Source organism: Pan paniscus, chromosome 2 (genome assembly GCF_029289425.2).
Source record: "Pan paniscus chromosome 2, NHGRI_mPanPan1-v2.0_pri, whole genome shotgun sequence".
In the NCBI taxonomy this organism is placed as follows: Eukaryota; Metazoa; Chordata; class Mammalia; order Primates; family Hominidae; genus Pan; species Pan paniscus.
In genome coordinates, this window is record NC_085926.1 from 44078760 (window position 1) to 44150848 (window position 72089).

Consider the following 72089-nt stretch of genomic DNA (forward strand, 5'->3'; position numbering starts at 1 on the left):
TTTTTTTTTCCAAGCTGGGATGCTGGTTATTGCAATGAAAGTTATCTCTGGATTTTCACTTTGTTCCTTTAAATCAGTATTTCTCACAAAGAGGTGTCCCTAGAACACTCCTATGCCCACCTCTGCTGTGGTTCCACTAAGCTCCCAGAGATATTCAAGCAGATCAGAGAGTGCTGCTTTTTGCCTGTCAAAAGCGAACAGCTTGAAAATCGAATGCTTCACAAAGAATCATGTACCTCAAGGATTACAAGCCTACAAATGAACCAGTTTGTTCATTTCTATTCTATTGCATGAATACAATCTTCTTTCTTATCCTCTCGATTCCTACAGACCATCGCCTGTTGCAGATGATGGTAACTCGCTTCTTCTCTTTCTTTTGTCTCCAAGAGTTGCGTGGATGATTTCATGAGTCAGTCCACATGATTACAGCATTTCCCATTGCTCATCTGTAAATGCTGATTGACCAGCCCATCTGAGCTTTCTGCATTATGCATCCTTGAGCTTAGTTTCAGGTATTCCTCCTGGAATGGCTTTCTCTTAGCAGTAGTTTCTCACAGTGGAGCTTGTTTCTGAGGCATGGTACAATGCTGTGCAGGCAAGGCAAGGAAAGGCTGTTGCAATGATTTTCACAGCATCCAGACGAGGAGTTGCCTTCACAAAGGGAAACCATTCAGGATCCATGGTTTCTCAAGGGATCTCCAAGCATCTCTGAATTTGGGGATTTCATCAGTTACCCACAGAATCAAAATGATTATAGAATCAATATATTTAAGAAAGTTATTTATTGCCACAATTGCTGTCATCTGTGACTCACAGGCTACGAAGTGAACTTCAACCATTAGTTGTTGTCCAGGTCCTCCAAATTTTTCACAGTATTCCTATCAAGGTTTTATGACACCAGCTGTATCCCGCCATTTTTGCAACATAGGCAGAAACGTCAAGCTGTGGGTAATTGACGTGCATGTCACTGATTCCCGCAGCAGCTTTGAATGCATTAAATCTATTTTCAGCAGCCCTTACATGGGAGTTGTTTTGTGAATCTCTGTAAAGGCCAATAAGAATATGTAGCATTGCACGATATAATCCAAGCCTGTGTGCTATATTATCTAGCACTGTTGGAATCTTGCATGTGTTCATTCCATATCCTGTTGGTAACCAAGTTAAAGGACTCTCATCAGTTTGGGTTAGATGGTCATCAACAGGAAAATGTTGCTGTAATGATGGTGTGATACTGCAAGTAACGGTTGTGCACATTGCTGTATTCACAGCAGCATGCACAACCATGTGTATTGATTCATTTGATATCAATGTAGTATGGACACACCACACCACACATTATCACTGTATAGTATTAACAAGGCCAGAATATGGCCCTCTGCTGTTGGGGGTGTGGTAAGTGCGACTTGCCCTGGGATGAGTGGGAGGTTTTCCCCAAGGGGTACAGAGACCGGCACATATTCCATGTCTTGAGGGAACCTGTCTTTGTTTCCTTTGGCAGGTTCCTGCATGAATATGATTTTAAAATCCATGATTATTTATAGACATTCCAGAACTATGAGCTAGCTATAATGTACACCCCCTAAAGAGAAACTTCATTATATAAAATAGTAACAGAAGAAACAGGCTGCCCCTGGAAGTATTTGGCATGGACATGGCAGGTATGCATTCTGCAGAAAGGAGCCCTTGGGGGTTTCCTGCCATCAGAAGAACATTTCCACCTCCATCCAATATTCTTGCTTAATTCTGCTCCAAAATCTTCCATCTCTACACTCCCCAGGCTTCTTCTTTGGCACACACTCATCTCCATTTGGATGAAGATTCAGAAAAATAAATATCGGCATCAAAATTGCTAATCAAATTTTTCAAAAACTGATCACCTTTCAGCATGATCCAGCCCAGCAGCACCACCTAGAGAAGCTGATTTGTCAGCTCCCAATGGGTACCAAGCGAAAGTTTTCTCCTTCACAATGAATCAAGGGAGTGATTTTAGGGGATAGGAGCCTCCTGGTCTGGACACATGTTTTAGGTTAGCATTACAGACTAAACTGATAGGAAGGGAAGGGCCTGGAGTCAAACAGCCCTGGGATCCCAGTTAAAGAGAAAGATCCAATATATTCCCATCCTCATCAACCAATGCTATCATACATACAGAGGGAGCCATAGCCCCAAACATAGACATGGAGGATAGCCCTCATTAAACCTGCCTCCTCCCAAAGAAGGATTAGGTTTACTCACTTCCAAGAAGCGATCATTCTTATAATTAGAAGATTTGAGCACATGGCGTGTTACATCACTTACTTTTCTATCATATCTCAATCAGTTCTCATCAGGTGGCATTCACAACTACCATATCAGTATATTTCCTATCAGCTTCCTTCCTCCATCTCTTGATTTCCCAAGCCCCACAGTTTTTTCTCTTCCTCCCTCCCCAAGGTCCTGGCTCTGTTTGAAGAGGCAGCATGATGTTGCTGGAGGAAGTTCTTGTTCTGTGTATTCCAAACACTTTCCCATGGGATTACTCAACTGTTCTCAGAGCAGAGCTCCAGCAGGTTATATCTTAATTTGAGTTCTCTCGGAAGCAGACCCCAAGACAAAGATTTGGGTGCAAAAAGTTTTCTGTGGGAAGTGGCCAGGAAACATGGTTAGAGGAGTGGGAAAGTGGGATGTGGAAGGGTTCAAGCTAGTTACCCATGGGGGCCGCTGGAACTTAATGCCCCCCATAGGGATACTCTGGGAGCTGGTGTAGAATAAACATCTCAAAGAACTGGGATATTCATTAGTTGAGGGCTACTCCTAGAGGCTGTTAATTCCCCAGAACTTCCTGCCATCAACAAAAATGTCTTCTGTTGCCAGAATAAACTTCAGGCAACAGAATGCATGTGCAGGTAGCTGGGAAGGTGTGAGCAGGGCACCAGCAGCAGGAGCTACAAATTCTGAGGCTAATAAAATTCTCTGGCTCTTTATTATCTCATCAAAGACCACTTCCTATCAGTAGTGAAACTAAGGGAAGATGGAAGGGAAGAAGGGGAGGAAATCCACTCTCTTACATTTCTCTAATGTAGCAATCATTAAGATAAAGCAAGAAGGTTCATTTCTAGAGGAAGACAACTTGTATGAAAGCATTGTAATATAATTTCACATGTGGTTATGATGTACAATAATTTTTATAATATAAATGTAGGAAGAAGTGTTCAAGGAAGTCTATTTGCCATACATAGAAGACAGAACAGTGATCCCCAAGCTGGTTAGCCTTAGGGAATAGACTCTTGGGACAGGTGCCAGATCTTGAGAAGTTTGATGATTATCCAGGAGTAGCATGGATTTTAAAAGGTTGGGATGTGCTGTCAGCAAAATGAGGCCAAGAGGCTGAATACCATGTGACCAGAGACCCTGTTGAGTAGATGAGAACCACCTTGTGATTCAAAAAGATGAGGCACTTTAAAATAGAGTGTGTTGGATAACCCAGCCTCCCTTAGGAAAACAAGCCTGGCACCATCCAAGTTTCACCTTGGTGGGGTACAGTTTCCCTGTACCGTGGAGTGTCATCCCCATCTTAGAGTTCTCTCACTCTGAGGACTGCCTGAGAACCCGAATGCTCAGTTTCTCAGTCATGTCATCCTGATCTGCCCACAAAATCCGATTCTGGGATGAAGGCTTGTGTGAGGGTAGGTAAAGTGATCCCCCCAAGCAGAAGTGAGGTAGTGGGAAATGGAGGAAATGACAATAAAGGATGCATTGATGAGAAGATCACTGCTATGGGCAACTGGGCTCTATCCCGCTGGGGACCTTCTGAGGCACCATATGGAATCTGTATCAGATGGAAAGCTGCACACTCATCCACAGGTCCATCCTCCAGAGGCATGAATGGCCTTGCACTTCTAGGCCGAGTGTGTATACAAGTCCACTGGGCCTCACCAGCTTTGGAAAAAGCTTCATAGCAGAAAAGCACAGGGAAGCTATGGACCCACTCATGGCAGTCATGATGGTGTTCCATCCAGAGCTCCTTCAACAGGATCTGCTGCAGGGAGTCTCCTCTTGCTGCACCCTCAGATATGCCTCAGCACTCACCCTAAGACCACTCTTTCCCTGGCTGCTCCCAGCCAACAACTGACTGCAATGGGGTTCTGGAACAAAACCATTCCTTCCCAGTGCAACACTCCCCTAAAGAGCAATCTTTACTCAGAGACTCAACCTTGGCTTGGCTAAGACTGTCTTAGAACTACTCAAGAGGTCTGAAGCTCTCCTCTTCTTTCACGACTATCAGACCTGCACCACAGTCTGAAGCCCTGCTGACTCCTGCTTCCTCCCCTTTACCCTTCACAGGTGTTCCCCCAATAAACTTCTTGCGCCTCTAATCCTGTTTTTAAATTTTTTGTATTATACTTTAAGTTCTAGGGTACATGTGCACAATGTGCAGGTTTGTTTCATATGTATACATGTGCCATGTTGGTGTGCTGCACCCATTAACTCATCACTTACATTAGGTATATCTCCTAATGCTATCCCTCCCCCTCCCCCCACCCCACAACAGGCCCTGGTGTGTGATGTTCCCCTTCTTGTGTCCAAGTGTTCTCATTGTTCAATTCCCACCTATGAGTGAGAACATGCGGTGCTTGGTTTTTTGTCCTTGCGATAGTTTGCTGAGAATGATGGTTTCCAGCTTCATCCATGTCCCTACGAAGGACATGAACTCATCCTTTTTAACTCTAATCCTGTTTTATCCTCTTCTTCTGGGAGGACCTCAATTGACACAAAGCTTGTGGGACACCATCACCTGGGTTGGAACTGTCCACTACTGCGGTGCTGACATGAGAAGTAGCAAAGAACACGTGATGTAGGGATAAAATATATCTGAGTTCTCCCTTTATGGTTGGGTAACCATTAGATGGTGCAGCATATTCCCTTGGTTCTCTTTAGCCTGGGAAAATAGCTGATATTTTCAAAGGATTTCTTCAAATGCCAAAGGGAAAATATGAGGAGGTTGCCACAAGACAACACAAAGAGTGGTTTCCATGGGTGCTGCTCCTGGAAACACAGATGCTGCTGAAATCTGCAGTCACCCTCAGTCATTCACAGCTCCAGAACAAGGAGCAGAGTGGCTTCCACTCCTCCTCCTTTCCAGCCTCCTGCAAGTTCCTTGTATTGGCAAAGCCTGATAGAAACCCAACTGGCAAGATTCACTAGAAGAGCAGTTCCACACTTTAGTGCACACTGCAAGGGAGAGCACTAGTCTTTAATGCACACTGCAAGGGAGAGCACTAGAGAATCGAAGAATGGAAATGAAGGTGAGGACCAACAGGCAATTCCCAGGATGGAGAACAACGTACCCTTTAGTGTCATCAGATGGCACTGTCTCATGTGGGGTCAGGTTCTTTGCCCCACAAAGGTAGTAGTATGGAGAGGGGACAGCACTGAGCTTGGGTCTTGCCAACCAGGCTTAAGTCCAACTTCTGCCAGGAAACAGCTCTATGGCCTTGGGCAAGTAATGTCACCTCTCTGAGCCTCAGCAGCCTCATTTGTAATGCATAGGTGAAACTAGACTACAGATTTTCAAACAGTGCTCCAAGGAACTCTCTAGGGTACCACAGCCCCTTCAGGGGTTACTCAGCAGGTTGGGGGAGTATGCCAAGTCCAGCTAACTTAGACTCACCTTTCTGATTCCCATTTTAGGGTTTTTCAGGGTTTTCTTTAAAGCTTAAAATAAAAGTTTCAAAACTTAGGCCCAGGTGATCTTTAAGGTCCTTTCTATCCTTATCTTTCAAAAGTCTATGAGACTAGAATAAAAATCTGGCTCCTGCCAATTATGTGTGACTGGAGAAAGCCACCTAACATCTCTCATTTTTATTATCTCTAAAATGATGAGCTTATTAAACACCTGTGATACATCAGGTGATTTGCACACATCCATATTCCACATCCATCCCCCATTCAAGGGATATACCATCAGTATCCTCATTTTACAGCGGAGGAAGCTGAGGCTCAGAGAGGCTAAGCAACACATCACATGACTCAGCCAGCAAATGGCTCAATATCTGTACCCTTCAGGCGTCAATATCTGTATTTTTTCAACTTTGCTGCCTTCCCAGTTTAGAGTGGTATGAGGAATAAATGAGACTATGAATGCAAAAATATTTTTAAAAAATACAAATTATTATGTAAGCATACAAATTGTTATTCTGTTTTAGAGTCAGAATTACTTTTACCCCAATGGACCTAACTTTCTACCAAGACCTCCATAGTTCAATATCATGATAAAATGTCTCTGGTTTAATAATCCACTTTCAACAGCATTTACAGTTCTTGCTCATCACTTGTTCTGGACCCAGTCCGTGCACCATTGCTAACCCAATAGGCTCTGCCTCCCACTTCCACCAAGGGCGTTGGCCACTTTCCTTGCTTCTTGGCCCGAGCAGCCCTAGCCATGGTTCACACTTTCTACACTTGTAAAGGATGGTTCCCTGCCTTTGCTGCCATCATGACAGACTGGGGAGAAGCCCCCATGCTGGGGCTGACTGACAAGGAGAGACTGACTGCTGTGCCTGTGCACTGGCTGCTCTGAGTGTGCAAAGCTCCAACTTCCCCATCAGCTTCCCTGGAGCGTGAGAGAGTGAATGTCCCATTGGGAAGTCTTTGGAAGGAGCCACCAGATCAATGAAAGCCACCCTTTCTCCCCCACAACAGGCTGTTCCAAGATGCAATAATTGCCGATGACCAATCTGATGCACTTAAAATTTAAATATTCTAGTATATTCACCAGCCTTGTCATAGAGCTACATTTGTATATCGTTTATATTAATTTGTTACTCTTTCAGGATCATTATGAACTCATAGCAAAACAGATTCAAGTTGTTATAGTTAACTTTTTACTATTATTCTCATTTTGATTCTCAAATTGTCACAACATGGCCAGTGGGAGGCCCTTTAAATTGACCTCTTTGTCCTTTCAGTGCTACCACAGACATTTTTTAAAGTATTCTTGCTTTAAAAAAAGATGTTTCAGGCTCATATGGACTTTTCCTTAAGAAAAAAACAAAAATGATATGAGCTGCTCTCCAAGGGGCCAGGTTCCTTTTAGTGGAGACTAGTGCTGGAAACCACACCAGAGGTACATATCAGATTATTCCACATAAATACTGGCAGAGGATGGAGTGACACTGCTGCTGGGTCACTTTAAGGTTGGAAACACATTTATATTCAGCATCATGAGTTTTGTGTTACTATTTCTAACTTAACTCTAACATGACTAAATTATTTTAGCCTTTACCATCTAACTTCATTTTCCTACAATATCCCTACCTACATTAATACCTCATCCACTCAACACTTTGTTTTGTCTTTTTTTTTTTAAGATGGAGTCTCACTCTGTTGCCCAGGCTGGAGTGCAATGGCATGATCTCAGCTCACTGCAACCTCTACCTCCCCAGTTCAAACGATTCTCCTGCCTCAGCCTCCCAAGTAGCTGGGATTACAGGTGTGTGCCACCATGTCCAGCTAATTTTTGTATTTTTTAGTAGAGACAGGATTTCTCTATGTTGGCCAGGTTGGTCTCAAACTCCTGGGCTCAAGTGATCCACCTGCCTCAGCCTCCCAAAGTGCTGGGATTACAGGTGTGAGCCACAGCACTGGCTGTTTTGTCCCATTTATAATTCTTCTATAGTCTTATAGTCATTTTGACTGAAAAAGATAAACTAACAGAAAACGGGCAGAAGACATAAACAGGCAGTTCAAAAAGAGGAAATAGAGAGGGTCAATAAAAATTTTAAAGTTCAGGCCGGGCGTAGTGTGTCACACCTGTAATCCCAGCACTTTTGGAGGCCGAGGTAGGTGGATCATGAGGTCAGGAGATCGAGACCATCTGGCTAACACAGTGAAACCCTGTCTCTACTAAAAATACAAAAAAATAGCTGGGCATGGTGGGAAGTGCCTGTAGTCCCAGCTACTCAGGAGGCTGAGGCAGGAGAATGGCGTGAACCCAGGAGGTGGAGCTTGCAGTGAGTTGAGATTGCGCTACTGCACTCTAGCCTGGGCAACAGAGGGAAACTCTGTCTCAAAAAAATTTAAAGTTCAAATTTATTATTAATGAAATATATATGAACTAAAACAATATTTTGAAGGGTAATAATGTTATCAGACATACAAAGAAAGAATAATATCCAAAGTAGGATATTATTTGGCACCTCTGATTTCTTCTGTGTTTCTGCTTCATTCTCTTCTATGGATTGATATCCTCTATTTTCTCATAGTTTCTGCTCCCATATATCTTAGGGTTTCAAACAGCCCATCCTGAACTATTTGGCCCATTTAGACATTTGTGCTTCAGTTTCCACTACCATCTGTCTCATTTTTATCTGATTTTCTTAATTCAGAGTTCCCAGGCAGATCTAATTAGTAACATTCATATGTACATGCCAGGATCAGGCTAGCTTATGGGTTGGCTGGATCTACCTACCTCAAATCCAATCAGGTTTAGCTGTGTTATCATGTGGCACAAAACATGGCTTCCTACAATCAGGCCTCATAATACCTGGCTTGTCCATATACTGTGAGAGATCAATTATGTTTTTGCTTATGTTGTTTCCCAGTTTTTTACTCTTACAATGACCATACTATGTGCATGATTCTAACAATAACATAAGGAGAAAAAGAAATTCAATCAAGAAATAGGATCATTGAGAGATGTCCCATTTACAGTTTAATATATATTCAGCAATAGAACAGTCACTTGTTTAGCTAAGCCACCTCAAAAGTATGCCCCCTCCTCCTCCTAAGTCTTAACAAGATAATTGTTACTGAGAGCCATTCACATTATACAAGTATCACACAGTGGCTAAGGACAAGTTTACTCTGCAGCTAGATGGCCTGGGTTTGAACTGGCTTCTCCATTTATAAGTCTTGTGGCCTGCAGTAAGTTATTTTATCTTCTTTGCATCTGTTTGTTCTTCTGGAAAATGTTGTTTCAGTGAGTTTAGGCAGCTATACAGTTTAAAGAACAGTCCTCTACACAAGACTACTTACTTAGAGATGGAGTCTCATTCTATCACCCAGGCTGGAGTGCAGTGGCATAATCATAGCTCACTGCAGCCTTGAACTCCTGTCTCAGCCTCCTCAGTGGATAGGACTACAGGTGTGTACCACCATGCCCTGCTAATTTTTTTTCCGAGAGACACAACCTTGCTATGTTGTCCAGTCTGGTCTCAAACTCCAGGGCTCAAGCGAGATTCCTGCTTCAGCCTCTTAAAGCACTGGGATTACCGGAATGGGCCACCTTGCCTGGCCTACTCTCACTTCTGACACCACTTGCAATTCAGGGAATTCCCAAAACCACTCTCAGTTTTGATAATTGGCTGGAAAGACTCAAGAACTTACTGAAAGCTATTATATTCATGGTTAATTACAGGAAAATGATACAAGTTAAAATTAGCCACAGGAAGAGATGCACAGGGCAGAGTCTGGGAGGGGTCCAAATGCGGAGCTTCAAGTTGTCCTCCGCCCCTGGAGTCGTGGATGGCATTACCACCTCTCAGCCATGATGTATGACTATATGCATAGAGTACTGTCAAGCAGAGATGGTCATGTGAGCCTTTGATGTCCAGTGTTGTTATTGGGGCTTGATCACATATTGCCCAGGTGGCTGACCTTTAGTCCCCATACCCATTCAGAGGTTGGGCTAAAACCTTTAGTCATCCGTTCCTCCAGAAATCAGAAGTATACTGCATGGCCCAAAGTCCCCATTATAAATCCCATTGTTAGACTGTCCAATAGTTAAACCCCCAGGCAAATAAGGACATTTCTATCCAGCAGGACACTCTAGGGCCCTCCTAGCAGCTTAGGGCAAAAGCCAGACCTCTCTTAGGGTAAGGTTAATTCTTCATTACACAGGGAATAATAGTTCCTATTTCATGGGTCATTGTAAGGATTAAATGAGAAAATACGTCTATCATCCCACATCTGCAATTCCAAAATCCCAAATGCTCTGAAAACCAGAAGTTTTCTCATAAATCATTTAGTGGAAAAAGCTTACATGAGATTGTTTATATCTTTTTATCTCAGTTATACATTTTCCAAAAGAAATTACTGTCTGTGATTTTGGGGATGGTACCACAAATCCCCCCCACTCCCCACAGGATCATAACTTGCAGTCACCATCTATCACATCTTGCCTACCTAAAACCTGAAAATTCATCTAGCCCTGAGGAATTTAGATAAGGGATCCTTGAGCCTGTAGATGTAGGTGTTAATAACAGTCCCTAGAAAAGTCACTGCTTCATAAATGCAAACTGGTATTATTTTCTACTAAGATAAACACAAATTTAGGGAAAGAAGAAAATGCCCCCCAAAGTGATCAAGGCCAATAATTTACTATCCCTTTGTCAAAATTTTACCTCAACTTAAATTTTGACAAGAAAATTTCAGGAGAATATATACTATAAATGGAAGCCAAAAAATCTTGTAGAAAATGTATTGTGTTAGATATCATAAATATTACGTATTATATATTTTGACAAAAGTAAAAATTAAATATCATCACAGGCTCAAGCCCAGTTCAGAGGCTCCTCAGAGATTGCTGAGGATGTGAGGAGCAGGGAGCATACCATGAGACTTTGGGGGTTTAGCCACAGGCTTCTAGCCTATTGTGTATAATGATAAACTCTTACTGTGTATTTAGTTCTGAACTTCTGAAACTTGTCACCTGAGGAATTTTTTCAAACTTCCTACTAATTTTTAGACAAATTGATTTATTGCTTAATGAACCCACCAATTGTTCACATATTACTTTTTTCCTCTCTAAAAAATTTTCAGTGTGTCCTTTTATTTATGTCAAAATAGTAGGGTTATACTTGAAATTAGACCCTCAGAGAAGTCAATCAGGTTTTAAAATGTCAAAGAAGAAAGGAAAATGCCCAAGAGCCCCCCCCACATCACAAGCAGGGAGGAAAACAGAACTATTCCAGGAGTGAACTTTTTCACACCCATCATTGCAACAACTTTAGTCTTTCCTAGAACCAGTTGGGACATGGATGGATATACACAGAAACCATCTCATCACAGGACCTCAGTCTCTGCTTCCCAATCCCCAAACCCAAAAAGCTCTGAAAATTGAAAAATTGAAAGATTTATTTGTAACTGAGTTACAAACCTTGCCCTCGACTGATGGGAGTCTATTTTTAGTCATTATGAGACTCAGCATGAATATTTATAAGTTTGACGGCAGAAATATTAATGTACTTGATGATAGGGTGCTCCCCCAGACTCCAGTGGGGGTGTTAATAATATATATATGTTGAATTCTGAATTCTGCAATACATCAAGGTTTTGGATGATAGATTACAGACTTACATGGTACAAGATCCCAAGGGTAGGTGTTGCCTTCATTTTAAAGACAATAAGATAGATTTAGAAATGTTAAGTAACTTGCTCGAAGCCATACAATAAGCAGCAAAATATTCTACACTTTGAAAGGACAAATACGTCAATTGCGACTTCCAACGGCCCAGCCTTCATGCGGCTTAGTCAGGGAGCTGATTTTACCTTAAGGTGGGGCTGGTACTTCTTAATAGACTGAAAATTACAAAAAGAGGTTTTGCCACTGGCAAAGTTATGCTGTTAAGATTTCAAACCAGCTCCCAGAGAGGCCTTCCCATCTCCACTTTTAAGGAAACTGTGCCCTCTGACTTTAAGGAGATACATTTCTTTTCATCCCTTAAAAGCAGAGGAATTTGATAAAGAAGTTGCCTGGCAAAGGAAAAAAAAAAAACTCACTAGACCGAAATCAAAACAAATCATTTTTTGCATATTAATCAGGTGCCTGATTGAAACTGTGCTAGCTGCTTCAAGAGAGGAATATTAAAAGTAAGGCGCTGCTAATTTAAGCACAACTAATTTTAAAAGACGTACCTAGAAACAGCCACATGGGAAAATCACTTAAGCTACATCAACCATCCGCTTCGCTTGATGGGATATGCCTTGGTTGGGAGCGCCAGTGTCATGATATTTACTTCGTCCCTGTAGGTAGACAGGGAAATCTGTCACTCCTGTAATCTGCAGGGCTCTGGTTTTAATGGATCCATCCCAATTTATTCCTGCCTCCCATGTGAGCAAGAGGAACCCAGAGGGAAGACCCTGACCTGCGGTCAAAATGACTGTCCAAGGAGCTGCCACAAAGCTTGAGCCCCACCATCCCCATGGAGCTGGCAGGCCACCCCTTCTTCCAAGAAGACAGTCCCATAGAAACTGCTGCTGGGCTCATTGGTAAACCTCACCTGTAGCAGACACTATTAAGACTGTTCCCAGATCTCCTCAGATCTCTTTTATGGGTACTGTGCACCCCTCCCGAAGTTTGTGCCCACAACTCTCTTGGGAGGATTGTGCAGGGGCTGCTGGCACAGGCTTGCCTGCAGGCATTGGGAGTGTGTCCCCGGAGGCTACCTTTAGCCAGTGCCCAATTGGTAAAAGAATATGGAAGCTCAGCTCCTTTCCTTCTAGTCTAAGTATCATTTGTGCTCCAGAGCTCCTCTGTAGAATGAGAGCAAGGCTGTGACTCTGCCTGAAATCACCCCTTTCTGAGCATCTTCCCCTTCTTTGAACTGCTTCTCCTACTCCTTTACTGATGTCTTATCCTTTAAATAAAATTACTGCTTCTGGTTACCCCACCTGAGAGCATTGTACCCAAGGCTCTGAGATCTCAGTATAGAAGGTAGGTGCTATACTTTGAGGTGAACAATAAATTTCAGTTAACTTCTCTACATTTCTGGAAGGGATCTATTTACTTAAAGATCAGCTATTCCACTGGCACATACATCATTTACCACCTGAGCCTGCAACGGGACAAGGCCAAAGAGAATAAGCTAGAACCAGAGTGGAGAACAGGACCCAGTCAGGTGCTCCTCTTTCCTCTCTCCAGAGCTGTGGATAACAGACAAGCATACCTGTGGCAGAAGCTATGGGCTACCCCAAAGTCTGTTCTCCCTTCCAGGAAGCCCCCAGTTATAAACTGGATACATGTCTACCCAGCCAGCCTCCATTCCAGCTAGATGTGGCCACACAGCTAAGTTCTCGCCACTGGGGTGTGAACGGAAGTGCTGTGCACAGCTTCCAAAGCATGCCTCCCTTTCTCCATTGCCCTGTGCAGATAGCTGGAAAGCCATCATTGCCCATGTGGATGAAGGTCACATCTGAAGAATGGAGGAAAAACAATAAAGAAGGATCTGGGTCCTCAACATCATGGAGTTGCCTAGACTGTTTTATAAAGAGAAAGAATTGTCTGTCAATGTCAGCCAAGTTAGTCTGAGTCCTTGTTAGGGCAGCCAAACCTATATTCTAATTAATACAATTATTTAGAGCAGGGGTCCCCAACTCCCAGGCCAAGGACCACCAGTCCGTGGCCTGTTGGGAACCAAGCTGCACAGCAGGAGGTGAAAGGCAGGCAAGTGACCAAAGCCTCATCTGTATTGAAAACCGCTCCCCATTGCTCCCATTACTGCCTGAGCTCCGCCCCTTGTCAGATCAGAGGCCGCATTAGATCCTCATAGAAGTGCAAAACCTATTATTAACTGCACATGCAAGGGATCTAGGTTGTATGCTCCTTATGATAATCTAATGCCTAATGATCTGTCATTGTCTCCCATCACCTGGTCTAGTTGGGACCATCTAGTTGCAGGAAAACAAGCTCAGGGCTCCCACTGATTCTACGTTATGGTGAGTTGTATAATTATTTATATATTACAATGTAATAATAATAGAAATAAAGCACACAATAAATGTAATGCACTTGAATCATCCTGAAACCAGCCCCCTCCGTGCTTCTGCCAGGTCTGTGAAAAAATTGTCTTCCACAAAAGGTTGGCGACCACTGCCTTAGAATGCAGTGGATTATGAATTTTCTTTTCTTTTTTCTTTTTTTTGAGATAGAGTCTCGCTCTGTTGCCCAGGATGGAGTGCAGTGGCGTGATCTCGGCTCACTGCAAGCTCCGCCTCCCGGGTTCATGCCATTCTCCTGCCTCAGCCTCCCGAGTAGCTGGGACTATAGGCGCCTGCCACCATGCCCAGCTAACTTATTTTTTTTTTGTATTTTTAGTAGAGATGGGGTTTCACCGTGTTAACCAGGATGGTCTCGATCTCCTGACCTCGTGATCCACCCGCCTCAGCCTCCCAAAGTGCTGGGATTATAGGCATGAGCCACCGCGCCGAGCTGGGATTATGAATATTCTAATTGAGTCATCGATAAAGAGAAAGGAGGCTGTCTTAGGTTGTATTTCCCATAAAAGCTCCTGAGGTGATCATCCATGTCAAAGTGATTTATGATTAGAAAATGTTCCCAGGAAAACCTAGGGATAGATAAGGGAAGTAAGAAGAGGAGGCAGCCAAGCAAGAATTCAGTACCAGAGAAGGTCCATGGAGGGTGACTGTGGTTCAGTCTCTCAGGGAGTTCTGGGGATGGCATCAGCAGGACCTAAGTGTGTTGCAATCACAGGCAAGGGAGCTGGAGCATTTATAGCCCTGACACCTGCCAGTCCTCAGTCAAGCAATACTCCTATAAAAACATAAATATCTGAGTACTTCTGCATATCCATGCATACAAGCAGAGCAGGGTCCAGCAGTCTGAGCAGCCCTCCAGCAAAGAGGCACAGGTGCTGGCTGTTGGGAGTGAAAGCCCACTGGGAACCTACATGTACAAAAATGGTAAATGGATGGAGTGCTGACAGTATCTGCTAACAGAGGCCGTTTAAATTTTTGCCTGGAGGTCTCAAGTGATTACTCGTGGCATGCATTCCTGCAGCCCTTTCCATAAGAAACAGCCTTGCCTGTCACCTTCACCTGGTCATTTCTATTGGCTATATCTAATGTTTTCAAATGTCTAAATGCATTCTTTGGGCAACCATCATAAAACACAAGGTTATGTTTCAGAGGTCTCTGCAAGTCCTGAAAGAAAGAAAAACAAGTCTTATAGGAGTTCATGATAAGGTCCTTTACTCCACACTCACGACTCAAAAATTCCAGCAGGAGAAATCATCTACCTTATTCCTGAATACGGAATGACACTGTTACCAAATTTATTCCATACCTACTTAGAAACAAGCACAGGCACTTTGTCATTCTTTCTAAGTAGAAAAAGGCTCTTGACAATATGACCTAAGGTGAACACATGCAATTCAAAACAAACTGGGCTGAAGATTGATTGCTACACACACATACTCTTCTTAAAAAGCGTACATAACATTTGCACATATAAAATTGGCAAGAAAAAAAAAGCAATCAACCACAAATCCCAGTGACAGTGAGTTAGGATATTGGAGCCTAGATACTCTTAGGTGCTGCTGATGGGAATGTAAATTACTACAATCCTTCTGAAAGTCAATATGGGAATATGTTTCAAAAGACTTAATATATGCATATACTTTGACCTCCCCCAACAAAGTCCATGCTCAGGAAATTTGGGGGATGTAAAGTTCAATTAATTTTAATACATATATTCCTGTAACCACAAACACAATAAGGATACACCAAAAAACTCTTATACTATTTTATACTCATCCTCTCCCCACCCCCATAATCCCTGGCAACCACTGATTTGTTCTTCAATCTCTATAGTTTTGTCTTCTTGAGAATATCATATCAGTGAAATCACGGAGTTTGCAAACTGCTTTCACGCAGCATAATGTGTATGAAGTTTATCTAAGTTATTGCATTTATCAATAATTTGTTTCTTTTTATTGCTGAATGGTATAATATAGACATACTACAGTTGGTTTATCCATTTACTAATTGAATGACCTTTGGGAGAATGACCTTTGGGAGTGTTTCCGATTTGGGGCAATTATGAACAGATCTACTATAAGCATTCACATACACGTTATGTGTGAACATAAGTATTCATTTCTCTGGGATAGACACCCAGAAGTGGGATTGCTGACTCATATAGTAAGTATATGTTCAACTTTATAAGAAACTATTATTTTTTTAATTTTTAAAAAAGTTTATTTCTAGTGAAACATACAATAATTTTTAAAGGTTCAAACAATACAGATAAGGCTAAAGACAAATTCCAGTCCCATAGATAACTATTATCAGTCTGGGATGCATATTTTCAAAAATATAGAAATATGGTTTGTGAACTTGTTTTTATGTTTTAAGTTGTTTTTAAGTATATGATATATACTTTTCCGCATCTTTTTTTATTCAACAATGTCTGGATTTTTTTTTTTATACTTTAAGTTCTGGGGTACATGTGCAGAACATGCAGGTTTGTTACATAGGTATACACGAGCCATGGTGGTTTGCTGCATCCATCAACCCGTAATCGACATTAGTTATTTCTCCTAATGCTATCCCTCCCCACCCCCCACCACCCCAACAGAACCCAGTGTGTGATGTTCCCCTCCCTGTGTCCATGTGTTCTCATTGATCCACTCCCACTTATGAGTGAGAACTTACAGTGTTTGGTTTTCTGTTCTTGTATTAGTTTGCTGAGAATGATGGTTTCTAGCATCATCCATGTCCCTGCAAAGGACATGAACTCATCCTTTTTTATGGCTGCATAGTATTCCATGGTGCATATGTGCCACATTTTCTTTATCCAGTCTATAGTTGATGGGCATTTTGGTTGGTTCCAAGTCTTTGCTGTTGTGAACAGTGCCACAATAAACATACATGTGCATGTGTCTTTATAGTAGATTTATAATCCTTTGGGTATAGACCCAGTAATGGGATTGCTGGGTCAAATGGTATTTCTAGTTCTAGTTCTGTTCCATTGGTCTATATATCTCTTTTGGTACCAGTACTATGCTGTTTTGGTTACTGTAGCCTTGTAGTATAGTTTGAAGTCAGGTAGCATGATACCTCCAGCTTTGTTCTTTTTGCTTAGGATTGTCTTGGCTATATAGGCTCTTTCTTGGTTCCATATGAAATTTATAGTTTTTTCTAATTCTGTGAAGAAAGTCAATGGTAGCTTGATGGGGATAGCATTGAATCTATAAATTACTTTGGGTAGTATGGCCATTTTCACAATATTGATTCTTCCTATTCATGAGCATGGAATGTTTTTCCATTTGTTTGTGTCCTCATTTCCTTGAGCAGTGGTTTGTAGTTCTCCTTGAAGAGGTCCTTCACATCCCTTGTAAGTTGGATTCCTAGGTATTTTATTCTCTTTGTAGCAATTGTGAATGAGAGTTCACTCATGATTTGGCTATTATTGGTGTATAGGAATGCTTGTGATTTTTGCACATTGATTTTGTATCCTGAGACTTTGCTGAAGTTGCTTATCAGCTTAAGGATATCTGGGGCTGAGAGGATGGGGTTTTCTAAATATACAATCATGTCATCTGCAAACAGGGACAACTTGACTTCCTCTTTTCCTAATTGAATACCCTTTCTTTCTTTCTCTTGCCTGATTGCCCTGGCCAGAACTTCCAATACTATGTTGAACAGGAGTGGTGAGAGAGGGCATCCTTGTCTTGTGCTGGTTTTCAAAGGGAATGCTTCCAGTTTTTGCCCATTCAGTATGATATTGGCTGTGGGTTTGTCATAAATAGCTCTTATTATTTTGAGATACATTCCATCAATGCCTAGTTTATTGAGAGCTTTTAGCATGAAGCGGTGTTGAATTTTGTCGAATGCCTTTTCTGCATCTATTGAGATAATCATGTGGTTTTTGTCACTGGTTCTGTTTATGTGATGGATTACGTTTATTGATTTGCATATGTTGAACCAGCCTTGCATCTCAAGGATGAAGCTGACTTGATCATGGTGGATAAGCTTTTTGATGTGCTGCTGGATTTGGTTTGCCAGTATTTTATTGAGGATTTTCACATCAATGTTCATCAGGAATATTGGCCTGAATTTTCTTTTGTTGTGTCTCTGCCAGGTTTTGGTATCAGGATGATTCTAGCCTCATAAAATGAGTTAGGGAGGTGTCTTCCTTTTTCTATTTTTGGAATAGTCTCAGAAGGATGGTACCAGCTCCACTTCGTACCTCTGGTAGAATTCAGCTGCAAATCCATCTGGTCCTGGACGTTTTTTGGTTGGTAGGCTATTAATTGCTGCCTCAATTTCAGAACTTGTTATTGGTCTCTTCAGGGATTCGACTTCTTGGTTTACTCTTGGGAGGGTGTATGTATCCAGGAATTTATCCGTATCTTCTAGATTTTCTAGTTTATTTGCGTAGAGGTGTTTATAGTATTCTCCGATGGTAGTTTGTATTTCTATGGGATCTGTGGTGATATCCCCTTTATCATTTTTTTTATTGCATCTGATTCTTCTCTCTTTTCTTTTTTATTAGTCTGGCTAGTGATCTATTTTATTGGTCTTTTCAAAAAACCATCTCCTGGATTGATTTTTTGAAGAGTTTTTCGTGTCTCTATCTCTTTCAGTTCTGCTCTTAGTTATTTCTTGTCTTCTACTAGCTTTTGAATTTGTTTGCTCTTGCTTCTCTAGTTCTTTTAATTGTGATGTTAGGCTGTCGATTTTAGATCTCTCCTGCTTTCTCTTGTGGGCATTTAGTGCTATAAATTTCCCTCTACACACGGCTTTAAGCTGTGTCCCAGAGATTCTGGTACGTTGTGTCTTTGTTCTCACTGGTTTCAAAGAACATCTTTATTTTTACCTTTATTTTGTTGTTTACCCAGTAGTCATTCAGGAGCAGGTTGTTTCGTTTCCATGTAGCTGTGTGGTTTTGAGTGAGTTTCTTAATCCTGAGTTCTAACTTGATTGCACTGTGGTCTGAGAGACTGTTATGATTTCCATTCTTTTGCATTTTGAGGAGTGTTTTACTTCCAACTATGTGGTCAATTTTAAAATAAGTGCAATGTGGTGCTGAGAACAATGTATATTCTGTTGATTTGGGGTGAAGGATTCTGTAGATGTCTATTAGGTCTGCTTGGTCCAGAGCTGAGTTCAAGTCCTGGATATCCTTGTTAATTTTCTATCTTGTTGATCTAACATTAACAGTGGGGTGTTGAAGTCTCCCATTATTATTGTGTGGAAGTCTAAGTCTCTTTGTAGGTCTCTAAGAACTTGCTTTGTGAATCTGGGTGCTCCTGTATTGGGTGCATATATATTTAGGATAGTTAGCTCTTCTTGTTGCATTGATCCCTTTACCATTATGTAATGCTCTTCTTTGTCTCTTTTGATCTTTATTGGTTGAAAGTCTGTTTTATCGAAGACTAGGATTGCAACCCCTGCTTTTTTTTTTTTTTTTTTTTTTGCTTTCCATTTGCTTGGTAAACAGCCAAACTATTTTTCAAGATTTACATTCCAAACAGCAATGTACAAAAGATTCAGTTGCTCCACATCCTCTCCAGCACTTGATATCATATTGTTCATTATTGCCATTCTAAAAGGTATGCAGTGATATCTCATCATGTTTTTAATTTGCATTTCTCTAATCGTTAATGATGTTGGACTTTTCTCATGTGCTTATTTGCCATATATATCGTCATTGATAAAATGTTCATGTATTTTGCCCACTTTTTTAACTAGGTTGTTTGTTTTCTTATTGTTAGAGCTTGAGAGTTCTTTATGTATTTTGGATACAAGTCCTTTGTCAGATAAGTGATTTGTAAATATTTTCTGCCAGTCTATAGCTTGTTTTTTTATTATCTTAACAGTGTTATTTGCAGGTCTTGAACTCCTGGGCTCAAGCAGTCCTCCTGCCTTGGCCTTCTCCAGTGATGGGAGATTATAGGCATGAGCCACCACACCACCCAGCCCTGGATCAAGAGTTTTAAATTTTAGTAAAGTCCAACTTATCAGTATTTTCTTTTGTGGATTGTGCTTCTGGTGTTAAGTCTAAGAACTCTTCACCTAACTTCAAGTCATGAAGCTTTTTCCTGTTTTCTCCTACACGTTTTATCGTTTAATGTTTTATATTTAGGTCTATAATTATTTTCATTAACTTTTGTATAACGTGAGGTTTAAGTGTAGATTTATTTTTTGGCCTATGGTTGTTCAATTGTGCCAACACCATTGGCTGAAAAGACCATTCTTTCTCATCGAATTGCTTTGAGACTTTATGAAAAATCGATTGAGCATATTTGTGTGGATTCATTTCTGTACTCCCTAAGCTATGTTCAATTGATGTGTCTATCTCTTTACCAATACCATACTCTCTTGGTTACTGTTGAGTCTTGAGATAAATTAGTATAATTCCTCCAACTAAATTCTTCTTTTACCAAATTGTTTTAGCTATTCCAGTTCATTTACTTTCCATAAAATCAGTTTTGTCTATATCTACCAAAAGCTCAGCTGAGATTGCAATTGGTATTGCATTAAACCTACAGATAAATTTGAGCAAAATCGACATCTTCACTATGTTGAGCCTTCCAATCCATGAACACAGTATATTTCTCCATTTATTAGGTCATCTTTGATTTCTTTCATCAATGTTTTATAGTTTTCAAAACACAGACCCTGTACATATTTTGTCAGATTTATGTGTATTTTGGGAGAAGCTATTGAAAATTATTTTTTAAAATGTTGCTTTCCAACTGTACCTTGCTAGTGTATAGAAATATGAAATTTTTTTTTGGCATGTTGCCCTTGTATCCTGCAAACTTGCCTAACTTATGTATTAGTTCTAGGAATTTTGGAGATTTCCTGGGACCTTACATACAGAAAATCATGTTGTCAATGAAAGGAAATTATTATTATTATTATTATTATTAACTGTGTAGTTTTTGTTTTGTTGGAGGGGGTGTTTATTTTTTTCCTGATTGTACTAAGACTTCCAATATAGTGCTGAACAGCAGTGGATAAATTGACATCTTGCTTTGTTTCCAATATTTGGGGGAAATCATTAAATCTTTTGCCAATATGATGTTAGCTGTATTTTTTTTGTAGGTGCTGTGTATCAGATTGAGGAGATTCCCTTCAATTTAATTTGTTGAGAGTGTTTATCAGTAATGGATGCTGGAATTTGACAAAAGCTTTTCCTACATCTATTGATATGATCATATGGGGTTTTTTTAGATTGTTAATATGGTGAGCTACATGGATCAATTTCCGAATATTAAATCAGCTTGCATTCCTAGGCTAAATACCATTTGGTCACAGGGTGCTAACCTTTACACATATTGCTTTTCTATCATTGCTAATATTTTATTGGGTATTTTTTCATCTATACTCATGAACAATGTTGGTATGTATGACTGACCGTTGACCAATGGCGGGGAGGGTGGTGGGGATTAGGTGCACTGACCCCTGTGCAGTCAAGATTCACATTTAACTTTTTACTCCCCACAACCTTAAATACTAACTACCAATAGCCTACAGTTGACTAGAAATCTTAACCACATAGTCAATTAACACATACTTTATATGTTATACATATTATATACTATATTATTAAAGATAGAGAAAATAAAATGTTATTAAGAAAATCATAAGAAAAGCATACTATTAAGTGGAAGTAGATAATAGTCTTCATCCTTATCATCTTCACATTGAGGAAGAAGAGGAGAGGTGGGTCCTACTGTCTCAGAGGTGTCAGAGGCAGAAGAAAATCTGTGTATAATGGACCTGCACAGTTCAGACCCATGTCAGGGTAATGCTGGACTCATAAAATGGGCTGGGAAATATTCCTTTCCTTATTTTCTGCAAGACAGTGTTCAGGACTGGCATTTGGTGGAATTTATCCATGAAACCATCTGAGCCTGGAGATTTCTTTTTTGGAAGGATTTTAACAACAAATTCAATTTATTTTAAAAATATAGGATTATTCAGCTTTCCCATTTTAACTAAGAGGTTTGATAATTTGTGGATTTTGAGAAATTAGTCCATTTCATCTGAATTCTCCAATTTATGTGTAGTTTGTAGTATCCCCTTATTTGCCTTTTAATGTTTGTGGAATCTGTAGTGATATCTCCTCTTTTGTTCATTTCTAATGCTGGTGATTTATGTCTTCTCTCTTTGCCTTGTCAGTCCTTATAGCATTTTATTAATTTTATTCATCTTTTCAAAATACAATCCATTGGTTTCATTGATTTGTTTTTGTGTTCAATTTTATTAATTTCTGATCTGCCAGCCCTTTTGTTATTATCTCACAGGTTCCCAAGGCTCTGATCACTTTTTTCTTTTTTAGCTTACATACATTCTGTTTATCTATCTTAAAGTTCACTGACTTTCCTTCATCTATCATTGAGTCCATCCACCGAGTTTATTTTGGTTGTGGTAATTTTTAGTTCTAAAATTTATATTAAGTCTTCTTTATGTTCTCTATTTCTTAACTGAGACTTTTAGTATTTGTTTCAAAAGTGTTCACAATTGCTTATTTGATCAATTATAGCTGCTTTGAAGTCTGACAGATAATTCTGTCATCTGTGTTCTTGCTGTGATTGTACTTTCCCATGCACATTAAAATATTTGCGATTCTTCATATCCTGAATAATTTTGGATTGTATCCTGGACATTTTAAGTATTATAAGACTTTGGGTCTTGTTTAAATACTACAGGTATGTTGATATTTTTTGTTTTCACAGGCAATGGGCCTGGTTGGGTTCAGGCTGAAACTTCCAATATGAGGACTATGTTTCCAATACCAGTTCAGTTGTCAAACTTTGGCAATGCTCTTCAGATCTGTCATATTTGTGTACCACTCAGTGTGGAACCCAGGGGATAAGCTATCCATACTTTAGTTCTTCAGATCTTGAGTATGCTAACTATGATCAGATGCACACATCGTGTCTCAGGAGTAAGACTTTAAGTTCATAAACAACTATTTATCACAGCCCTATTCATAAACAGAATCACTTTTTGAGCTTCTCCTTCTCTGCAGTTGATACTTTATTTTCTTGGGTCTCCCCCTTTTAGGTCAGAAACACGAGGCTATACTTATCCTACTCTGCCTCACACTTCCATAATTAGGTTTACAGTTGGGCTAAGTAGTGGGAAGACAGATTTTAAAAAGCAACAAAGGTTAGTTCTACCCTGTTGGTATAAAAGATCTACCACTGCCTCTATACTATAGGATTTCCTAGGAGTTGGGCTTGGAGAGAATACAGAGAAGAGAAGATTAAATTCAGGAGGATTTCTGCTCTGTGTGTGTTAGAAGTTCCCTTTCCAATTCTTCAAGCCAGAAGGATTCTCCTGGAGCCCTTCTGTGCCTTGGTGCTCACTTTTGAGTTTCTGGCTGAATTGCGTTTAACTGGGAGATACTGGAGGGGGAAAAATGGTAAATTCACTGGTAGTTTGATGGTACTTTGATTTCTGTTGTTTTTCCCCAATCTGCCTGCTGCTGTGTATCTTTCAAAGTCTTCAAATAGCTATGCCACATATTCTGCCCAGGTTTTAAAGTCATATTCAGTGGGATCAATGGAAAAAGTGCTTTCTTCATTTTACTCAGAAACTAAAAGCCAGATTTAAGAATTTATCCCAGGGCAATAATCAAAGATGTTGGCTGGGAATGCACATTCAAGGGTTTTTATCACAGCATTAAGGTAGCTATAGAACCTGTGTTACTGTTTGCAAGCAACAAAATCTGGTTGTTTTAACTTAAGTCTGGCTGATATAAGTTTTTAAAGGGATATTGAGTACCTTGAAGAATGCCAAGGAGAGTGAGAATCTAGCGTAAAAGATTATTTGGCCTGGAACAGTGCCCAAATTCATGCAACAGATACGACTTAGTGACTACCTTATAGCACCACTGTCCAGCTTTGGACATTATAAATTGTGCTCTGATCACAACTTATCATCCTCCAGAAAATTGGTCTTTCTGCCTGTGGCATTCAAGAATCACCACAAAGGACCAACTGTCTACCAAGGACAATTCTGTTCTATTTCCACTTGTTTGCATCTCTGACACATTTATAGTATCTCTTCTCTATAACACTTCCACAAGTCCACTGAAGACTTTGTGTTTTTGAATTTCTTCTTACTAACACAGATATTAACTCTAAGCACTAAATTATGTAGCAAAGGGTACAAAGGCAGTAGAATTTTAGAGGAGCAGAATACTATGGAGAACATGAGCTGTAGAAGAGAAGGCTTTTGAAGAGTCAGGGCAGAGCTGGTGCGTGAATTGTCATCTCAGGAGAAGGGTTGTATTACTCAGCTATTGCTGCACAACTGAGGTGTAACAAACCACCCCTGAACAATAGTTCTCATTCATGGATTTGGAGCCAACTGAGGCAGACTTGCTTCTGATTTTAATTTTGCCCTCTCCACAGCGTCTATGAGTTCCTGTGGCTTATATTCTCTTATCTCTCGCAGCTTTCAACTAGCAGCATTAAATTGTCCTAAATTTGCATTGCATCAACCTGGCTTTACCAATTCCCACAAGAATCTACTCATGTCAAGTATTCTGTGACTTAGCTACATCTCACCAAGGATTTGTGAGACCATGTCAAAGGGTCACATCTTGGAACAGGTGGCCTTTAGGCCATCTTGCTGGCTATTTTCTCATTCTCTCTCCCTCTTCCATTGACCTCTACTTTCCTCTTCTCCTAAACTCAAATCAACCTGAGATTCCTTCTCTTTTTTTCACAGACAGTCCTGTTCTCACCAAGGCCACTTGGGGTTTCATCTGCATCCTAATGGCTTAACAAAGTACTTCTTTCAAATACACCCAGTTCTCTCCCCAAGAGAATATTTGGTAAATAATATACTGTCTCAAAGAAAGTTATGTTTCTTTATTCTTATCCCTCCAGTCAGTTATCCATATCCAAGTCATTCAAGAATAACTAGACATGTGACAAGCAAATGGTCTGTGGAAGACTTAACCTACTTAAAAGGGGGAGAAATGAGATGTGGCTACCTGTGTATTATCCCTTGAAGAATCTTACAAAAGTACAGCCCCAGTAGCCAGGATGCTCTGAGGAGAACCCCATTGGGGAGAACAATGGCTAAAAATAGTACTTGACCTTGGGTATCTAAAGGAAAAATGATGAAAAATGTTGACCAAAGAGTTTAAAGTGTCTTTGAAGAAAAAAGAAAAATAAAAGCACACCCACTTTCTAAAACTGCACGGAAGTCACCTCCTGCACTTTCTGGAAGGGAAAAGGCATTCAGCCAAGGTGTGGGCTTTCAGGTATGACCTTCAAAACAGGCAAGGGGCAGACACTCTATATACCAAGCGCATGGTGGAGGCGAAAGGGTGGCAAAGGAGAATGTTAGATGCCCAAAAACATTGGAGAGATCACAAAAGTAAATGGCCAGATCAGGAAGCAGAGCTATCATCATGGGCTCAAAACCAGCCAGGGCTGCTTTCACTGTCAGCAAAAGGACAGGTGTCAGATAGGCTGTAGCTTCTGGGATGGCTGGCATTAATGAGAACTGAATGTTTCCAAGAAGGAATGTGGGGTGAAGAATTCAATTCTAACATCTTACTACAGACAGGTTCATAATGCCAGCAATCTAGCTACCTTACAATAGAGGTTCTCCTCCCGTGAGAAGAAATGGAAGGCCCTTAGGGGGGCTCCTTATTCTCATAGCCTCCACATGCTGGCTGGTTCTCATCTTTCCCTTGTGTTCCTCCCCTTTCTCTTAAATAGTTAAGGACTAACCACATACTGGGAACCATAAAGGCTCAGAAATGAATGAGACTGTTGCTATCCAGGCGGTTCATGACCCAGTAAAGGAAGCAGGCTAATAAAACATGTATCAATGGAAACCCATAATTGTCCCCTTAGAAATGAGGAGAATAACTGGTTCACACTTAGTGGAGGCTTCATGTAAGAAGGGGCTTTGAACAAATCCTTGAAGAATATGCTGCATTTATACAGTAGAGCCATCCTGGGAAGAAGGGCCTTCAGTGGGTAAAGGCAAGAGTATCTGTCCTGTGCTGGACATCAATGCTTTCCATGGGGTATCTAAGTTTGTTTCAACAATTTATTGAATGATACTAGATGCTAGACTCTAGGGACTCAACTCTGAACAGAAGGGTCACTTTCCTCCTGGAAGTTGGAGTCTAACGGTGTGGTAGAAAGAATGATGGCTTCTCAATATGTCCATGTCCTAATCCACAGAACCTATGACTGTGTTCTGTTACATGGCAAAGGGGAATTAGGCTTGTTTTTCAGCTAACCTTAAAATAGGGAGGTTATCCTAGACCAATATAATCACAAGAGCCCCTAAATGTGAAAAAGGGAGGTAGAGTCCTCTTGACACAATATGAGAAGACTTGATAGGCCATTGCTGACTTTGAAAATGGAAGGTGGCCATGAGCCAAGGATGGGTACAGCCTCTAGAAGATGGAAAAGGCAAAAAAAGATTTCTCCACTAGAATCTTGAGAAAGGAACACAACCGTGCTGACATCTTAATTTTAGCTTAGTGACACCCATTTCAGATTTCCGACCTCTACAACTATAAGATAATAAATCTATGTTGTTTTAAGCCACTAAGTTTGTGGGAACTGAATGTTGCTGCTAATGTTGTGACCTGTTGAGGAGAGGCAGAGGGAACTATAGAAGAGGTGTTGCAGTAGAAGATAGGAGACCAGAGTGCTCATCCACCTCTATGCATAATTCATGGATTTACTCATTCATTCAGCTGAAACCATGGGCTGGGAAGAATGTCAGATGCTGGAGTAAAATAGAAAAAGACATGGACATTTCTGGCTCTTGAGCCGCTTACCATCTAGTTGGAAAGCAGACAGGAAGTCAATAAAAAGAAATAACCCAAAAAGTTATAAGCACAACAAATAAAATTATTGTGGTTCCATGAGGAATAGAATGGTCAGGGAAGGGATCTCTGAGATGACATTTAAAGTGAAATCTTTAAAAAGGGGCTAGAGAAAGAAGGGCACTGGAAAGAGCTTATTGGCATGGTCCAGGATTTAACAAATGAATTGTGTCACAGGAGAATGTTAAGGGGAAGGCATAAGGGAAGGGAGAGATCACAAAGGTCTTGTAAGCCACAGTGAGAAATTACTTGAGAGCAATGTAAAAACAATGAAGCACTATAAATAGAAGAGTGACATGATCCTATCTATAGTTCATATTATTTTTTAACTTTTTATTTTGAAATACAGTCCCAGAAAGTTAAAAAATGGGAAGTCCTGTGTACCCTTTACCCAGTTCCCCCTAATGGAAACATCTGGCATATCTATAGTACAATATCACAACCAGGAAATTGACACTGGTACAGTCTGCAGGACTTATTCAGATTTCACTAGGTACAATTTCACTAGGTACAAATGTACTTATTTGCTTGTATGTATATGATGTGTATATACTTCTATTCAATTTTATCACATTAAATTCATGTAACCACTGCCACAATCAAGATACAGAACTGTTGCATCACCAAAGGGCTCTTCTGTACTACCCCTTTATAGCCACATGCATCCCTTTCCCACCTGACTCTTGGCAACCTATAACCTATTTTCCATTATTATGATGTTATTATTTTAAGACTGTTATATAAATGGAACCATTTAGAATACAACTTTTTGAGACTGGTTTCTTCCACTCAGCATAATGCCCCTGAGATCCATCCAAGTTGTTGAAGGCATCAAAAGTATATTTCTTTTTATTGCTGAATAGTATTCCATGATAAAAATGTACTTCAATTTTATTAATCATTCACCTGTTGGAGGACACTTGGGTCATTCCTAGTTTTTGGCTATCACAAATAAAGTTGCGATGAACACTCATGTACAAGTTTTTATGTGAACTTAAGTTTTCTTCTGGGATAAATGCCTAAGGGTGTAACTGCTGGGCCATAAGGTGATTGCAGTTTCTGAGTCCTCTATTCTTTCCATTGATCTGTGTGTCTATCCCTCTGCAATATAGACCACACTGTCTTGTTGACTGTAGCTATGAAAGAAGTCTTGAAGTCAGGTAGACTAATGCCTCCCACTTTATTCTTCTTTGTCATAATTGTTTTAGCTATTCTAGCTTTTGTTTTTCCTTATAAATTTTTAGAATAAACTTGCATATGACTACAAAAAAGAAAGAACATCTCTCCTGATTAAGGATACATCTATTGAGTACCTCTCTTGCCAAGCTCTTTGACCATTACAATAAATCCCCTCAAATCAATGCAATCTTCATCAGTCCTAAAGCAAGATACTTTGCTGATCAGAAAGAACCAGTCCAGTTCTCTCAGTACTCTGCAGATCCAGCTATGCCTGACTCCAAATCACTGCTCAGAGGCTGGCAGAAGATTTCCAACTCCAGAAGCCTGTGTAGTTCCCCATCAGCTGCTGCAGTCTGCCCTGGATCACCCCTTTAGAAGCAAGTGAGGCTCCTGGAAACTGCAGCATAATCCTTGTGAGCCAGAGAACTATAGTGCTGGGATTTGCAATGGTCCCCACTGGAAGGGACCCAAGTCCTCAGATGACTGGGACCTTGCTGTCAAACCCTACCTGGGGCTGTTAGGCCCACAACTCTGAGGATGGTCTTACCAAGTTGCCCTTGCCCCTCCCAATGTTTCACACACTTGTACCTCTGAGCACAACACCCATATTGAGTGTATCAGTCAAGATGGGCTAGGTTTTTCTGTGATATCAAACAGTCTTTTCAACATCTCAGTAGCTTAAAAATAAAAGCTTGTTTCTTGCTTATGCTGTATATACACTGTGGGTCAGCAGAGGGTTCTAACTTAGCATAGTCATTCAGGGGCCTGGGATGATTCAAGCTCCATCTCAAGAGAGATGTTTCCATATCAAAGCAGGAAAGAGAAATGGAGGCAAATCATACCCCAGCTCTAAGGCATCACCTAGAAGAAGTTCCTTCTGCCCACACTTTCTTGGTCAAATGGTTGTTATATCAGTATGAATTAACCATTAACCTTTTCTGAAAGTTGACCTTTCTGATTAAACATCTTACCCTGAGCTCTCCCAAAGCAGAGCTTGAGACAGTCTCACATTCAATGAGCCTGTGATCCTAGGAAGCAGGAGTGAGGGAGAGGGAAATGAAACTGGAAACAAGGAAAAGCCAATATTATCGAGTGGAACACTACTATTTGCAACTGAAGTTCAATTCCACAGCACCTCTGAGGAATTGTAAAGTGCATCTCAGTTCACCCCCAAGGAGACAAAATGGCAGGAATTCATCTATAACTCCCATCCCCATTGACTAACATGACCATGTGGGCATTAACGCTTTCACTTCCTGGTTGTGCATGCATGAATTCCAAGTATATTCCCACAGTTGCCCCACATCTCAGCATCAGAGAAGCCCTAAGCAAGGAAACAAGAGATACACTGCATGGGACCATGACAAGGCAGTGTTAGGTTGCCCTGGTGCAAAGCTATTGAAGCCTGCCCATGACTGGTTACTGCAACAGTGGTAAAATAAGAGGCGGGACCTAGTGGGCTTGAAGTGTTCACAAGAACAGCCCCTGCAGTCAGATCATGTCATTCTTCTGCTTAAAACCTTTCAATAGTTTCTCATTTACTCAGCACAAAGGATAATGGCTTTACAACGGCCCTTATAAGGCCTACATGATCTGACATCTTTACTGCTTTGGTCTCATATCTTACTACTCTCCTCATTTTCTTTGCTCTAGCCTCGCTGACATCCTCATAGTCACCAAGCACTCTCAGACCCCAGCTCCTTTGCACTGGCTGTTCCCTCTACCTAGAAGGCTTTCCCCCAGATAGCTACATGGCTCACTCCCTCTCCTTCTCACTCTAATTTAGATTAGATACAATCCGTCTCTCCTGGAACTCTCAATCTCCTCATCCTGCCCTAATTTTGTTTTCTTTTTTTCCATACTTCCTATCATCTTTTAATGTAAAAAAATGTGATGAATAGGTAAATCTATTAACATTTATTATCTCTAGATAGAATGGTCAACTCTTCCTTGGAGATTCCCAAAAGCTTAGACATGTGGCAGCACATGGTGCTCCCATGTTTCTTGAATAAATGAATTTATTTGAAATTTTAAAAATAATGCAAATCACCTCCAAATTTTAAGCATCTGGTAGGCTGTCAATGACATTTGTCATTAACACAGAAAAACTTCAGTATTGGTTTATGAAAAAGAAAATTGTCCTGAATTATGCAAAGCTTAAATTATGCAAGATTGTCACAAATTATATCCTTCATGTAAAATATAAAATTTTAGTCATGTAATAAACGTGCAATCATTAAGACAAAGTTTTAAAAACATATTTAATGGTATATGGAAAATGAACTTATGTTACAGTCTTGAGTTCAAATCATAGGATATAAAACTATATAGTATGATGAGTACATTTTTGAAAGGGGAAAAATTAATTAGAAACACACAAAGCTAACATATAACCAAAATAGTTTTTGTTTTGGTTTTGGTTTTTTGAGACAGAGTCTTGCTCTGTCTCCCAGGCTGGAATGTAGTGGCACGATCTTGGCTCACTGCAAGCTCCACCTCCCAGGTTCACGCCATTCTCCTGCCTCAGCCTGCTGAGTAGCTGGGACTACAGGCACCTGCCACCACACCCGGCTAATTTTTTGTATCTTTAGTAGAGACGGGGTTTCACCGTGTTAGCCAGGATGGTCTCGATCTCCTAACTTTGTGATCCGCCCACCATGGCCTCCCAAAGTGCTGGGACTACAGGCATGAGCCACCGCGCCCGGCCAATAGTTGTCTTAATGCTAGGGTTACAAGTAATTGTTTTTGCATCCTTTGCTTCTTTCCCATTAGTGTGTAAAGTTTGTGCAATCAGAAAACATGAGCCACCAATACATGGAGAGTAATTGGAACAGTGTTTTCTAACTGAAGGCACTTTTAGGAGTATCAGAGACAACACCACAAAACTACCTGAAAGGTTCCAAGGCCCTCCTGGCAATTAGCTGTGCAATAAGAGAGGAACAGGCTGCCATAGGAATGCACAGATTTGGTCTGGGAGAATTTCTCAGCTGAATTGAACCCTATGCATTTTAAAGTTTTAAGGTTGTCCCCAAAGCCCTTGTGAAATGCCAGGGATTCACCCTCATTCCCTTCCCCAGCTCCTGGGAAGAAAACCTAAAGAAAACTACGAGTAACATAAAACCAACCCAACTGGCCTCAACTACGAAAAATTTATCTCACATAAAAGAAATCCAAAACAATTAGGGCAGCTCCTGGATAGGCTCAGAGATGACAGGTCATGGTCTGCTTTTTCAATCACCTCCAACTCATTCAATCCAACTCTAATACTCTCACTGCAGTTGCTATGTTCATTCAGGCATCACATGCAAATGGCCAGAGGCAGAAGGGGATCTGCCTCTTTTTTGCAATTTAAAAAATGAAGATGCCTGTCAAGAAAGACCCCAGCTGCCTATTCCTCACACTCGCTATATTATATCATCTACCCTTGTCTAAGCCAATTACAGGACTACCAAGGGAATAGGAGTTTCCTCATTACAGCAATCAAACCCACCCCTTGGGACAAGGTGGGTCAGCCTCCACTGAAACTCAGGATGTACGAGCACTATAAGGTTTTGGGTACACAGGAAGAATGGGAGGTGACAGGAATGGATGTTAGTCTAGCTGCACCAGCATGTGGTATAGGTACTGGGTTTTCCCCACTGGCCAACATGCTTCCTGAATCCCAACTGAGGAAGCAACACGCAGATTCTTCTTGGATCAGCCTTGCCTCAAACACACGAGGCCTTCCCAGAAATCCATATCAATTCCTTCAAAACATACTTTGAAACAAGATTTACAATATGGAAGACTTGTATCTGTTTTCCATAATGTCTTATTAACCCTCCTTTCCTACTTTGGACAGTTCTTTTTAGTTAACTGAGCTAAGCTGTAGATTGTCAAGTTTGTTATTTGCTCAAAGTTAAACCACAGCAACATCTCCCAGGAAATCAAAACCTACATCTTCGCCTTAATGAGCGGAAGTGCTCATAGTCAGGAATCGACTATGGTGAGGCAGCACAGGTATGGAATGAAAAAAATCATGCGAGGGGTGTGTGTGTGTGTAAGACCTGGGTTCAAATCCTGTCTTCGTTAATTATTGAGTGATTTTAGGCAATATATTTAACTGCTCAGAAACTATTTTCTCATCATAAAATGGAAATAGTACCACTCACCCCAGGGGTTACTGTTCTGATTAAATGACGACCAGTCTTTTTTCTCTCTCCATTTCCTTAGAGAAGGCTCCACTGTGGATAATCAGACCATGTAAGTGTCAGCCAATACACGGACTGATCTTTTCCTTTGTAGTTTTCAATATTGGGCTTAAATTCTCTTTGGAATGAACCAGAATAACACAAATCAAGTTGATTGGCTTTCAGTAATTACACAGTAGAGTGTGTGGCTTCATTGTACATGTGGCTGGGGTCAGAAGACAATCTGTAATTCAGACAAGCAATGAAGTAGTTGCTTGGCATATTGGTTATCCTCTGTACAAGAAGTGATGACTTTCTTCAGTATATCTAGAAGCATTTATGAAATGCAAAATGGCATGAGCAGTGACACTGAAAACTGTCAAGACTGAACATTGTTGGCCAGGAGCGGTGGCTCACGCCTGTAATCCCAGCACTTTGGGAGGCCGAGGCCAGGAGATCGAGGTCAGGAGATTGAGACCATCCTGGCTAACACGGTGAAACCCCGTCTCTACTAAAAATACAAAAACAAAATTAGCCGGGCTTGGTGGCAGGCACCTGTAGTCCCAGCTACTCAGGAGGCTGAGGCGGAAGAACGGCGTGAACCCAGGAGGTGGAGCTTGCAGTGAGCCGAGATCGCACCACTGCACTCCAGCCTGGGCAACAGAATGAGACTCTGTCACAAAAAAAAAAAAAAAAAAAAAGACTGAACATTGTCAATATAGTAGATAATTTATGTTATTGTACTTAAATCACTGCCTACTAAAGTGTGCTGCAAACAAAATTATCTAAAATGTGTAGGAAGAGAATGTTTCCATCAACATTCCGAGGATATTAGTTTCCAGCCAACTTGTCTATCTATATTGAAGTCTCAAATAGGAGTTTCTGAAAGTCTGTATTTTAGAATCTTTCCTTCAACACCCCCTCCTCCAAAATAAAAAGCATTTTGTTTTCAGGAGCTTTTCAAATAGGTTTGTGTGCTTACTTTTTAATTTTTTTTTTTTTTTTTTTACAGTTCTCATTTGATATCAACTATCCCAGCCTGCCTGCGGGGGTCTAATGATTTCATCATGAGTAGTAGTGAGGGTTTCATCTGCTCTCCATCCACACAAACCTTGAGTTGTCTCACAGAAAGCAGGCAGAATTCCCTAAGTTCACCTCCTTTGCCTTACGTGGCAGCAGCTGTCTGAGAGCCAAGCATCCTGCTGCTCCATTGGCTTCACCACGTGGGCCTTGGTGCAGTTACAGCTGAAGACAAACCAGGTTGATTCCATAGGAAGGAACACATAGAACAGCTCTGAAATGACCCACGGCTGAGAATTTGAGGATGAATGAATGATGGCTCCCAACTTCTTAGAATAACAAACACTTTTCTTTTTTTCAAAAGGCAGTTTCAAGATACCCTTAAGCTCTACAATTCACCTATTGAAATGCTGGTGCCACACTCCAATCATTTAATACGTTATGACTGCAGAGAATTTTTACCCTCCCGACGGGTACATGTGAATATCCTTTCTCATGCTTGCAGAAGGGGACCAAATGCTCTCCTTCCTGGCAGGGCACACAGAGATGGGCATGAAAGCTTTTGGGCTTCTAGCTCATGAACCCTGAGGCACATGCTGCTCACATCACTCTCCCCAATTTATTTCCATTTCCTGCGTCGATTTCTTTTCACTCATCACATAGCTATCTATCTTTGACAATGAGTACATGATCTTTCATTATGTTTAACGGCCACTGAAATGGCAAAACTGAAGGCAGTCAGAAAGGATTAGAACTGATGAGAAACCCTTAAATGGCAGAAAAGCTGCCCAAATTCAAGGGCAGAGCCTCTCCATGGTCATGTTAGTCTTATGTCCAGTCTTGCCACATGTCTGTCTCTGTGTTCACAAGGAGGAATGGACAGCTGCGAGTACCCAGTGTTCCAACATCTGCTTTAGAGACCACAGTCTAAAAGAAGAGGTTGAAGCTCCAATAGCTAATAATAGTAGTTATCATTTATGGAGTGTGCTCTATATACTAAATACTGTGCATAAGTTTTGCATTTATTGTATCATTGCTTTCTCCAGCAGTCTTGTGAGATATTGTTCTATTTCAGAGGTGGGAAAGCAGTAGGGTAGAGAGTTTGGGCCAACATTCAAGAGTCAGGCCATGGGCTGGGCGCAGTGGCTCATGCCTGTAATCCCAGCACTTTGGGAGGCTGAGGTGGGTGGATCACGAGGTCAGGAGATCGAGACCATCCTGGCTAACACGGTGAAACCGCGTCTCTATTAAAAAATACAAAAAAATTAGCCAGGCGTGGTGGCGGGCGCCTGTAGTCCCAGCAACTTGGGAGGCTGAGGCAGGAGAATGGCATGAACCCGGGAGGTGGAGCTTGCAGTGTGCAGAGATGGCGCCACTGCACTCCAGCCTGGGTGACTGATCAAGACTCTGTCTCAAAAAAAAAAAAAAAGAAAAGAAAAGAAAAAAAAAGAAGAGTCGGGCCATGGACTTCTATCACAGTTTCATATAGGGCAGTGGAAGAATGCCTTGTTAGAAGCTCTCCACTCAATAAACAGGCTATGGCAGGTCTGTCAGGGCCCCACCCAGACTCCAGAGGCAGCTTTCCTAGCACATGGGCCAGACTTCTAATCACCAGCACCTGAAAATATTTGCCTGAGGGCTTTCTGTGACTGCCAGAGCCCCCTCTGTCCACATGTCCTGCAGGCTGGAAGTGCTAGGAAACCAATGCCCACCAGGAGCAGGTCTTCAAATAAGGCGGCCTGCTGGCACAATTCCCTCTTGCTTGGAAAGTCTTTTCTGTTAATGCTTTCAGTGGATCAGAGGAGGCCTACTCACATGTTGGAGGATAATCTGCTTTACTCAAAGTCCACCAATTTAAATGTTAATCTCATCCAAAAAAACACCTTCCCAGAAACATCTAGAATGTTTGACCAAACATCTGGGTACCATGACCCAGCTTAATGGACACAGCATTCTGCACTGTCCCCAGGCTCCCCAGCAGGAGATTAAGCTCTGGGTACCCACAGCTGTCACTGGCTTGATCACACCTCCTGCGCTGACTTTCTCCCCTCCTCTGTTTGGTTTTCCCAGCTCCCTGCCTGTTGCCTCCTGGGCTCACCTCCCAGATAAACTACTTGAACTTGAAGCCTTGTCTCGGAGTCTGATTTGGGGAGGAGCCTGAACTGAAACAGTACTCTTTATGTTTGACCCATGGGGTTGCCCGATGAGGATGAGGATGGGCCAGATGTGAATCCTGCCTCAAGGATATGACCAAACCATCACAACCTGGGTGGCAATGTGTTAGGGTTAAGAACCAGCCCTGATAAGTGTACAGCTTTGTCACAAGATCAGCAAAGGCTTCCCCAAGGAGGTGGGATGGAGGTGGATTTTGAAGGATAAAAGATGTTCCCTGATGTAGGGGGTAGAAGAGAGGCATGGAAAGTGAAGGAGAGCATTCAACCAAACAGTGCACACAGCAACCCAGAAACACAAAAGAACTTGGTGTGGAAACGCCTAAGGGTAAGAATTCTCCCAGCTCTGTGGAGGGGACCAGGTTAGATGTGAAGGCCAGCTAGGATGCTCTCATCTCACTCAGAGAGAAACAAGGGCCTGACCTAAAGAGGGAAAGGCAAGAGAGGAAAGCCACACAAGGTTGCAGTGAATAAATGCTTTTGGAAAAACCTATAGCTGCAGTAGAAATAAAACTGTGTAGTTTTTTCAATGCTTTAGACCCAGGCTGGGAAGCCTTGATGTGCACACTTCATGGGTACACCCATGACGAACTGTCATGTGTGAGAGAGAAGGGGCCTGACTTGGAGGGACCACACCCTTGGTATATCCCAGCTCCACCCTTGGGAAGGGCGGAGCTGGAGGTTTGCCTCCCTTGGTCCAGGTTAGGTGGGGAAATGTCTCCCCTGGGAAATAACCCAGATAGAGCCTGGATGATAGAGAAACCCAAATCCAAAGTTAGGGGCATCACCAGCCCTGTTCTCTCCAGAAGCCATCTCTAGCTGGAGACATGGCCTACTACTGGACTGACCCCTCATAGAAAGCATGCAGTGAGTGCTGGTCCCTCAGAGTGGAGAGCTGGAGATACTAACATGTTTTGTTCTCAGCAAGTGAGGCAAACTTCACCACACTCAGCATTTTGTTATGTTTGCCAGGTGCCCCCTAGGAAAGGTCCAAGACAGCAGGCACCTGTCCATCTCATTCACTGATGTACAGAGCCCTGCAATGATACCTGGCACCATGGAAGCACTTGCCTTTGATGAACAAATGAATCCCTAGAGCAGCAACCTTTAGCCCCGTGATGACAGTCCACACATCATGGAGGTACTTGTCTCCCACCCTTTACTTGAAGTTGTTTTCTAAACACTTTACTTCCTCTTCTGCAATGAGGTGGCCAGGGAGAGAGGACAGAGCAGTCCAATGCCCGCTCTAAAGTACTGTAGTTGGGTACCTGGTTTGTAATAGCCAGCTCCACTATGGAGACTTCCAGCCTAGCACAGGCAAAAGAAATATGTTGAGTGGATATTTTATCACTTTGGATACTGAGGAAACAACATTCATTACACAATAGAGGAAGAGTAGGCACTTCTGCACTCCTTGTTTTAGAGATGGGAAGACACACACCAGGAATAAACCAACTAATTGACTGCCTTCCCTCTAGCTGTGAATACTTTAAATAGACTTCTGTGGCACAGTGTCTGGTCTAGAATGCATTCTCAATGAGCCTGGGTTGAATGCAGCACAATAGATGGCCATTGAGCACAAAGGACTTATGTGCATGAAAGTGCATGATCTGAGATAACAGGTGGGCACAAGGTGAGCATGCTCACAAAAGAAAATGGAATCCCAAAGGGCCACGTGCCTGTACTACACAGCGCTGCTACACAGGCTGGGGTGATAGTGCTGTGAGGGACTGACTTGGCAATGTCTCAGCATTATGATTGGGATGTGTGTGGAACTAAGTGTATCTTATCTATATCAATATTTTAGGATGGGTTTATTAGCAACTGAAGTGGTTTTTGTTTGGGGGTATTAGTGCTTAAAATGGGATAGGTCAGGAGGACTCTAAGAGGACCTTCCACTCTTGCATGAAGATGGCATTAAAAATCAGAAAGCCAACAGTCCATGTCACCAGCACCGTGCTCAATAGATAGACATCTCTCCTCTGGGAGTTCCCTGTTTTAAAATGGATAGTGCCACCTCCCAACCTTAATATGTCCCATTTGCTTGGGAGGGTTCCTTTCATACAAGTACTGATAGACTTGTCAGGGGAAAGCAAGAAAGACTTCTTCCCACTCCAGACAGGCTGGGAGACATCTGTTAGCACAGTCAGGACACTTGGTCAAATTTGGTCTGAGACTTAGGAAGCAGTGAGGCTGCCAACAGTGACACTGTCATACACATACACCTAAGCATGACTGACACTTGGCTCACTGCCCTTAAACACCTCCTTTTCTCCCCCCTCATAACTGCATTGCTTTGCTAGTCATGGTGCCATTCAGTTTGCCAGCATGTTCTCTCCTCTTTCCTCCTCCTACTGTCTGCCTCCATCTCTATTAGCTAACACCACACCCTCCAAAAAGGAATCTGATTGGCTCTGCTGATCCTTTCAACCCAGGTCACTCAGGTCTTTGACTAGTATATAGTTGGATTACACTTGGGTCAGTTTACTCAAGGTCCAGACAGCTATGGCCAGAGAGGTAAGGTCAAATGGAACAGAACACGGCACATGCCCAACTGCCCCTCGGCACGTTACTGGCAAGAGCCTTCCCCTTAACAGGAAGGAGAGGCAAACAAACCCCAAAACCCAACAGGGATGCAAATCTCTATAAATAGCAGACTCCCTAGAGAAAGAATAGATTAGCCGGGGTTCATTTTCATGATCAGGTTATAAACTATGGGCTAGAAATAATGAAAATTAATCTATTAACTTGTTGCCATCAAAAAAAAGTGTTTTCATGTTTTCTATTTTTGAAGGGATGCCAACTTGATGTGAAAAATACTTGGAGCTGATACAGCCTTCAGCACTCAAGGGTGACTAAGTCACCTTTGCAAAAAATCACAGAAATTAAATCAGAGGTAGAGCCAGGACGGAGCCTTTGGACACCTGAATCTGCATTTTCAAGTATAAATCAAAATAGGCTAAATCTTGGTCGAGTAATCAAATCAGAGAAATCTTTGTCAGCTTTGTTTCTCCACCAAAGCCCTTGTTTTTAAACATTTTGCAAGTAACTGAGAATGCCTATGTCTCAAGGAATGTGAAACAAAAGAAGTATGCAGCAACATTTTGAAAGATAAACAGAATTCATGCCACATCACCAGCATTGAACGTATAATTAAAATGGTAGCCTGGCGTTCTCTCTGCTCAGGTCGTCCCCACACACCCTGTGCATTGGAGATCCATTCTAATTAAACACCTCCCTGGGTTTCTCAGTCAGTGAACACTTCAAGAGACTACAGCCATCTAGTGCTCTTGCGAGGTCAGAGATGGGTCCATCACACTCACTGTTGCATCATTAGTGCACAGCACTTCCTCGTGCCCCATCAATGTTTAATGAATGAATTAGCAAAATGCCCTATGTCAGGCTCTGTGAAAGATGCATGGGAATGAACCTCACCCAACAGTAAGAGCAACTCAGAGATACTAATCCTTCTGTCACTATTGTGGTCCTGTCCATTTCTGTCTGTAGTTCTACCATTTAACTATCACCTCCATGGCTCTCATCCTACCCTCCCCAAGCAACTACCAATCTACTTTTTGTCTCTATAGATTTACCTATTCTGAACATTTCGCGTAAGTGGAATCACAGAATATGTGGTCTTTTTGTGACTAGATACTTTCACTTGGCATAACGTTTAAGGTTCATCCATGCTGTAGCATGCAGCAGTACTTAATTTCTTTAAAGTACTTTATTATATGACTAAATATTCCAGTATATATATATTTTATCCACTCATCTATCAATGGACATTTCAATTGTTTCCATCTTTTGGCTATTATGAACAACGCTGCTATGAATGTCCGTGTACAACTTTTTGTGTGGGCATGTGTTTTCATTTCTCTTGGGTAGATACCTAGGAGTGGAATTGCTGGATCAAATGGTAACTATGTTTAACATTCTATTTTTGTTGTTTTTCTTTTCTAAGCTTTTTGTTTCTTATACTAGTTCTACCACCCACACACACCTCTTTCCTGCCTGTTGAATTAGGTCTTTCCTTTCCTGTTGAATTAGATCTCCTTAGTTCCAGTTTCTTCTACAAATTAGAAAGTTCTACGTTGATTCTTTCAGTGATTTACCCTTAAGCTTTTAACCTTTAAATATTTAACCCACATATACATTCCTAATGGGGAAGATAATACATATATCTTCCCCCCAAAACAAGAATCATACCTGCTTTTATACCTTGCTAGTCCTACCACCTGCTGCTCTACCTCCATATTGAAATCAGCTAGAATTCAAATTCCAGATCATTCTTTTAAAACATTTCTTCAATTAATACTTACCTAGTCTACTCTAGAGTTTACCCATCATTGCAGCTCTCCACTTCCTCCTGAATTGTTTCCTAAATTACAGTCTCTAGTAGTCTTTTTTTAGTTAAGAGTCTGTAGGCGGTATGCTTTCAATCCACCCATTTGGAAAAGGATCTGCATTTAAACCACTTATTTGAAAGTCCCTCCTTTGACTAAAATCATGCGATATCTCCTGATTTTACTCAGAAGAAAAGTCAAACTTCGATGATGCCCCCACTACCTCGCTGGCTCCCATTCTTCTCCAGCCACATCTGCTGCTGCTCACAACTCATTGGCTTTGCTCCACCCTCCCACCCACCCCACTCTTCCTCCAACATGGGTGGGTGGCACCTTTTCACCTCACCTTACACCTTTGTTCTACCTCTTCTCTCTCCAGGATACTGTGTTCTTCCCCTAGACAATCACTTGGCTACTTCCTCACCTAATTCTTTGTTCAATGTCACTTTGAGGTCTTCCCTGACCTCACTGCTCCCCTCCATTCTAACACTCCCAGCTCCCTTACATTACTCGTGTTCTTTTTTCCGTAGTACTTATCATTCTTCAGTGTACTATGTCGTTCAATGATGGTTTGTTCTCTGATGAGTTCCCATCCTTCCCCTGACCTGTGTCACAGGGAACATCTTTCAGTCTGCCTTGCCCTCTGGCTTCTGGGAGCTTCAGCAAATGGGAGACACTTGAAGATTGAAGGGCGGGAGACAGGGAAAGGCTGAAGGCTGGGGTGCTTGCTCTCCTCTACTTCTTGTGGCACTTCCAATAGCTTCTATGTCCCCTCCCTGGCTCCATCTCCCTTCACGTATCCCCTTCCTCTGTGGTCCAGTGCCTTCCAGACTGAGCCTCGCGCCCACTCCAATAGCCTTAACTTCTTGGCTCTGGTAAACCTTCCTCTTCCTTTTGTGCTTCTGGCCCCTAGAGATAGCAGCAGTTTCCAGTTGTTGCTCACTTGGCTCTCCAGCTCCTTCAACATTTGTATTAATCCCATGTTTATAACACCTTCTTTCTGAAGATTCCAGGATGGTTTTTATTTTCTTGGCCAGACCCTGATATGCAACTGCGTCTGGAACTGGTGGATTCTCGGTCTTGCTGACTTCAAGAATGAAGCCGCGTACCCTCGCGGTGAGTGTTACAGTTCTTAAAGATGGTGTGTCCAGAGTTTCTTCCTTCAGATGTTCAGATGCGTCCAGAGTTTCTTCCTTCTGGTGGGTTCGTGGGCTCCTTGGCCTCAGGAGTGAAGCTGCAGACCTTCGCGGTGAGTGTTACAATTCATAAAGGTGGCGCATCCAGAGATGCTCGTCCCTCCCAGTGGGTTCGTGGTCTCACTGACTTCAGTAGTGAAGCTGCAGACCTTCATGGTCAGTGTTACAATTCATAAAGGTGGCGCGTCCAGAGTTGTTCGTCCCTCCCAGTTGGTTAGTGGTCTCGCTGGCTTCAGGAGTGAAGCTGCAGACCTTCGCAGTAAGCGTTACAGCTCATAAGGGCGGGGTGGACCCAAACAGTGAGCAGCAGCAAGATTTATTGCAAAGAGCCAAAGAACAAAGCTTCCACAGCGTGGAAGGGGCACCCGAGCATATTGCCAATCCTGGCTTGGGTGGCCTGCTTTTCTTCCTTTACTTGGCCCCACCCACATCCAGCTGATTGGTCCATTTACAAACCTTTAGCTGGACACAGAGTGCTGATTAGTGTGTTTACAATCCTTTAGCTAGACAGAAAAGTTCTCCAAGTCCCTACCCCATTAGCTAGATACAAAGCACTGATTGGTGCATTTATAAACCTTTAGCTAGACACAGAGTGCTGATTGGTGCATTTACGATCCTTTAGCTAGACAGAAATGTTCTCCAAGTCCCCACACGTCCCAGAAGCCCATCCGGCTTCACCATTCACTGGCACTCGCCTCCAGACTTTGTGGCACCTAGCCTAGGCACTCCGGCAGCCCAGAGGGAGCTCGTCCCAGACAACCAAGAGGAAAAGAGGGGAAGCGAGAAAGAGATGGAGACCTGCCATCGTGGCCAATGACCCCGTGAAGAAGGAACGGCGGTCCACGCATGGGACCCAGCCTTCAATCAAGCCCAGCAGGCCTCGGCTCCCACCGGCGCCTCTGCCTCTACACCTTCCCACTAGCAGAGGGAGCAGAGGGAGCCAGCCCCAGAGAGGGGCCCCCACAGCGCAGCGGCAGGCTGAAGGGCTCCTCGAGCACGGCCACAGTGGACGCAGAGGCCGAGAAGGTGCCCAGAGCGAGCGAGGGCTGCTAGCACTCTGTCACCTCTCACAACTACATAATTTATTTATTACATTTATGATTTATCTGCCCAGGTAGAAAATAAGTGGATGAAGGCAGGAATATTTGTTTCTTTTGTTTACTGATACATGGCAAGTGCCTAGAATGGTTACACAGCACATAGTAGGTACTGAATAAATATTTGTTGGATAAATAAGTTTCTGTGCTAGATGCTGAGATGTGGCCCCCAGATTGCCCTCAAGACTGAAGAACTTATTCCCCTAGCATCTAGGAGTGCTGCTGGCAAATGTATCTTCCCCAGAAATTGCCCTCAGCTAGAAAATTGCCTGTAGCACCCAATGACTGGCCCATATGGGAGTATAAAGATCCAGTCCTTCACTGCAGTGTGGGACAACTCCAAAGCGCCATCCCACCTCAGAGTTCCCCTTGTGGTCCACTGAAGCCTTTTCTAGGGTTGCATTGCAGCCCAACTTGTATCTTTGCCTAATTCTGCTTCCTTCCCTTCCCCAACGTGTACTGATCCCTAATAAAACTATCATCTGCTAATCTTCATCTCAGTGTCTGCTTTCTAGTGACATCAACCTGCAACAGTTTTATTGGGGATAAGTTTCTGGGTCTTCACCACTTTGAAGCAATAGCTGTATTGTCTTGTTTCTAATGATACTCAACAGAATATTTAGATCTGATTCTAGCCCTTTTATAGGTATGGCGAACATTTGATTGCCTCCTCCTTTTCCTTGCTAATAAGACCAGAGTATTGTCCCAGCTCTGGTGGCCAGTGTTCCATAAATTTCTCTCACCCTGGGGTGAACTGTGGATACCTTTCAGCCATTGCTTCCCATCCTTTTACATAACAAGGCCCCACACATAATATACTTTCTATATGGCACCTTTTAAATGCTTCCATTATTCCATTCATGCTCCTATAGACTAGGAGGCTCCGTGCACCCCAAGTCCCACCCAGGCTAGGACCAAGAGGATCAAACTCTCAGAACTGCATACAATTTCAGCACTGGCCCACCCACTGAGACTCTCTGGTCTATGCAGTCACTCAGTCATGATAATTCCGTTACCCTTGTCGCAATTGCTTCCGGTGTGGAAGACAGAGTTGCCTTTTCTAGCCCTTGGTATTGCTGTTTAGATAAATGATGCTTGCAGCTATACCATCTTGTGTCCATGAGGGAATACCTAGGAACAAAAAGCAAGTACTCAATGGAAGGCAAAGCCAAAAATAGAAATAGTTGGGATAAATCTTGGCAGGGAGCCACTGAATTAACACTGGGACCTTTCTAACCTCAGGACTTTCGTGCAAAGAATTTTTCTCATTCTCTATCTTCTTTTAATTGGGTTTTCTATTGTTTGGATGAAAAGTATTCTCTGCTTAGTTCTAGATTTTTGGATAGGATGTAAACAGAAGTCACTGACTAGGGTTTCAGGCAATTCAATAATTTGACATGTGAGGTGTGTGTGTGTGTGTATGTATATGTATGTATGTATGTGTGTGTGTATATATATATTCTGTTTTATATATACTGTTTTATACATATATTCTGTTATATATATATATATTCTGTCGTATATATACATATATATATAACAGAAGAACTCAGAGAATCTCTGAGTTCTCTTTATTTGTCAATCCCTAAGCCAATAGAAATTATTTGGTTACCTGAACCAATGCCAGCAACCTCCACCCTCTGGACCTATTACAAAAGCAAACACACCCTCAAGTCTTTAAGCCACTACAGGCACGGCTCTGTCACCAGCAGTCAAGCACAATCTCTAACTGATTTGATATCCTTTGCATATTTGTCTAGCAGGTTGTCTATTTCTTGTCAAATTTTACGAGCTCTTTATATATTGTAGAGATTTACCCTTATCTGCACTGCAAATATTTTCTCAAGCTGTCTCTTGTCTATGAACTTTTATAGTATTTTGCCATGCAAATGTTTTATTTTTCATATAATCAGTTTTTTTCTTTTATTGCTTTCGAGATTCTCTTCTTAGTGGTGCTATTGAAGAGGTACCTATGAATTCTTTGATACTCCTTCCATCAGGTGGGGCTTAATTCCCCTCCCCTGGCATGTGGGCTGGACGTAGTGATTTGTTTCTAATGAATATAACATGGCAAAAGTGGCGAGATGTCACTTCTAAGGTTAGGTGACAAAAACACTAAAGCTTTCATCTTAGGTGCATGCTCGCTTGTGTTCTCTATCTCTCACTGTGGGGGAAGCAAGCTGCCATAATGGGAGCAGCCTTATGGAGAGGTCCACATGGTGAGAAGTTGAGGCCTCCTGCCAACAGCCAGCGAGGAACTGAAAGCTGCCAGGAACCCCAAGGGCGAGCTTGAAAGTGGATCCTCCAGCCCCAGTTGAGTGTTCTGATGACTACAGGCCTGACCCACAGCTTGGCTGCGACCTCATGAGAGACTCTGAACCAGAGCCCCCAAGCTAAGCCACTCCCAGATTTCTGATCCTTAAAAACTTTGAGATAATAAACACTTGGTGTTTTAAGCTGCTAAAATTCTGGACTAATTTGTTACGCAGCAATAGATAAGTAACAACACAGTTACAAACCATTCCAGCATCCCAGATTGCACCTGTACTCTCCTACATTTGCTTGTAAGATTTTTTACTTTAAAAAAACTACATTTTAAGACTTGAATCTATTTGATTTTTTATACAGAGTAAGATAAGTCTACATGCATTTTCCAGCGTAACATTTATTATATAATCTCTTACAAACCTATTAATTATTTTGACATATTAAATTTTTACATAAAGAAGGATTTCTTTCTGAATTCCCTTCTGTTCCACTGTATGTTTGTCAATCCCTAAGCCAATAAAAATTTGATTACAGTGACCATTGGATGGGGCTAAAGGCTCACTCAATGGGGAGAGCTTAGTTGCATGCAGGACCACAGAGGGAGATGGAGCCCTAGAGGAGATACAGATGTTGCTAGCGGTGCTACAGGAAACAGAGCACAGGAGGAACATTTGGCCTTCCTTTCCCTTCCTCTTATCCTCCAATTTTTGGCCAATGTCTCCCATTGCTGAATTTCTCAGAGAGAATAAAGAAAAGAATAGGAAGAGTAGAAGACTGCAGTGCTATTCCAAGAAACTTTCAACTCAGTCAATGGGGAGTCCTCAAGCAAAAGCTCCCAGTTAGAAAAGCCCACTAGGTTGGGAGGCCGAGGCAGGAGGATCCCGAGGTCAGGAGTTCAAGACTAGCCTGGTCAACATGGTGAAACTCCTTCTCTACTAAAAATACAAGAAATTAGCTGGACATGGTGGTGGGCGCTGGTAATCCCAGCTACTCAGGAGGCTGAGGCAGGAGAATCCCTTGAACCCGGGAGGTGGAGGTTGCAGTGAGCTGAGATTGCACCACTGCACTCCAGCCCGAGTGACAGTGCATCTAAAAAAAAAAAAGGAAAAAAGAAAAAAGAAAGAAAAAAAAAAGCCCACTAGGATCCTGTCATGTTTGGTCTTTGGCTGGGAGCATGCTTTCTTTCCAAATGCAGAGGCACGTCCAGAGAAGTAGTAGCTAGAGTTGTCAGTCAGCTACACTCCCCTCAGCAGGAGATCTGAGCAAAGTGTTTCCACAGTCTTTGGTTTTAAAGTCCAGTATATGTTTAAATCAATGAAATAGAACCATAAGTAGTCTAACTGCAAAGCATAGTATGTATGATCTGACTATATAAATACTTGGTGTCATGCCATCATTTTTTAAGATACCGTGTTACAGGAAAAATGCATATCATACTCCATTTTTGTTAATTGTTACAGAATAACTACCTTTATGGGGGGATTAAGATATATTTGATATGTTCAAATTGTCATTGAATGGCTATCATGTTCCAGACAATATTCTTAGGCACTATGGGGACACAGTAGTGAAACAAGAGAGATTGCCATTGCCCACATGAAGCTCACATTATAGGGGGGGAACATGATAAGCCACAAAACAGAAGGGGGTAATGAGAAAAAGAATCCCAATATCTAGAGTGGAAGATAACCAAGGGGAAGGAGCCCGGGGAAGACACAGTCATTCAGGCTGGCCCTAGAAAGGTAACAACAGAGCTGGGACTTGAATGAAATAATTTTTGCTCTCTCAAAATGTTTCATGATGTTTCATGACTCATGTTCAGTGCTTCAAGTACTTTTGGATGATCTTTGTTAGTAAAGAATAGAAGTCCATATTAGATGTTTAGAATTATTGTGTGTTGAGATAAAATCAACTGACTTCTTTTTATAAGATTCTGGGGTATTTTTACCCACAAGCACTTCTGACACCAAATGTGTGGGCTTTTTCCTTACACTAAATTACCCAACTATCCAGACACTAACTGGGTGTCCTACCATTCAGTTTAATTCTAACACTGCCTGTAGTTAACAGACTCCACAGGTTTAAGGGCCCAGTCCCATAAAACTGCCCTCACTTCAGGTGCCAGTTGCAAGTATTGAGTCCCCAGGTGACCCACCCTTCTGTTCAACTTAGCTACAAATCAAAATTTTCCACAAACCCTCCCCACTCTTTGTTCTATAAATTTGCTAGAACAGCTCATAGAACCCAGGAAAGCACTTTATTTACTATCACTGGTTTACTCTAAAGGACATTACAAAGGATACAGATGAACAGCCAGATGAAGAGGTATACAGAACAAGGTCAGATGGGTCCCGAGTACAGGAGCTCTGTCTCCATGGAGCTGGGGTGCACCATTCTCCCAGCACATAGATACATTCACCAACCTGGAAACTCTCTCAAACCTGTCATTAAGGAGTTTTTAATGGAGTGCCATAGGAATAATTGATTAAGTCATTGGCCCTGGAGGGCTGGGGGTGGTGCTGAAAGTTCCAGCCCTCTGATCACACAGTTGTTCTTTCCGCAACCAGCTCCATCTTAAAGCTATCCGTGAACCCTTTAGCCATGTGTCATCTCATTAGCATAGTAAAGTTACTCCTATCACTCTGGGAATTCCCAGGGTTTTTAGGAGCTGTGTGCCAGGAACCAGGGAGAAAGATCAAATATATTACTTGTTTTTAAACTTTTAAGTTCAAGGTACATGTGCAGGTTTGTTACATAGGTAAACATGTGTCATGGGGGTTTGTTGTACAGATTATTTCATTACTCAGGTATTAAGCCTAGTACCCATTAGTTATTTCTTCTGATCTTCTCCCTCCTTCCACCCTCCACCTTCCCAAGGGCCCAGCTGTGTGTTGTTTTCCTCTATGTAATACCAAATATATATTTATCACAACCTTCATGATTTTTTTTAAATGACAGGCAAGATTTGAGTGAAAGTTTTAGGCTGCTTTTTGCAAGTATTTCTCTATGAATACCATATTACAGATGTGCATAGTATTTATTCCCAATAAATAGAAAGCCAAATTGGAGTAATTTTCACCATATTTCCTTTTTAGCACTGGTTGCTTAAGCAGAGAGACATGTTGATCTGCTATATAAAGATCTTGATCAGATAAGTGCAACTTACAGTTCTAGGCAGAGCATCTTGAAGCAAATTTGAGGAATTATCATTTTTCTTTTTAAACATATATTTCAAAATCAATTTCCTCATACTTTCTACTTTCCATTAACTGTTCCTTGTGGCTATGAATACTACGACTAAGAATAAAACAATATAAAATACATAATAAAGTCACTGCAATATCTATTCTACTATCCCCTGTAGACTTGGGTTCAGATAGACAATCTCATAAGACACAACGGGCCTCAACTAGCACCAAGTGTGTTTAGCTTTAATAAAGGATCGAGAGCATGAAATATCCTGGCATGCACAGCAATGGCAGAGCATAGGTCCTGTGACTCCTGGGCACAGCTGCTGGTGTCCCAGCCATTCTGAACTCGGAACATGTGTGGTCATAAGAGACAAGACTGAGTGACTGCAGCTGACCCCAGCTCAGGGAAGCCATGGGCTCTGAGCTCTTTCGGCTTTATGCCAGCTGGCCTTATAGCCCCTCAGGCATATGACTAGTCTTGATTCTTTAGGGCAGCTGCATCTCAATATCAATTATTCATTATTCAATAACAAATTTTGACAACATGCACGTCTAGACTAGACACCTGTACATAATCCTCAGATGGATTTTATGTTATCAGTAGCATATCATCCCAACAATTCTTTGAGTTAATGCTGCAAGAAGATCCTCAGCTATCCCTGAGGCTCAAGGAAATACTACAGAAGCAGCTGCTAACCTCCTTCCAGCTCACTTCCTGATCCCCATTAAAACATGTTGATACATGTTTGAGGTATTTTCTTATTCTTAATATAGTAATTTCCACCATATTTGTTGTACAACAAAATAAATATGCTAAAATACAGACAACCACTAAGATCTACATCCTCCAATGAAGAGTTGGGATTATTTCTGCAAAGCATGTTAACAACACTCTGCCCCATTCACAAATGTTCTGATATATAATACGGTACCAATTGTTCCACTCTTCCCTTCTATATTCTCCCCCCTCCCCACCCATTGTTTGCACATTTTTAATAGATATCGATAGAAGCATTCAACTCCATGGTGTCTTTTGGCAAGTTTTGATGGGAATTACATCAATTGGAGGTTTTAAGACTACTTCCCGAAACATCTTTTCATCCTGTTCATCCTGGAGATCATCTGCTACATTGGCTTGATTTTCATTTAGCTCTATACATGAAGCTAGAAATCTTTTATTATACTCTATAATGATTACAGAGATTAAAGTAATGCTTACTACATCATACATCAGTTAATATAATGGTGTCATTTCCCCAACCTTCCAAGCAAAAACATCCTTTGTCTCAAATATCACTTATTTTTCTTGAGGTGGTCATTAAAGGCCACTGCTCAGTAAACTTTGAGTTCCACTGGTCCCAGGCCATGATCGTACCCTTGCAACCAAGAAACAAGTTCTCACAAACCCAAGCTTCCAGGTTTCACTATACAGCACCACCCATCTGCCATCCCAAAGTTCCAGGGGAGCCAGTGGGATGGGGTGACCATATCACATAGATATTCACCCTCGTGGACACCCTTCTGATTCCTGAATGCTTGATTGCGTGGTTTTTCATCCACATCCACATCTGGTATAGTCAAAAAGCAAAGTGAATTCTGAGACACTGTGTAAGCAGTAAGATGCAACTTTTTTTATATCTTTACCTAGATGCCACCCTGAATTACAACATTACAATGTATCAGCTGCCAGGTACATGCAAGTTCAAAGCTAAGGGCTACAAAAGAACCAATATCACAAACATAACCAAAACAAACAAAAGCTACCCAAATAATGATCCAGCCGGCTATCATTCAGGTTGACCAAAGGGGTATTGATTGGTATATTTTCTCTAATTAACCTAGTAGAATTCTAAACTATTCCTTGGGCCAGTCATGACCCTGTAGTTCTACCTACTTGGGAGGCTGGGGTGGGAGGACTGCTTGAGCCCAGGAGTTTGAGTCTGCAGTGAACTAACTGCGCCACTGCACTCCAGCCTGAGTAACAGAGTGAAACCCTGTCAATCGATCAAGCAAGTAATTAGCATACCTTGTATTCTAGCTTCAGTCCAAATTTTCTCAAGGGAAAGCAAATCCAGGGGCTTCTCCCAGAATCTGCCATGGTTTGGCACCACAAACACCTAACTGTATTATTCTCTTGTTCCAGGATGCAATTTTTTTTTTTTTTTTTTTTTTTTTTTTTGAGACAGAGTCTCACTCTGTCACCCAGGCTATATACAGTGCAGCGGCACGATCCCGGCTCACTGAAACCTCTGCCTCCTGAGTTCAAGCGATTCTCCTGCCTGCCTCAACCTCCCAACTAGCTAGAATTACAGGCACCTGTCACCATGCCGGGCTAATTTTTGTATTTTTAGTAGAGATGGGGTTTCACCATGCAGGCCAGGCTGGTCTCAAACTCCTGACCTCAAGTGATCCACCCACCCCAAAGTGCTAGGATTACAGACATGAGCCACCGCACCCAGCTCAAGAAGCAGTCTTGAGAAGATAGTGACATCCTTTCCTGGCATCACCGTCTATTTGTGTGCTCTATCGCCATCTGTCACGATTTCCCCTTTTGCCCATTCATTGTCTGTCTCAAATCAGATAATGAATTTAGATCCATGGATTCAGCTACACTGCCCACCCCAGAGCAGACAGCAGGGTTAGGCTGGCCATGTCTTTGTCTATTCACAGGAAAGAGAAGGCAGGGGGTCAGACAAGCCAAGGATTATGGAACTATACATGTAGGCAGCTGGGCAGCATTTAGAGGCAGTCTTAGTTTAGACACACGAGGTAAAGTCACCAGTTCGCACTTGTCTTTGTTAAAAAGCATGATAAAATTCTAAGAAACAAATAGCACCCTGAGCAGTAATGTTTCCTGTCTGCATAATCTTTGCCCAAATTATTTCCCCAAATTGAACTGATAGGAACAAGTGAAGTAACCATCTTCAGCTGGTCATATGTGCTACTGGAGTTCTCCAGTCTTCCCTGCCTGCTTCTTCTGAAAAGGAGGTCATCATAATATCAATGTGAAAAACAACTTTTGATAGTAACCAAATCCAAATTGCTTCTCACCAGGTTGTGAGCATACATTGGAGAATTCAGAAATGCATACTGCATTTCTTCCTGTAAGAAAACGAATTGTGCCTGGCTTCCTTTTGAAATTCATACAGAAAAGCAAGCATTCGTCAAATCTGTCACATTTTCAATCTGTTGCACTTCCTAAATAGTTTTCACTGTGTCTAGTTTGGTGAAAAGCCATGATTGCCAACATTTCTCCCCAGGAGCCACCCACTTTACTCATAGGCCAAATAGGACTGCTATGAGCGTTGAGAGATAATCACTCCTGCTTCTTCCATTGATTAGAGCTGAAATTTTTAGTGCAGTATGGTTTAATAGTCAGTTGAAAGTGGGTATAGTGGGGAAGGGGATGGGGGAAGCTATAGTACTTGAGAAGTGATTTGCCAGGTCTGTTCAAAAGCAATGTGTTCAGTAAGCAGCCAGGCATATTTGACCTCCTCTGAGTTAGGGTTTCCTCCCAAGAACACTGGCATGGTGAATGTCAATAATTGTAAAGGGTCTGAGATTTTACCCTACTTGCAAGTTAAATAATTAGCCTGCCACCATTTCATGGTCAAAGTACTCCTAGATCAAAGTATTTAATTACTCGTGGAACAACAAGAAACATAAGCTTCATGTTTGCACGAGTTCCCCTTGCATTAGGTGGATGCTGCACTGCAAGTATCAAAGTCCCGAGGGGGGAAAGAAGTTAGCATACTTAAGAACAGAAAGAATACAAGTATGACTACAGCCTAGTCATCAAGTGGAGAAGTAGAATGATGAGATTAGCAAGATAAGCGGGAGCTAGATCTGCAGGACCTGTGGATCATGATACGAAGTCGTGAATTTTATTCTAGAAGATGGAGAGCCATGAAACTCTGCAAAGTGGGAAATGCCATCATCTGATTTAGGCCTAAGGGAGATCATTGTGGTAGCAATATGAAGAAAAGATATAAGAAGGTCAAGAGTGAAAACTTTAGTCCAAATGAGAGTTGAGGGTGGCTTAGAGTAGGAGATGACAGAAGATACAAAGATGTAGATAGATTCAGGACAATGTGGAACTTGAACCAACAAGTCCTGTGCAGGGATTGATGGGGAAAGATTCTGCTGTGGGAGTTAAGGAAGAATTGAGGGTGATGTCTAGATTTCTGGTATGAAAAAAATACAAACATACAAGAAGCAGATAGGAGATGAGGTATAGGCAGCCAGAGGAGCATCATAATAACTCCTTTTGAAGAAAATATTTTTGAATTGTCTATATATTTTGGCGTATTAGAATTTGGAGTATATTTAAAGCTACGGGACTAGGCAAGATGACCCAGTCAATGAGCAGAGAGAAAAGATCAGAAAAATATCATGGATATGTGGGCAAAAATTTGGCAATAAGAGTAGACATCATGGTGTTTATTGTAAGAGAACAGTAGCCTAAAATCTATTAATAGGAGGCCGATTAAACAATGCTACGCCACCAATTTAGATTGTGTTCCATGTTGTATTTACTCACATAGAAAGTGACTCATAATATTAAAAGGGTTACTAGGGTACATAGTTTGATCCCATTTTTCATTCAAGCAGCTCTGTACATGTGCATAAAAATTAGCTTAAAAGAGACATACATTAAAATATACACCAAAATATTAACTGTAGTTCTGAATGGTTACAGATTTTTCTGTTTCTGCATTTTCTAAATCTTCAATGAACATGTAGCATTCATATAACAAGAGAAAAGCCAAGAAAAAATAATCCAGGGCCTCACAGCTCATCATTGGGACTAAATCCTGCCTCTAGAGACTTGCAGGCAGGTATTAAGCTAAACCTCAATTCATCAGGACTGTCCAACTCTGTCTTACTTCTTAAGCATCATTTGTGTAGCCTGTAGTTCTGAACCTTGGCTACATATTAGAATCAGCTAAGGAACTTATATTTCTATGCCAGGGACCTACCCCTAAAGATTCTGACTTAAGTGAGCTGGAAAGTGGCCCAGGCGTTTGTGTGCCCTTGATAATTCTGATGGGCAGGAAGTGTTGGGAACTACTAGTAAGCCCTAGCTTGGTCTCCAAAGCACTGTTCTGAAGTTTTAGAAAGGAAAAGCAGCTAGAGAAGGAATAATTGTGGAAGAAAGCAGACCTGGAAATAATGGATGAGAGAGAAATTAATCAAGACATAAAATTCCAAGAGGAAAGGTTGAGAACTCCTCCCACCTCAAAATAGCTTTTATTTCACACCAGGCACTAGTTAGCTGCAAAAATCTGATCCCTGCACAGAAGTTGATAATAAGAGGCTGTTCACAAAGCTGCTGGAGCAGGTGTTTCCTCCCGAAAGGGGGCGGGCCAGAACTGTAAATCTCATTTTGGAAGTTTCGAGCCCTGGGGATACTATTCTGTGGCGCTGCCACTCTAGCTGCCATCTGGACTGAATCTCAGCTCCCGTTTCTGGGGCAGCCCTCGATCCAACTGGCAGCCCCACCGTTTGCATTCTTGCACAGTGTGTGAATGGAGTGGGAGAGCCTTTGGCTAGGCAGCCCTGGGGTCTCCTTCCCTCAAAAGATTCGCCAGTGATCCTTGCCCTGCTGGCTTCCTCTTTAATTGGCACACGCTGTTGGGGAGCAATTGAGATTAAATGGCCACTTGCTGGGTGGCTCTGAGAAACGGGCTGCACTTCTAGGCATGTGTGGCCCTGTTTGGAGCATTTGTTGTATCCTAGGATTGAATGAAGCAACTGCTGCTGCTGAAGCTCACTCGCAGGGTGTTCCTGCAAGCCACGTGAAAGCAGGCTCTTCATTTTGGTTTGCAAAACAGCCTCCAAAGCCAAATCTGCTCATACTGGAGCCATTCTAGACACAGGGATGTCACGAGGAGAAACTAGGAGGTACAGAAAGAACTGGGCAGAAGGAAATTTAGGGCTATGAGTCAAGAAAATGGGTTATACAATTGCCGGGTTGCCCTGAACAGCCACAGAGAGATAGGGAAAGACTCCACTCCACGGAGAGAACTCCCAGAGGTCTTGCAATTCCCTAATGATCCTGGGCAGCTTCTGGGGCAAAGGTCATCCCTGGAGAATCCAGAAATTCTGTATTCTGCATGCCAAGGCCTAAACCTGGACTTGCTGACTATGACTTCAGGCATGCTGCTCAGCTTACTGAGTCTTCAGATCACAGGTTCTGCATAAGGGTGACTGGGAAGCATGGGAAATCAAAGGTGGGCTTACATCTTCTCCTGTGAGTGTTCTCAAAAGTGAGCTTCAGGAGTCCCATTCAGCCCCATAGTGCAGAATGGATTGGGAGACCTCATTTTGATGGAGCCCATGGAAATGCCAATCTCTTGGCAAACCAGAACCCGACCATTTCCTTTCACCTGCGCAGTCACACCCTAGCCTCCTGTGAACTCCCTGGTCTCATCTCCTACTACTTTCTCTCTTGTTTACTTTGCCCCCTCCTACACCCTTGCCCCAGGGCTTTTGTACTTGCTTCCCTAAATCAGATAAATATTGGAGAGTAAATTGAACTTCTAGCAGAAAATTTCTAGATGAAATTAGCTGACAGGGCCAATTGCTTTTTAATGCCCTTTCTAGTTTTTATTACATAGATGACATGGTTTTCACTTCCTTCTCTTTGTATCCAGTTTAGCCCAATGTAAGGCAATCATTAGATTGAAAGGGGCAGCATCCAGGACAATCAGCCTGTAAGAGGCAAGGTGACTACACAAGAAACTAGAGCAAGGGACTCAGACTCAGGTCTAGCAGGTAGAAGAGCAAAGCAGGCAGGTGCAGACAGTGCCAAGCTGGAGACAGCGGGACCCAACTAAGGAAGGTGGCTGCTGCAGCACCAGCCAACTATTGTTCCATGGGAATGTGGGTCTGTTGTTCCTAGATATGACTTTTCAGTGCAAACCAGAAGCCCAAGTTTATGTGAAATGCCCGTTGTTAAATGCTGACAATGAATTCAAATTAAAAACAAGAAGTTTCATGGGTCAAACTATATCTTCAGGACAGATTCAGCAAATAGGCTGTCAATTTGTGATCTCTGAATTGACGCTGAGCAGATTAAAGAGAATAAGCAATGAGGGAAAGGGAGTTCTATAAAATGCTGGATGAGGAATGATGATCTCTGGAGCTTGAGGTCAGGGAATAAAGGTGTCAGAAAGGAGACAAGTCTCAAGATCAAGAGAGGGACTGAAGCACATGACTCAGAGGTGCAGGCAGGTGTGTATATGCCTGACAAACCTGGGGCCAGCACAGCAAAGGCGTGATGGTGAGACTCCAGGCAATGTGCAGTCCAGTCACCTGAAGGACAGAAAGCACACTGGCATGGCAGGATATTTCATCTTCTTTTCTTCCTGTGTTTTGGCCTTTCAAGAACGTAGGCAGTCCTGTGTTCATTGCTTCAAGACAGAAGTCACAGTAACCTAGGACTCTACAGGGCTTGTTTCTAAAGTTTAAATCCCCTGGGGTCAGGGTAGAATTCTCAAGAAAGACATTTTGGTCAGAAAATGAAGGAAATAGCCTAAAAAGAGTTTTTCTGGGATGTGGAAGTAAAAACAAGCAAAGATGGCTGGGGGTCCCATGGTGGAGGCAACCTGTTTCCCGTTTCCCAGGAAAAACCACCTGAGAAGCAGCCAGACCTCAGAAAGGAAAGGGCTGTGGAACATCCAGGCAGATGAGATACTACATGGCTGTGCTGATAAATTCCCAGCTACAGCCTGAAAGCAGAAGAAAGCCCCCAGGACACTAGATATCACAGTAGGAAAATGGGTTAACAAATGCTCATAGCCAGGGAGAGCCCTCCCAATACCTTGGCTCCCCCAAGAAAAAGGGAAGTTACAGTTTCCTAAAGCCCAGTGGCAGGAAGGCTCAAAATGAAAGCTGTTTCATTTTTATACACCTGGGTTTGTAGACTGAGATTCACACTGGCTACTTTAGAGAGGCACCAAAGATGAAGACAGGTCAACAGCAGTGTCTGAATTTGATTCTAAGCTCTTCTTCCAATGACCACTGTGGATGGCAGTCTCTACGATGGTCCCCAACAATCCCCACCTCCTGGTATTCACACCCTTGCAAAATCCCCTCCCACACTGTACCAGGATTGGTCTGTGTCTGACAGCATATGGCAGAAGGGACTAGGTTATAAAAAGACTGGCTTCTGTCCCTCACTCTTTTTCTTGAATCAATTCCTCTGGGAGAAGAAAGCTTCCATGTAGTCAACAGCTCTGGATAGGCTCCAGTGGTAAAGAACTGAAGCCTCCAGACAACAACAAGTGAGGAGTTGAGGCCTGCAGTCCAACCGCCTGCAAGTAACTGAGGCCTAGCTAATGCCGAGGTGAGTGAACTCGGAAGCAGACTCCATTCTCACTTCAGGCTTTAGATGAGTACAGCGCCAGGTGACAGTGTGGCTGCAGGCTCATGAAAAGCTCTGAGCCAGAGCCCAATGGCTAAGCCACTCCCAGATTCCTGACCCACAAAAGCTCTGTGAGATAATAAATGTTTGATGTTTTAAGCTGCTATGGGGTAATTTATAACATAGCAATAGAAAATGAATTCACCCCCACATCAACATATGAAGGCGATACTGAACCTAGTAAATTAAGAATTAGATGACTGGTCAGGAGCAAAGTACAGAAGCTTTGCCCTTTTTCTGTCAAATGATGCCACCAACCCTTTGCCGGAGGAACTGATTCAGGAGACAGGAGTCAAGTGAATAGTCAGAGGTGCTGAGCCATACTCCGTACTAGGCACTCCTAGGCATTACAGAACAAACTTTGCACAGAAATCATATGTCAGAAGAGGGAGTTCTGCCATCACAGCTTACAGCAGCTGAGAAGCTAAGAGTTCCCAGGTAATCTGGCAGCTTCAAGCCAAAGCCCTACCCACAGGCTGGGCAGCACAGGAATTTGAGTTGGGTGATGTAAGGTAAAAGCTAATCTTCAAAACTAGCAAACCTTTGCAAGCCACTTCTTTCCTCACTCTTTTTCCCCCCACAGAAGGGGAACATTTGCTGTTTTTTTAGAGCCTACAGCCTTAGCATCTGCCCCCTTGTCATTTAAGAATTGAGTATCATGGTGCTGATTTTCAAAGTAGCTGTTAATCACTTAGCTCCACATTCACTATGAGGACAAGCCAGAAATCATTATAAACTGGAGTGTTGGGTTAACCCAAAGTGCTTCGTCTCTACCTACCTACCATTGTTATCTGTGGTCTACAAAAGCTATGGGTGTAACCCAGAGACCCTAGAGACCAGGAGAAAAGCTAGGGTGGGAAAGCCTGGAATCCAGCCCTCTTTAGAGAGATCTCTATGGTCTTGCTTTCAGTACCTAAAGTCTTTGCCCATGCAGACACATATGTCTTGGGAGCCATCCCATGGGAAGAGGCTTCCAGAATGACCCCAGTGGCTTCCCTAAAGCATAGGTGGTAGGTAGCCCCACCACTACTATATATTTCCATTAGAAAAGTTTATAATCCTAAACAAATTCACTTTGGATCCTGAGACCTAAAAAGACTTCTCTACAATAGCACAGGGCTTTCTCTTAAGAATTCACAGCATCTTCACCCTGATGATTCATTTTAACCTGTGGCAAGGCATCCATTTACCAAAGACTGAGTTTGCTTTTTTTTGTTGTTTTGTTTTTTTGAGATGGAGTCTCGCTTTATTGCCAGGCGGGAGTGCAGTGGCGCGATCTCGGCTCACTGCAACCTGCTTCTCCTGGGTTCAAGTGAGTCTACTGCCTCAGCCTCCTGAGTAGGTGGGACTACAGGTGCATGCCAGCATGCCCAGCTAATTTTCGTATTTTTAGTAGAGACGGGGTTTCACCATAATGATCAGGATGGTCTCAATCTCTTGACCTCATGATCTGCCCAACTCAGCCTCCCAAAGTGCTGGGATTACAGGCGTGAGCCACCACGCAAGGCCCTGAGTTTGCTTTTAAATTATCTTATCTGGAAGTTGGAAATGTAGGAAGTACTGAATGTGAGCTTGTGGTATCAGGGAAAGGGGAGCTTGTGATGAGTTCCCTCTGTCAAGGGTTACCTAAAGTTCCATGTGAATGACAAGTAGCCCTTATCTCTTGGTGTTTGGATGGGCTGAGCTGGGCTGATGGACAAGGTCTTTCCATAATTTCAGTCTCTTTGCACCTGCTGACTTACAGGGGCTTTTGCCTCCTAACTGTAAGAAAGGGAAGATGTTTGGACAGGCAAGAAGGAGTGAAGAGAAAGTAGACCAAAATGGAGCTTGGGTCAGTGTGGAGAAAGCTTTTCTCCCGGCCCCTTGTATCAGGTTTGAGCACCTGTGGATAGGGGCATAAAAACCAACAAGAGTGGCTCATGAGAAGCTTGAGGACACTCTGGACATAAAGAGCTGCTTCAGGGCCCAGGAAACAGAGTGGGACACAGCTGTTGGAGAAGGCCATTCTCAGCAGAACAAAGTACAGCTCAGGCCCCTCAAGGAAGGGAAATTCCCAAAACCATTTGCATCCTTAACTCTATCTGCTTCCCATGGAATCCAATCTGAGACTTGTACACATTGGTCTTTTCAGATTCTTGATCCACTCAGAATTAGAATCATTGCAAAAGATCTGAAAAAAGTTTCTATCTCATCCTTGAAGACAAATAGAAAGGTTTCATATCACTGGAGTAAGCCTAGGATCATAAGGTTTGGGAAGTTTGATTCTCCATTTCCTTCGACCATTTTGTGTGGTATTTGTATTCTGTTTCGTTAAGGTTACCATGGGGATGAGGGAGGTGGCACTAGGTTAGCATGAGGCTTGGCCATGCTGTCAGAGGTCATGGACCATCCTAAGTCTTACTTGGTGATAATATCTCAGGGGGCCTCTTCCCTCCACAGCTAACCACACATCTGAAAAGATGATTTCAAGGGCCTCTGATATTCTTTCCAGGGCTTCTCAACACTTGAAGATGCTCATTTCCCCAGAGTGGTGGTTTCTACATTTATTCTAAAGACAAAGTTACAAGAACACTATATGTATAAAACAGGTAAAAGTTGCACATTTGATTACATAAGGGGACACGGCGCTCAGAGTCCCATTGAACCAAGTTAGAAACCATGTGGTAACGCTAAATGGTATTTTTGAAAGTGGCCAAATAAGTCCCCTTTGGATTGCTGTCCATGCTGATGTCCATTTTGGTGGAATGATAGGCAATTGCAGGGGGCTCTTCAGCTCTGCTCCGGGAAGTGGTGCCTCTGGGCCCAGCTGAAGCACCTTAGGAAACTGCCAGCAGGGACCCACAGATCTAGTCTGGTGCTCATGATGGCAGGAATGGTTGGTTTGGTGGCTACAAAATTCAGGGTCTGCCACAGAGTTTGTACATGTTGCCCCTTTTATGCCTTTCAGGAGCCTAGTTCTGTGCCTCTCAGGAGCCTAGTTCTGTGCCTCTCAGGAGACTAGGGCTGGGGAGTGTATATCACAGATTTAGCTAGAGTGACATGCTGTTCTCCTGCGTTCTCTTGTTCCTCGTGTAGGGAGCTCCCTCAAGGACATCCCAGGAAAGATGTGGCTGAACCAAGGCACAACAGAGGGTCCCTCCCTGTGTTTGCTACCTTGATAGCAGCAAAGTACCCGACTTCACCTATGACATTTACATGGGCAAAGGCATGAATGATACATTTATTCTGATAACCTGAAGCGCTTCTTTATATGTTTCAGCTCTGTATAGTTATCAGAACTATTTGCTTTATTTCCAAATAGGTTTGAAGACATCTCCCCATCCTCTCCTGGGCAATGCCCTTTAGCAAAATTGCCAGCATATGAAGTAGTAGCAAAAAGAAGCCCAGGGGAAATGCTGATTACACTTACATAATAGTACCTGAAAGTATTATCATTGACAAAGTGTGAAAATAAATTATGAATAAAAAAGTTTGAGGTTTGTTTCTTTTCTTATAAACTTAAGTTGCATTAATTTTGTTATTCACTTTTACTTATCCTGTAGTGCTGACTCTAACAGTCATTAAATACTTTATTAGCATCTAAAAATTTTTCTGTAAGTCTAAAAGAAACCTTACCCAGTTAGTCATTTTTTTCTGAAGTCCATTAAGTGAAGGTGAGCTATTGTAATAATTTTTTCTATAAGAATAAGGATAGTAATTCAAATAGCATTAATGGGTCTGAAGAGATTTAAGATGGTAGCTATTAAAGTGTAATATCCCTGTCACAGATGCATTGAATATGCAAAAGTTATAAGGTAGGCTAGGTGTGGTGGTTCAGATCTGTAACCCCAACACTTTGGGAGGCTGGGCAGATTGCTTGAGCCCAGGAGCTTGAGACCAGCCTAGTAAGCATGGCAAAACCCCATCTGCACAAAGAATACAAAACCTAGCCGGGTGTGGTGGCACACGCCTGTAGTCCCCACTACTTGGAAGACTGAGTATGAGGGTCACTTGAGCCCGGGAGGTGGAGGCTGCAGTGATCCGAGATCGTGCCACCACACTCCAGTCTAGGTAACAGAGCAAGACCCTGTTAAAAAAAAAAAAAAAGAGAGAGAGAGAGAGAAAGAAAAAAAAAGTATGCAGTAGTCTCCATACCGCTGAACTGTCATTGACAAATCATGGTAATAACTCAGAATGGGCAGCCTAATCCAGTGCTAAAGTCAGAAACTGCCCATCATGGTCACCCTTTATTTCAACCAAGCACACTTTTTCCTTCCCATCATTCTTTTGCCTGAAAAGAGGTCTTCAAGTAGCCATACACATCAAAACATCTTGCATCTGACTTTAGGTTTGATATGAGTGTTAGGAAACACCCATGTTTATATCTGTTCCAGAATTTGTTGGTATTCTCCATGTTTATAACCTTGTTGTCACAGAGATTAAAATTTAATTGGGGGAAATAAACACTCTCCTGTCAGACTTTAAAGAACACAGACATACTCTATATAAGAGCCCAAACATGATGTAAAAGAATAATACAGGAAGCATGGACAGGCCAGTTGATGTGGCAGTTGTCAGGGAGGAAACAGTGGGTGTTAGTATTTGGTCACAAGTAATCACCCCTCTCCTCTCCTTGAGAATTACTCCGTCACACTCTCCAGCCATGTAGCTCTGATCTGCCTGCCAATCATAGCAATCATTCACATACACAAATAATACACACAGCTACTGAAGATTTGAGTGCCAAGATAAAGCACTTGGTGTGTATTTAATAGGCAGGAAGGAACCCGTTTAAAATATATATATATATATATATATATATATATATATATATATATATCATCATTATATGCATCCTGTAGATTCTTAAAATACTGACATAGTAAGGATAGTGTTTTAAAAAGATTTGGGTATCAGAATAATTCATGCTTTTCACTGGGTGGGCTTAAAAGCAGATTTGACCACCCCACCAATAAATGACCTGTGGGAAAATATCAAAAGATCTAACACAGGTATAATTGGAGTCCCAGAAAGAGGTAAGATGGAGACAGATCACAAAATATTCAAATAATAGTCTAAATTTTCCAAACTTGATGAGAAATGTGAATTTCCACATTGAAGAAGTTTAGTCAGTCCTAAGCAGGATAAATACAAATAAACCACACCTTAGCAAACCACACTCAGGTGCTAAAAATCCAAGTTAAAGACAAATCTTGAAAGCGGCTAGACAAAGAAATCTTATATGTAGAACAAAATTAGGAATTGTTGTTGGCTTGTCATCAGAAACAGTGGAGGCAAAAAGTCAAGTGTAATGACATCTTTAAAGTGTTGGGGTTGGAGGTAGCAGGGAAACACAGTCAACCCAGAATTCTATATACAGCCAAAACATCTTTCAAGAATGAAGGCAAAATAAAGACATTTTCAGATAAACAAAACCTAAGAAAATTGCCAGTAGACCTATTCTACAAGAAATGCTAAAAATTCTTCACACTGAAGGAAAAATCATATGCAAACTTGGATTTTCAAGAATGAAGAGAACTGAAAATAGAAAATATATGGGCAAACATAAAGTACATTTTTCTTAATTTAAAAATATGATTTTTAAAGCAACAATTATTACACTGAATTGTGGGGCTTATATGTGGATAATATCATATATACACACAGCTATTGTATAAAGTATGAGGTAGGTATGGAAGTAGATGGCTACAAAGTACAGTTTAGGTGAGATGGTATAATATAAACTCAAAGTAAACTGAAAAGGATATTGTAATCCCTAGAACAACCACTAAAAGAAAAAGCCAGCTAAATTAAAATGGACAGTTTTTGGGTTTTTTTTTTTTTTTTTTTTTTTTTTTGGAGGCAGAGTCTCGCTCTGTCGCCCAAACTGGAGTGCAGTGGCACCATCTCGGCTCACTGCAACCTCTGCCTCCTGGGTTCAAGTGATTCTCCTGCCTCAGCCTCCCAAGTTGCCCAGCTAATTTGTGTGTGTGTGTGTGTGTGTGTGTGTGTGTGTGTGTGTGTGTGTTAATGATCTCGGCTCACTGCAACCTCTGCCTCCTGGGTTCAAGCAATTCTCCTGCCTCAGCCTCCTGAGTAGCTAAAATTGCATATGCCCGCCACCATGCCCAGCTAATTTTTTGTATTTCTAGTAGAGATGGAGTTTCACTATGTTGGCCAGGCTGGTCTTGAACTCCTGACCTCAGATGATCCACCCACTTTGGCCTCCCAAAGTGCTGGAATTACAGGTGTGAGACACCGCACCCAGCCTAAAATGGAGTTTTAAAGAATAAACACAAAAGATAGGAAAGGAAAATCAGAGGAACAAAACGTAAATAAGAAAAACAGAATACAAATGGCAAAATGGTAGGCCTAAACCTAACCATATGAATAATTACATTAAAGTAAATGGACTAAATGCTCCAGTTAAAGGCAGAGATTGTCAGACTGGTTAAGAAAAGCAAAACATATCTACATGCTATCTACAAGAGACAATGTTTTACGTATAAAGATATAGATAGGTTTAAAGTAAATCTATAGAAGAACATATACCATGCAAATAGGAAGCCTAAGAAAACTAGAGTGACTACATTAAGATTGGATAAAGGTACTCCAAAAAGATCTGCCATCAATAAAGAAGGACATTTTAGAATTATAGAAGGGTCAGTTCCTCAGGAAGACAAAGCAATGATAGATACGTATAAGCCAAATAACAGAACTTACAAGTACAAGAAGCAAACATGGATAGAAGTATAAGAAAGAAAAACAAATACATAAGCATAGTTGGATTTTTTTTTAATGCTCCTCGCTCAGTTATTGATAGAAAACCAGATTTAAAACTTAAACAGGACTGAGATTTGAAAAATACTTTTGGCCAAGTTGACTTAAATGCCATTTATGGAACACTTCATCAACAAACTTCAGAACATACATGATACATTCATCAAGATAGATCATGTTCTGGGCTATAAATCGAGTCTCAATAAACCCGTAAGTTTGAAATCATACAGCGTATGGTCTCTGTCCACAATGGAATCAAAGATCAATAAGAGCTCTAGAAAAAAAAAATCTGGAAATTAAACCATACACCTCTAACAAGACAAAAGGGAAATCAAAGGAAATTAGAAAATATTTAGAACTGATCTATAACTAAAATAAAACACTAAAATGCATAGAATGCAGCTAAACCAGGGCTTAAATGCTCAGAGGAAAATTACAGCCATAAGTGTTTATTTTAGAAAAGAATGTATTAAATCAGGGATCTGAGGTTCCATGTATTAGCTCCAAAAAGAAGTAAAGTAAACCCAAAGCAAGTAGAATATATATAAGAATTGATAAGATAGAGAAAAAAGAAAATTAAGGTCAAAAATTTGTTCTAATAAAAGATCAGCAAAACTGATCAACCCCTGGCTATACTAATCAAGAAAATAAATACAAATTACCAATATCAGGAGTAAAAAATATTAAGAGAATAAGTGAATATTATCAACTGAACAACAGTAAATGAAACAATTTAGATAAGATGGACAAGTTCCATGAATTACACAACTTATTAAAGAAATAAGAAGTCTAGAAATAAGAATGCTTACACCTATTAAAGAAATTATTGACTGTTTTTAAAATCCTTCCCACAAACAAGACTCCAATCCCAGATGGTTTTACTAATATATTCAAGAAAAAATTTACAGCAGTCTTATATAAACTTTCAGAAAATAGTTCAAGGCCAGCACTTCCCTAATACCAACACCAGACAGAGATGATACAAGAATGCTACGGAAAAATATTGTTCATGAACATACATGCAAAAATTCTTAGAAAAATATTAATAACACAATACATTGTGAACAAGTGGGGCTTGTGCATAGAATGTAAATTTGGTTTAAGGTTTGAAAAAAATAAATATAATTTCCTTATTAACAATATGGCAGGGGGAGGGAAATCACAGGATTCTTTCAATAGATGCAGAAAAAAACCTTTGACAAAATTCAACACCTATTCATGATAAAACTCTCAGCATACTAGGAATAGAGAAACTCCTCGATCTGATGAAAGGTATCAACAGAACACCTATAGGTAATATCATATTTAATGATGAAATGCCAAAGGCTTTTCCCTTACAGTCAATAGCAAAGCAAGGATATCTACTGTCACAACTTCTATTAACAGGGTATACTAGAAATTGCCACCGCAACATGATTGTTTATAGAGAAAATTTTAAATAATCTATCAGTCAATTACCATAACTAATAAATGTAGTAAGGTCACAGGATACATGGTAAACATTTAAAAACCAATTATAGGCCGGGCGCAGTGGCTCACGACTGTAATCCCAGCACTTTGGGAGGCCGAGGCGGGTGGATCACGAGGTCAGGAGATCGAGACCACAGTGAAACCCCATCTCTACTAAAAATACAAAAAATTAGCCGGGCGCGGTGGCGGGCGCCTGTAGTCCCAGTTACTCGGGAGGCTGAGGCAGGAGAATGGCACGAACCTGGGAGGCGGAGCTTGCAGTGAGCCGAGATCACGCCACTGCACTCCAGCCTGGGCGACAGAGCGAAAAACTCCATCTCAAAAATAAAGATGAAAATAATAAAATAATAAAATAAAAAATAAAAGAACACCAATTATAGTTCTATATGCTAGTTGAAAAATAGAAATTTTAAAAGCCATACAACTAACAATAGCTTTCCAGCCTCCCCAGCAATGGGCATGGACCACAGCTCTGATCAATGGAATGTGAATAGAAGTGATTTGTACCCCTCTCAGCATGGCTCAGAAAATCCTCTCAGATGCAATCCTCAATTTCTGCTTCCTGATCATTATAGGAAACCTTGGTTTGAAGATGGCACAGCCACGAGATAGAAGTGCTCTGGGGACCCAGGCGCACCTATCAGGAGTGACTGGGTTGTTTGTTTTAAAAAGAAACAGGGTCGGCCGGGCACGGTGGCTCACGCTGTAATCCCAGCACTTTGGGAGGCCGAGGAAGGAGGATCATCTGAGGTCGGGAGTTAGAGACCAGCCTGACCAACATAGAGAAACCCCGTCTCTACTAAAAGTGCAGGATTGGCCAGGCATGGTGGCGCATGCTTGAGGTCCCAGCTACTCGGGAGGCTGAGGCAGGAGAATCACTTGAACCCAGGAGGCAGAGGTTGCAGTGAGCCGAGATCATGCCATTGCACTCCAGCCTGGGCAACAAGACCAAAACTCTGTCTCAAAAAGAAAGAAAAAGAAAGAAAAGAAAGAAAAAGAAAAGAAAGAAAAAAACAGAGTCTCGCTCTGTTGCCCAGGCTGAAGTGACACAATCACGGCTCACTGCAGCCTCAAATTCCTGGGCTCTAGTGATACTCCTGCCTCAGCCTCCCAAGTAGCTGGGACTACCAGTGTGCACCACCATGCCCAGCTTTTTTTTTTTTTCAATTTTTTTGTAGAGAAAGGATTTCATTATGTTGCCCAGACTGGTCTCCAACTCTGGGGTCAAGCAATCCCCTCTGCCTCAGCCTCCCAAAGCACTGGGATTACATGTATGAGCTATTGCATCCAGCCAGAAATGACTGATACTCCTATTAGTAAACTCATCGTGTTTGATCCATTAGCTAACATTACCTTAATTGACACAATGACCATCACTAGTGGATCAGATAAGGGAAATTCGGATGAATACTAGAACACCATCCTGCAGTTAAATGCCATGAATAGGATGCATTCATAGTTGTACACACATCTTAAGCACTGAGTGGAAAGAAAGAATGAGATCAATAAGGTGAAACTTGGAATTGATTGAAGGGCCATAACAGAAAATAACGTAGAACTATTTATGTAAATTGGAATACATTCCACTGTACATTGAAGAAATCATACATATCCAAAGACATATTATTAAATGCATTAGAATAGCTGGGGTGGAATGGGAAGGAATTTTAGGGACAAGAGGGGAACATGTAGCCCAAATGATACTTAATCCAGCAACTGAAAGGAGACAACAGGTTGAAAGATGAGGAGTCTGAAAGTAGGTGCTGTAAGTGTGACTAGCATAGAGAGACAATGGCAAAGATTCTAGACATTGTTTAATGGGAAGTCCAACGGCAGTTTGCTTCACAGAAATAGCAAATAAAAGTGTATTTAAGGAAAGCACTTTGATACTTATTTTAGCACTAGCAAAATTGGATGGCATATATTTTCTGATAGATGCAAAAATATCATAAGTCATAATAGTGTTTATGTATTTCAAAGGAAAGATTGTTAGAAACAGCAATCTGATAATGCAGGTGCTCTTAATGGGAGCCTCAAAACAGAACATACAAATTAGTAAGAATCGAGACTATTTCCCATATAACTAAGAAATCTTTGCTATGGATCTGTTAAAGAAATTGCAAAGATCCCTGAACATACATCATATGCAAGGATTCATACCTGGCCCTTAATTCTCTTATGAAACAAACAGCTTAGGACTGTAGGACATTTTCATCAAGCACATTTGAGAAGGAAGAGGATCCCACTGCTTAATAATTCTAAGTTTTAGATTCCTATGTAAGAGAAGAGGCACAGTTCCAGTTTAGCCATTTAGTAAGTGAATTATATATGATTTTAGATGAAGGTCTTTAGACAAGAGACTCGTCTCAGTGTCTAACTGCTGGAAAGGGTGCAATAAAAATACATTTACAGCCCTACAGAATAGCAGCAGTCATTAAAGTTGTACTACTGATTAAAGAAAAACTCCTAATTGAATAAGATTACTTACTTTGGTCTCATTGTAGTACTAAAATATGGCTTCAAAAAGGCCAGCTCCTAGTGATACAAAATATATCTTTTGACTGCCTACATTTGGCAAAGAGGTATACATTTGAGAGGGTGTCTGAAAGTATTGATAACATCAGAGAATACCCAAGCAGGATTTCATTTACCAGGACAAAGTAGATGATGGGGGAAATGTAAAGGATCATAATGTTCTTGAGTCATTAATGACCTCAGCAGCAAAATGTTTCAACACATGTTTGTGGACTTTGCACTACTGTATGTCTCAAGATTTCAAGGCATTAGAATCAGGACCATAAGGAGAACTCTGTAAAGACTTTAAGATGAAAGGCCTTATCACTGCAGAACTGTTATGACATGCTGAGAATGCAGTCATCCTGCCAGTTGCAGACGCTCTGCAGATGGAAATGCAGAATTACTCCAGGGGACAGAGGCAGGTAGGATGCATTATTTAAGAGATGCACTATTTAGCCAAATATGAAACATTCGGTTTAAAGTGTTCTGGGGAAAGGTGGGGATGCGTGGGAGGGATAGATTAGGAGAGTTTCCTACCTCATTCCTACAACTCTTCTTTCAAACTCAGGCAAAAAAAAATTTTAACACCCCAGAACAAAACAGGTGCATTCCTTGGAGGTTAGCATCCTGGTAGGAAATAGCCTTTGACACACCGCCATCTAGTGACAGCAGAGGAGAACTCAAAGCTCTTTCCCCGCCCCCGCTTCAAACTCACTGGAGAGGAAGGAGTAGCTTATGCAGCCTGGAACTTCTTTTGCATTCTACACCCTCTCTGAAGAGCAGAACGCCCACCGGACTTTAATAATGGCAGTGCATTCTGCTTTCATTTGATTGAATTCTGATACCTTTCATCATCGTGGATGAGGATAATACCATCTATCCCTAAGGTTATTGTGAAGATAAAAGTGACTCACACTGGCAGCACTAACCACCATGCCTGGTGTAGAGCAAGCACTCAGATCTACACCAACCAGTGTTAGAACCAATGACATTCCTACATTTAAAAACTCACTCGCCACTCCTTAGAGTTAAGCCAGTCCATCTAGGCCTGTCAGGCTGCCCGACCTCAGTGACCCACAAAGGTAGGTGGCCAAAAGCAGTGGCAGGGGCAGTGGCAGTGGCATTTCTACTGGACAAGGGCAAATAGTCTGTTAAGTAGAAGACTTCCATTCTTTCCTTTATTTTTAGGACTATTATTCTTTCCATGACCTCCCATCAGAATTGCTTTTTTAACAATTTTTTTGGTTTCACATAACACCTTTGGGAATCTGGTAAAACATATGAGCTCCCTAGAAAAGTACGCATGAGCTGGGTGCAGTGGCTCACGCCAGTAATCCCAGCACTTTGGGAGGCCGAGGGGGGCAGATCGCTTGAGCCCAGTAGTTCAAGACCAGCCTAGGTAATGTGGTGAAACCCTGTCTCTACAAAAAAAATACAAAAATTAGACAGGCCTGGTGATGCGTGCCTGTAGTCTTGGGAAGATGGGTGGATCACATGAGCCCAAGAGGTTGAGGCTGCAGTGAGTCATAATCACACCACTGCACTCCAGCCTGGGCAATAGAGTGAGACCCCGTCTCAAACAAGTGTGCTCATGAAATCTTACATTTGATCTTGGGTGCTCATTAACCCCTAAAGATTATTCCTATGAACAAAAGATTAATACTGCCTCATATTGACACTGCAGGTCATCTGGAAACAGGGGCATAGGGATTTTCCCTCCAGCTCCTTTTTCAGCCCCTTCCTTCCAGCACTGGGGAAAGTGACATGTGAACACATGTCATATACATGTCAACATGCCTCCTCATATACATGTTTTCATCTTTGCCCTAGGGGAGATGGGCTTGCCACTACTTTCGTTCAAAGTAGTTCAGCATGTCAAGAACAGACACAAAGAAAAGCATTTCAGGCCACAAAGAGCAATTTCCAAAGATCAGAGAAGGGAAATCCAAATACAGGCCTCCCACCTCCCCCGCCACCAGCTCACCTGCTGCCCATACCCTCGTGCCTGCCGCACCCCTTCCCCCCTTACCCCCCACCCCCCCATCCCACACCCACCACCATATGAAAGTCCCGGATTCCTAGTAAGGAAAACCAGTGTCCTTGAATTTTAATAAAGTGAGTTCACATCTCACTTCCAAACTGGCCAGCTTGGTCAAAACCATTTGTTCATCTTGCTGCATGCACAGCTGATCACAATTTGCAGAGAAGAGGGCATTGCTCATTGAGGAAAGGCTGATAGAAGCCTTTCAGGTAGTTCAAGCTTGACTGTCTCCCTTCTCCAAATGGGAGAAGGTACATCAGGGCTGCCCCTGGGCAGATATAGCTACAAGCAGAAGATGACAGGCATGTAAAATACATTGACAACAGAAGACTACAGACATTTGACAGGCAACTCAGGATTTTAAACAACCATTACCACCACCGCAACACAGTTGCCCAGGGTGGCCAGCAGATTTGATTACCCTTATCTTCATAAAAAGTCACACTTTCTACTAAAGAAGTGCCTAAGTTAGGGGGTGACCTAAGCTATTGCTCACTGGAAACCACAAGGCTTTCCTTACTCCATCACCAGTCAATCTTGAACCATGGAAGCTGTTTGTTGGATTGCAGTATTCCTTCGGCAGTCTTGGACATTGTACATGGCTCACTGTGATTTTAAGGATGTCATTTAACATAGCTTTTTTATATAGTTCAATAACTTCAAAGAGACATTATCTGTTCTGGATGAGGGATATGCATAGTCAAGCATGCATACTTCCAAGGTCAAGTATATCACATACCCAGGTAGACAGTGGATGAAGCAGGAAGAAGAAAGCTGGCTTTGATAGAAGTATGTTGATTTTCCTTTTTCCCCCAAGAGGGGCTTAAATTTTATTTTATAATTTTGGTCGCAATTTCTCTAAATTGAGTTCAAGCCAAACAGTGCCTCTGTGGATGACCATGTGACCCTAAGCCTGGTCACCTGTAATTAGCTATAGTCTCCACCTTTCCCTTTGGTCTCCTAGACAAAGCCGTCTTTCATATCTTTTTTCCTGCTTGCTTTATACTTTTCTGTTTCCTTCATTTGATCTTCCACCTCACCGATTTATTCTGCTTTGTCTACTACTGTTTATCCTATATATACATATATATTCTTCATTTGTATTCTTCTCATACTCGGTCTTTTGATTTCTTGTTTCATGCTGCCAACACCATTCCTCATTTCAAATTTCTTGATCATCCCTGTAAGTCCTTGTTGCATCTGGTCCAATCCTTGTTTCAGAGGGTCTACTGTTCAGTTTGCGGCACTCTTCAAGTGTCTAGTTACTGAGCCTGTGAGCTATTCCTTGGGGCTCTGAGCTCCTCTGCCTGGTAATAGGACCTGAGAATGGCTGCAATCAGGCTCCCCTCTGTCTCAGTCCTGGTGAGCCTAAGGGGTGGGCAGGAGTTGAACTACAGGCTCCAGAGAACTGCCTTCCATCTCTCCACCAGGAAATTCCTATCTTTCAACTCTAGGATGCAGCCTTGGGATGAACTACCATAATGCCCTTATCCCTGGGGCTTAGGGGTGGAAGGGTAGACCCAGAACTGCCTGTGGGTAACTGGGCAGCCCCCTCCTTATTTCCTCAACTCCTCACAGCAGTAGGGCTTTTTTTTCCTATTTTGCTGCTACCTTGATGTTACCTGGCCCTCACTGGGAGCTGGGTTTTTATTCTCCATTCCAACATGGAAGGAGCAGGCAGTGACTGTCTTAGGGCAATATGGTGGAGAGGCATGAACAGAACCAAAGAGCTTTATTCTCATAACCTCCCTCAGACACCCTACACTTGCAGCTGGGGTTGCCTCTCACCAGAAGCTTCAATTGTTTACGTTCCCAGTTGACACTCCTCCTTCTTTCTTGTCTACAGTTGATTTTTCATGAGAGGCCAATAGCTCACATTGTTCATCTGGACTTGACAGGAATCACCTAGCTTATTCATAAGCCAAGCAGTATTCCCACATTTGCTACTACTTAACTCCTACAGACTTTGCTCCAGGTGGATAAACATATCTGTTGAATGAAAGGCCTCCTCAAGAATTTAGAAGAAACAGTTCTGTTGTTTCCTAGATTAAAAGTCATTTTCACTGTCTTTAGAATAATGAGACCCTTGCTATCTCACTGTGGCCCTGGGGTTGTTTTCCTAGGATTGCAGAATTGAGGAACCAAGAAAGACGACCAGATACAAGGATGCTTATTCTAATCCATTTCTTAGTCTCGTCATATAGTGGAAGGCAAGGGCCATGGTGGTCAACAGTATACAGAAAATATCCACACATGTTTTATTTGTTGAAGAGGTGATTCATATTTGTAAGAGCATTGAAAAGATCCAAAACCCCCAAAGATGAAACAATCTGATGGTATGAAATGAAATAAAATTTCAGTCATTGACAGATGCCTAAATACTTTTTTTTTTTTTTTTTTGGAGACGGAGTTTCACTCGTCACCCGGGCTGGAGTGCAGTGGCATGAACTTGGCTCACTGCAACCTCCGCCTCCCAGGTTCAAGCAATTCTCTTGGTCAACCTCCCGAGTAGCTGGGATTACAGGTGCCCATCACCACGCCAGGCTAATTTTTGTATTTTTAGTAGAGACGGAGTTTCACCATGTTGGCCAGGCTGGTCTCAAACTCCTGACCTCAGGTGACCCACCCACCTCGGCCTCCCAAAATGCTGGGATTACAGGCGTTAGCCACCATGCCCAGCCTACCTTTTAAGTTCTCAAAATGTAGTCTCATGTTCTATAAATTCCGATAATATCTAAGGGAGTCATAGGCAAACTGCTGATAAAGTGACTAGATTGCTGGCTAGCCATGAAATATAGCAGCCTGCCCACTGGATGGGAGAAAGGAACATGACTTTGTATTCTCTGGCACTGTCTGCCAGATCTCACTGAGGGCATCCTCCAGGACACAGTAACTGCTGGTATGTGAGCACTTCCACTCAGCAAGTGTCTTTATCCTGGAGGTTTCCTGTGGAACCAAAGAAGTGGTGTGGGTGCTACTGGCAGAAGAGAGGAATAAGGGGGAAAGAGAACAAAGGAAGAGGTGAATATGCAACCTACTTCTGGGGTATGCTTGGTTACAAATCCATCTTTCATCAGGCTTTCAGCATCTTAGGGGTGAGATGGTCTTGATTTCATAGCTCCAGGCTTTCCCACAAAATATGTGTTCAGTAAATGAGCTAACCAGTGCATAATGAATTGAGCTAACCCGTGTATCAGTAACTTACCAGTTCTCTACTCCACAGATGGGCAATTCCAGTTTTGCCAAGCCTCAAAGTTCACTCAACTTAGTCTTGACCTAAATGGAATATACAGGCCCTGCAACTCTATTTCAAGATTGACATAACCACAGCTAAGAATTTTAAGTCCACCCTTTGGTGGACAGATCTCCAATAAACTCAACCTTAAAACCAGAGACCCTAACATTGTACCTTTTAAGTAGGAGATGAAGGTAAAAATTGGCTACTATTTTATGTGCTGTAGTAGTAATCCAACATCTTCCCATAATTAGTTTTAGAAATATAGTGACTATGTATATACAAAAATAGATATATAACATTACTTAGGAAAACATTGTTCTAGAGGAATGCAGTGAAAAGAATTTGAGTCTGAATGATTCAAATCTCTACGACCCTTAACTGAGAACACATT